General features: G+C 52.6%; 6 protein-coding genes across 17 annotated transcripts; 3 read left to right on the top strand and 3 right to left on the bottom strand.

Annotated features, from left to right (window-relative positions):
* Positions 1-1,961: 1,961 nt before the first annotated feature.
* THOC3 (THO complex 3) lies at positions 1,962-10,474 on the bottom strand. Its single transcript, XM_038413535.2, has 6 exons — positions 10,183-10,474; positions 9,565-9,721; positions 8,445-8,649; positions 3,404-3,565; positions 3,219-3,319; positions 1,962-2,842 (listed from the first exon to the last, which is right to left on the bottom strand). The coding sequence occupies exons 1-6, from the start codon at positions 10,363-10,365 to the stop codon at positions 2,679-2,681; spliced, it is 972 nt and encodes a 323-aa protein (XP_038269463.1). The 5' UTR covers positions 10,366-10,474; the 3' UTR covers positions 1,962-2,678.
* Positions 10,475-10,761: 287 nt separating this feature from the next.
* SIMC1 (SUMO interacting motifs containing 1) lies at positions 10,762-29,618 on the top strand. 2 transcript variants are annotated; one of them, XM_043520569.1, is made up of 10 exons: positions 10,762-11,013; positions 15,426-16,170; positions 17,771-18,000; positions 18,878-18,947; positions 19,837-19,985; positions 20,414-20,608; positions 21,286-21,414; positions 23,038-23,194; positions 23,276-23,360; positions 24,310-29,618. In XM_043520569.1, the coding sequence occupies exons 1-10, from the start codon at positions 10,976-10,978 to the stop codon at positions 24,531-24,533; spliced, it is 2,022 nt and encodes a 673-aa protein (XP_043376504.1). In that variant the 5' UTR covers positions 10,762-10,975; the 3' UTR covers positions 24,534-29,618. The 2 variants fall into 2 exon arrangements, with proteins under 2 accessions (XP_043376504.1, XP_038270521.1); XM_038414593.2 differs by lacking the exon at positions 10,762-11,013 and adding an exon at positions 12,763-13,005 and having other exon boundaries at positions 15,430-16,170.
* On the bottom strand, positions 28,074-44,563 carry KIAA1191 (KIAA1191 ortholog). 9 transcript variants are annotated; one of them, XM_038414597.2, is made up of 8 exons: positions 43,882-44,060; positions 40,222-40,302; positions 37,276-37,466; positions 35,480-35,606; positions 33,801-33,925; positions 31,405-31,511; positions 30,841-30,989; positions 28,074-30,039 (listed from the first exon to the last, which is right to left on the bottom strand). In XM_038414597.2, the coding sequence occupies exons 2-8, from the start codon at positions 40,247-40,249 to the stop codon at positions 29,831-29,833; spliced, it is 936 nt and encodes a 311-aa protein (XP_038270525.1). In that variant the 5' UTR covers positions 40,250-40,302; positions 43,882-44,060; the 3' UTR covers positions 28,074-29,830. The 9 variants fall into 9 exon arrangements, with proteins under 9 accessions (XP_038270525.1, XP_038270527.1, XP_043376505.1 ...); XM_038414599.2 differs by lacking the exon at positions 43,882-44,060 and adding an exon at positions 43,201-43,373; XM_043520570.1 differs by lacking the exon at positions 43,882-44,060 and adding an exon at positions 43,198-43,333 and having other exon boundaries at positions 40,222-40,327.
* ARL10 (ADP ribosylation factor like GTPase 10) lies at positions 44,562-49,815 on the top strand. 3 transcript variants are annotated; one of them, XM_038414603.2, is made up of 4 exons: positions 44,562-44,714; positions 46,033-46,201; positions 46,645-46,820; positions 47,629-49,815. In XM_038414603.2, the coding sequence occupies exons 1-4, from the start codon at positions 44,562-44,564 to the stop codon at positions 47,803-47,805; spliced, it is 675 nt and encodes a 224-aa protein (XP_038270531.1). In that variant the 3' UTR covers positions 47,806-49,815. The 3 variants fall into 3 exon arrangements, with proteins under 3 accessions (XP_038270531.1, XP_043376511.1, XP_038270532.1); XM_038414604.2 differs by lacking the exon at positions 44,562-44,714 and adding an exon at positions 44,843-45,263; XM_043520576.1 differs by lacking the exon at positions 44,562-44,714 and having other exon boundaries at positions 44,840-46,201.
* A 210-nt stretch (positions 49,816-50,025) lies between these two features.
* On the bottom strand, positions 50,026-54,689 carry NOP16 (NOP16 nucleolar protein). Its single transcript, XM_038414605.2, has 5 exons — positions 54,299-54,689; positions 53,441-53,555; positions 52,586-52,655; positions 51,155-51,261; positions 50,026-50,708 (listed from the first exon to the last, which is right to left on the bottom strand). The coding sequence occupies exons 1-5, from the start codon at positions 54,403-54,405 to the stop codon at positions 50,565-50,567; spliced, it is 543 nt and encodes a 180-aa protein (XP_038270533.1). The 5' UTR covers positions 54,406-54,689; the 3' UTR covers positions 50,026-50,564.
* Positions 54,531-56,035, top strand: HIGD2A (HIG1 hypoxia inducible domain family member 2A). Its single transcript, XM_038414606.2, has 2 exons — positions 54,531-54,817; positions 55,650-56,035. Exons 1-2 carry the CDS (start codon positions 54,589-54,591, stop codon positions 55,814-55,816), a joined length of 396 nt encoding a protein of 131 aa, XP_038270534.2. The 5' UTR covers positions 54,531-54,588; the 3' UTR covers positions 55,817-56,035.
* Positions 56,036-58,095: the final 2,060 nt, after the last annotated feature.

The raw sequence follows: 58,095 nt of genomic DNA, 5'->3' as shown, positions 1-58,095 counted from the left end.
TGTCACTGCTGGCAGCAGGTGCCTGCTGCTGCAGAGGGCAGTGTGGGTGGGTTGAGGAGGCTGCTGGGTACGTGGGGCTCAGGGCCATTAGCATTCAGAGAAGTGCAGCTGCTGTCACTCCTCGCCCAGGCTGCAGTTCCACTCGCTAGGAGCGGCCTCAGCCCCGCTCAGCTCTAACAATAGCTGAGGCTCCAGAGCATTTAACCTCCAAGGCTAGAGGGAAAGGCCCATGGCATCCAGCAAGCTGCTGCGAGCTGCCAAGTGCCTGGGAGCTCCCGGCACTCCTGCCCCTGAGCCTGCTTGGTTCAGGTGACAGCAGCAGGGAGGGGGTGCTGCAGATGGCAAGTGCTCTGGATGGGGTAGCATGGAGCTGGGCTGGAAGAACAGACCACATCCCCCAGAGGTGCTGCTTGTCTGGCCCTTGTCCAGTGGCCCAGCTCCTGCCCATTGGTAGCTCTTGGCACAGGGGACCACAGAGATTGGTGTCAGCACTGCCCACCCAGGGCAGCTAACCACTCAGCCAGTGGGGAGGGCAGTCTCCAGTGGTGGCCTCGAGGCTGTAGGGGACAGGCCCCTGAACAAGGGTGGCTGCACAGCTGGCTGCAGTAATGCCCCCTCCCCACTCCCACTGGGGTCCCCTGGGTGCTATGAAGAGAGCTGCTGAAAGCCCTGGTCAGTGATGAGCGCAGTACAGGAGGCAGTGCACACATCCCAGCTGCTCCGAGCAGGGGGAGCTGGGTAAGGATGGCGGCAGTGGGGCCTGATTGGAGCGAAAGTCTGGAGAGTTTAAGCTCTAGCTTTGCTGCTCAGATGCTGCAGGGCCCACAGGGACAAGGCCCATGGCTTGTTAGCCTTCCAATAGCATTGCCATTAGCAGCGGTGTCTCTGCCCCTGCAGGACACAGCCACCTGCGCTCCCGGCTCTGGCACAAGTTCGAAGGGACAAAGGGAAAGGCGCTGCTCTTGAAGAGGGCCTGAAGCAGACGACCCAGGAACACGCTGGGTAGGATCACACAAGGCTGCGGAGACTAGCCACCAGCCCGCCATGCAATAGGGACAGGGAGGCCAGCCGGCACAGAGAGCAAGGCAGGGGGCACAGTGCCCTCTGGTGGAAACACTGCACCGGGACAGGCCTGTGCAAGGCACCAGGAACCCAGGCAGCCTGGGTTTTGACCTTTGGGGGTGGGGGGAAGAGGCTTTCCCCGAGGGGGTGTTTATTCCTGGAGGAAGAAAGAGGCCAAGTTTGCTTTGGCCCAACCCAGACTCGGGCAGCCAGCACTAGGCTCAGACTGTGCAGGCTGGGGGTATAGGGGAGTTGGAGATGGACCCATGAGCCAGCGTCCACACCCAGCTCCGGGACGGTGAGCGGTCCAGGCGTCTCTCTGGAGAAGGGGATAACGCTGACCTACCTCACGGCGGGGGGGCAAGAGTCATGGCCAGGTTCTGAGCACACCGCTGCCCGCCGGCTCGGCACCTCTCATCAGCAGGTCCCTGCTGTTTGTGAAGTACTTTGAGATTCACGGGGAGGCCACTGAGCAGAGTTAGGCCTGCCGTTCATGCAGCACTTGCTGGGGGGCTACAGAGGGCCCCACAGGCACCCGGGGCTGGCTCTCCCCCTCGTTTCCAGCTCCTCCACATCCATTCAGCACCGCCCACACAGAACTGCCCACTGAAGCCAGTGAGAGGCCGTCTGCCAACGTGAGGAGGCATGTCCAGGGTTGGTGAATGAGGGGGTGGGTGCGCTGTGCAGGAGTGTGACAGCCCCTCCAGTCGGAGCCTAGCAGGCAGGAGCTACAAAGGAGCGAGGCCTCTGCCAGCTCTAGGAGCCCATCTGCATCCCCATCCCGGCACAGAGCAGTCACCCGCCCCTGTGGGTGCAGAGCAGCCACCCTGCAGAGCAGTCAGCGTCTGCCTCCATGCACACCCGCTGCACACCGTGTGCTGCAAAGACTCCCCGACAACCAGGCCTTACTTCCTTTACTGACAGAGACTTATCAAAATTACAAAAAGTCATACAAAAAGAGCCGCCTCCAATTCACACCCTTGCCCAAGAAGATGCACCTCTGCCCGCTGGCACATGCAGCAAAGGGACAGCCGCCCACCTGGCCTGGGCAGGTGACAGCCTAACGCAAAACCCTTTTCCAAAGGGGAGGGATGTGCTGGGGCCTCCAGGCGATTCCCAGCCTGCCAGGGAGTTGGCCACACCACTGGGGGCGGGGGGGGGGACAACCATGCAGCTTATCAACAAACAGTTCTAGCAGCAGCAGGAGGCTGGACAGCAGCCTCGGCGGAGTCCTACTGGGATGGCCGCAGGGCAGGGCTCATTCCCCCAGAGGCCATCCTGAGCCGTCAGATTCTGGTGACTGCTCCTCTTTGGCCGCCAGACTTCTGAACGCGGCCATTCGCCTCCTTGCAATGAGGGAGAGAGGCAGCCCTGAGATGGTGGAGGGACTCCGGTGGGAACCCCCGTGTTCTTGCTAGGCCAGCGGCTGCTGAGGGCAGGGGCCACTGGCAGCTGAGCTGAGGGTCACAGCACTGCCAGGAGCGAGGAAGCCCAGCCCAGGGAGTGGCCAGCAGGACGGAGCTTCCCCATCGACAGAGGGTAAGGGAAGTGCTTTGGCAGTGCAGAACATGGCTGGGGAGGAGCCCCACCTCCCTGCCCCTAGCCCTGGGAGCCCATTATGCATCATTGGGGAGGCCGAAGAGCTTGACGGTGCCTGCCTCCCGGCTGCTGTCATATTTGCCATCTTTGTCATCACAGGCGAAGGCCAGCAAAGGTCTCTTTGGGTGCCAGGCCACCGTGAAGGTGGGGGATTCACACTGCACCTCCCACAGCTTCTCCCCTGCAGGAAAGACAGCATCAGATGAGCCAGGTCCAGGAGCAGCTGCATGGGGAGAGACTGAGGGAATGCCCCTCTCCCTCCACCCAGTGGGGGAGGAGCGAGAACAACACCTTTCATGCTCCTTTCGTTCAGTGCTCCGAGACAAGGCGAGAGACACTGTACAGATTCCTAAAATACATGCAATCGCCAGAATCTCTCCTGCGGCCCGCTCATGCTGCTCCAGTCCTGAGCTCCCTGGCACATCACTCACTACTCCTCCCTCCCAACCTACACCCCCCCACAGCCCTGCCACTGCCCCTCCATCCAGAGCCACAACCCACACCCACCATTCCTCCCTGGGCCACTGAACCCCTGAGCCATGGGCATGAGCAGTTACCTGTCTCCACCTCAGCAATGTCGATGAAGTGATCCTCAGACGCGGACGCCAGCATCTTCCCATCATGGCTAAAACTCAAGGTTCTCACGGGCCAGTCCAGCCTGCAGCACAGGGCGAGGAGACAGTGAGGGATTTCCCATCTGAGTGCCGGGGGCGGGAACTGCACACGGGGCAGGGTCACCTACCTGGAGAAGCACCTCACGCACACCAGCTCGTCTACATCCCACAGACTGACCAGAGCATCTGCGCTTCCCGTGGCAAAGTACTTCCCCATGGGGTCAAACTTGATGCAGATGCAGTTTGATGGGTGAGCATTGATAGACTGGATGGGCTTCAGCTCCGGGTAGCTGCAGACAGATGGGAGAGAGAAGAGAGGGTGAAAGAGCCAATTCACCAACATTGCAGGGTCCAAGTGCCCGCTACAGAGGGACACTGTGTACCCTGACCAACACATCTGCATGCAGCTGGGCTGCAGAGATCCAAGACCTCATGCACCTAGCGTCAGTTTAAGTGGGCTACAGCAGCTGGATCGCTTCTGAGGGTGTCTGGCCCAGAACAGTGCGGCAACGTAAGAACGGCCAGACGAGTCAGACCAAAGGTCCATCTAGCCCAGTATCCTATCTTCTGACGGTGGCCAATGTCAGGTGCTTCAGAGGGAATGAGCAGAACAGGGCAATTATTGAGTGACCCATCCTGTTGTCCAGTCCCAGCTTCTGGCAGTCAAAGGTTAGGGACACCCAGAGCATGGGGTTGCATCCCTGCCCATGTTGGCTAACAGCCATTGATGGACCTATCCTCCAGGAACGTATCTAATTCTTTAAACATAGTTATAGTTTTGGCCTTCACAACATCCACTGGCAGTGAGTTCCACAGGTTGACTGTGCGATCTATGAAGTACTTCCTTATGTTTGTTTTAAACCTGCTGCCTATTAATTTCCTTGGATGACCCCTGATTATTGTTTTATGGGAAGGGGTAAATAACACGTCCCTAGTCACTTTCTCCACACCACCCATGATTTATAGACCCCTCATTTCCCCCTGAGTCGGCTCTTTTCTAAGATGAACAGTCCCAGCCTTTTTAATCTCTGCTCATGCAGATGTTCCAGACCTCTCATCATTTTTGGTGCCTTTCTTTGTACCTTTACCTATTCTATTTTTTTTGTTTTTTTGAGATGGGGCAACCAGAACTGCACGCAGTATTCAAGGTGTGGGCGTACCATGGATTTATAAAGTGGCATTATGATATTTTCTGTCTTATTATCTACCCCAGTCCTAATATTTGCTAACCTTCCATTAGCTGTTTTGACGGCCCTGCACACTGAGTGGACGTTTCAGAGAACTATCCATAATGACTCCAAGAGCTCTTCCCTGAGTGGTAACAGCTAATTCAGACCCATCATTTTGTATGTATCGCTGGGATGCGTCCCAATGTGCATTACTTTGCATTTGTCAACACTGAATTTCATCTGCTATTTCGTTGCCCAGTCACCCAGTTTTGTGAGATCCCTTTGTAACTCTTTGCAGTCTGCTTTGAATTTAACTATCTTGAGTAATTTTGTATCACCTCCAAACTTCACCAACTCACTGTTTATCCCCTTCCCCCCCAGTCATTCATGAATATATTGAAGCACAGGTCCCAGTACAGATCCTTGGGGAACCCTGCCATTTATCACTTTCCATTGTAAAATTGACCATTTATTCCTATCTTTTGTTTCCCATCTTTTAACCAGTTACTGATCCATGAGAGGACCTTTCCACGTATCCCAAGACTGCTTACTTTGCTTAAGAGTCTTTGGTGAGGGACCTTGTCAAAGGCTTTCTGAAAGTTCAAGTACACTATATCCACTGGACCACCCTTGTCCACATGCTTGTTAAAACCCTCAAAGAATTCTAATACATTGGTGAGGCATGATTTCCCTTTACAGAAGCCATGTTGGTTCTTTCCCAACATACCATGTTCATCTATGTGTCTGACAATTCTGTTCTTTACTATTGTTTGCCTGGTACTGAAGTTAGGCTTACTGGCCTTTAGTTGCCAGGCTCATATCTGGAGCCTTTAAAAAAAAAAAAAATGGCATTACAATAGCTATCCTCCAGCCACTGGGTACAGAAGCTGATTTAAGCCATAAGATACATACCACTGTTGGTAATTAAGCAATTTCACATTTGAGTTCCTTCAGAACTCTTGGGTGATACCTTCGGTCCTGATGACTTATTACTGTTTATCAATTTGTTCCAAAACCTCCTCTAATGACACCTCGATCTAGAACAGTTCCTCAGATTTGTCACCTAAAAAGAATGGCTCAAGTGTGGGAATCTCCCCCACATCTTCTGCAGTGAAGACTGATGCAAAGAATTAATTTAGCTTCTCTGCAATGGCCTTATCTTCTTTGAATGCTCCTTTAGCACCTTGATCATCCAGTGGCCCCACTGACTATTTTGCAGGCTTTCTGCTTCTGATATACTTAAAAACTTTTTGCTAATAGTTTTTGTCTTTTGCTAGCTGCTCTTCAAATTCTTTGGCCTGCCTAATTATACTTTTACACTTGACTTGCCAGAGTTTATGCTCCTTTCTATTTTCCTCAGCAGGAGTTGACTTCCAATTTTTAAAGAATGCCTTTTTGCTTCTAACCACCTCTTACGCTTTTCTGTTTAGCCACAGTGGTATTTTTCTTTTTGGTCTTCTATTTTTTTTTATTTGGGGTACACATTTAGTTTGAGCCTCTGTTATGGTGTTTTTAAATATCTTCCATGCAGCTTGAGGCATTTCACTCTTGCGTTTCTTTTAATTTCTTTTTAACTAGCCTCCTCATTTTTGTGTAGTTCCCCTTTGTGAAGTTAAATGCTACTGCAGTGGGTTTCTTCGGCATTTCCCCCCTACAAGGATGTTAAATTTAATTACATTATGGTTACTATTACCAAGTGTTTACATTATATTCACCTCTTGGACCAAATCTTGTCCTCCACAGAGGACTAAATCAAGAATTGCCTCTCCTCTTGTGGGTTCCAGGACTAGCTGCTCCAAGAAGCGGTCACTAATGGTGTCTAGAAATATTCTCTCTGCATCCCATCCTGAGGTAACATGTACACAGTCAATATAGGGAGAGTCGAAATCCCCCATTATTTTTTGTCTTTTTAGCCTCTCTACTCTCCCGGAGCATTTCACGATCATCGTCACCACCCTGGTCAGGTGGTCAGTAGTATATCCCTGCTGCTATACTCTTGTTATTCAAGCCTGGAATTTCTATCCAGAGATTATGGGACAGTTTGATTCATTTAAGAGTTGTACTATATTTGACTCTACGCTTTCTTTCACAGATAGTGCCACTGCCCCACCAGTGTGATCTACTCTGTCATTCCTATATCGTTTGTTCCCTGGTATTACTATGCCCCATTGATTATTATCATTCCACCAAATTTCTGCGATGCCGACTATGTCAATATCCTCATTCAATACCAAGCACTTGAGTTCACACATCTTAGTATTTACACTTCTAGCATTTCTATATTGGTCAGTATTTAGTTGTCTGCTTCATGTGAGGTAACTGAATGGGACTCTTTCATTTGACTGTTTCTCCTCAGTTCATACCTATACAGGTGAGTCTCATCTTACACTAGGGTTATGTTCCGCAGTCAGCGCGTAAAGCGAAAATCACATATAGTCAAAATTACAGAGTGTAATGGCGGGCAGAATCGCGCGCACTACAGGTACAGTATTTAAATTGTTGTTTTTCTCTTTTTTTGGTTTTTGTTTTTGCCGACTGCACAAAGCTGAATTCACGCATGTTAAATGTGCGTAAGATGAGACTCGCCTGTACTTTATCAACTTCTATCCTCTCCCCTTTACTAGGATACAGCGAATCCCTGTTCAGAGATCCTCCCCTAAGGGATGTGTCTGTCCATACCATGTGGTCCTCCGTATCTGTCGGCTCCTCCCAGCCATTAGTTTCAAAACTCCTCTACCACCTTTTAACATTACACAAGCAATCTGGTACCAGTTTGGTTTAGGTGGAGCCTAACCTTCCTGTATAGGTTCCTGCTTTCCCAAACCCCTCCTCTCTACCCCATCGTCTCATCCACGCATTGAGACCCTGCCATTCTGCCAATCTCCCTGGCCCTGCACATGGAACCAGAAGCATTTCAGAGAATGCTACCATGGAGGTCCTGGACTTTAATCTCTTACCTAGCAGCCTACATTTGGCTTCCAGGACCTCTCTCCTATCCTTCCTATGTCATTGGTACCTACCTGTACCATGACCACCAGCTCCTCCCCAGCACTGCACATGAGTCTATCGAGATGTCTCGACAGATCTGCAACCTTTGCACCGGGCAGGCAATTCACCATGTGGTTCTCCCGGTCATCACAAACCCAGCTAACTATATTTCTAATGATCGAATCCCCCATTACCGTTACTGGTTTCTTCCTAATAACTGGGGCCCTGGAGGGGCACCACAACTTCATCTGGAGGGAATGTTTCCCTCTGCTTGAGCTTGATGTTCCCCTTCCCCAAAACTTTCCTCTTCCCCAGCAGCACAGGGGCGGTCAGACCGGGGGTGGGACCGCTCTACTGTGTCCCAGAAAGTCTCCTCTGGGTGCCTCCATGTCCCCCTTAGCTCCTCCAGCTCAGTAACCCTGCCCTTAAGAGCCCGTACTTGGTCTCTGAGGGCCCTGAGTTGCTTGCACTCAGTGCGCACACACACACACACACACACACACCTGCCCACAAGGCCAGTAAGCTTACATGGTGCAGTCAGTGCAATAAACTGGACAGCCCCCACTCAACTGCTGCACTTCGCCTGCATTATTTTTACTCTTGCGGGGTTTTCAGGTTACAGTACCGTTAGGTATATACGCCTCTCTAAACTCCCCTGTTCGCCAGCTTTCCTAGTCACTTTGGAGCTGGCTTTTAACCCCCTGTTCTCCCGAGTTAGCCCCTCCCCCTCATCAAGGGACCCTAAAGGAGTTAGGGATCACAGGACAGCAGAATAGAGCGTCATTAGGAAGCTCTCAGCCTCGCCTACCAGGAAACTTGTCTCAGCACACAGCTCCAAAACAGACCACACTATAACCTCAGCTACTGGCAAGGCTCTCAGTCTGCCACAAGAGCAATGCGAAGGAAACACAACTGAGTGCAGAGAGCCAGAGCGAGGGTGCAGGGCAGGAGATGTAAGAGGCAGCCAGCCTGCCTATCCCATCCCTGCCCTGGAGACCATGCCGGGACATACCTGAGGATGTTGATGCAGCCGTTGCCATTGGTGAGGAAGAACATGTTGTTATCATTGTTCCAGGAAATCTCATTCACCTCAAATTTAAACTGCTCCTCGGCTTTGGAGCGATGTGTTTTGGCATCAATGAAGGTGACCACATCATCCTTATTCCCCACCGCAATGGTCTGGCCATCAGGACTCCAGCAGATATTAATGTTCTCTCCTGGAAGGGAAGAGAATGCATCAGGTCCTACCATCACTCAGCGCTATTAACAGGGGCAAGATAAAACTCAGGTGCCACAGATAGACTTTTGTATTTTTAACCCAAGCCCCAGGTCTGCTCCGCTAACCCTCTGCCGTAAGTGGCGAAGGGCAACGACATGACCAAGTTTAAATTTTAACAGCCTAACTTTGCTTGACCAGCTGTGCCACAACTATGCAAGCTTTAAGGGAAATTAACTCCAACAGAACTGTGGCTTCAAAACAAAGAATCACAATTAATCCTGTTGCATGTCTCTTCCCAGTCCAAATCTCTCTGCAAAGCCATTGCTCCATGCTAAATAAGTCATTCAACAAATCTTTACATAGTACTGACACAGGGGTGCTGGAAAAGTGTGGGGTGGGGGCGGAGGGGTGCTGAGAGCCATTGAACCAAACTGTAAACCTTGTATCTGATAAAAAAAAAACACTTCAAGTTCCTGCACCTATGTACTGACAACTAAACCTGGGAAGAAAAGGTGCATCAAAAATAGAAATAGGTGATGGAGACTCAACTTCGCTACCTAACCTCTATCCTTTCTCCCTACAGCCACGCATGCTAGTGAGAGTTTCTGACAGTGCCAGTGCTAACGTAGATGGGTTCAGGTGTTTAACACTGTTTCACCTAACACTGCTCAGAGCTTGGCTAATGCTAGGTATAGATACAAATTCTCTCTGGAGGTAGTGTCATGTATGTTTATAATTTGCTAGCAAAAGCCAGAAAGATGCAATTATCACAAAAACATCATGTAGAGGTCTCAGGGTTTCCTGAATTTCCTTCCAGTCCATGTTGGGAGCAGGATGCGTTTGCAAAGGGAGCAGTGTTTATAGCCGTCCTGAGATACTCTGGTCCCTCTTATCGCCTCATGTTATCACCCACCTTTGGTGTTCACGGTAGCAATGCACTTAGTGGTGCGGACGTCCCAGATACGGATGGTTTTGTCTCCAGATGCAGTAACAAAGAGGTCTGGGTTACTCGGGTGCCAGCACAGCTGATCCACGCTGTCCCCGTGGCCACGGTAATTGTTCTCCTTCACCTAGAGGGAGATGACCGCCCAAGGCATCAGACAACCAGGCCGGTAGGGATGCTGCCCCACTCACTCCGGAAACGCGCGTGTGAGAACTGCCCCGTGAGGCAAACAAAGACGAGGGTTCCCATTTTACAGAGGAGGACCCGAGACCTACGGAGACTTGCCCAAGATCGCACACAAGTCTATGGGGGATCAGGAAAGCGAACGGCCCCGCTCCCGCGCCCCAGACGAGCACCTGAACCCCGGGCCTTTCTTTGAGGGGTGCCTGCGCCGCTGGGCGGCTTGCAGAGCTGGGATTCCCCGACTCCCAGCGCCCCGGCCCGAGCTGCCCGGGGGGGGGGGGGGCAACCCCTGCGACGTGACCCCGCCCCGCCCCGCCGCGGCGGGCAAGGCAGGGGCCGGGAGCGCGGAGCGGACGCGGACGGGGACGGGGAGCCGCCCCCCGGCCCAGTGCCCGGCCCGCTCACCAGCCGGTCCTTCTCCAGCACGAAGACACTCGCCGTCTTGTCGAAGGAGCCCGAGGCGAGCCGGCGGCCGCAGCAGCTCCAGGCCACCGAGTGCACCTTGGCCCCGTGCGCCGGGAACTCGCGGCTCCGCGTGTTGGCCCGGAACAGCTCCTGCATGGCGAGCACGTACGGGGAGAGCGCCATGGCAACCGGGCGCCCGGCAACCGCTTCCGGGGCAGCGGCCGCGGGGCCGCGCCTTCCGCTTCCGGCGCACGGGTCGCCTCTGGCGCGGCGTCCGTCCGGGGCGAGGGTCACGGGCCGGAAGGGACGGAGGCGAGGGCGGCGCGCTCGCGGCGCGGGGACGAGCTCGGCGGCTGGCAGAGGGGCACTGGCGGCGCCAGGTCCCGTCCCGCGCCCGCGCCCCGGGGCCGGCCCCAGCCCCAGCCCCAGCTCAGCGCGGTGCCGCTCCGCGCCAGGACCGACTCCGGCCTCTGGTTCGGGCTCCGGCGCCGGGACTGGCCAGAGCGCTTCGAGTGCGGGACCCGGCTGGTGCTGGCCCTGGCCCTGGCCCTGGCCCAGAACCGCGTCGGAAGCCCCTCGGCGGGGCGCAGCTCCCCAGCCCGGTGTTTCTGCCACCTGCCTGCAGCCCCTGATTTCCCGCTGCAGCCTCACCAGGCCCAGGAGCGTCTGGGGGGACGAGGAGGAAACCGAGGGGTCACTGGACTCTGTTAATTCAATACGCCTGAAAAGTAGCTAGAGAAGAGGTCGCACACCTGCGGAGACCCACAGCCTGGGTAGCTGAAGGAGATTCGGGATGGTGCCAGCACATTGTTTGCTGCCTGGCACGGGTCTCCCGGGCAGAAAGCTGGTTTGTTTTTACTAAGACGGGTTGCTCCTAACTAGAGGAGTAGTTCTCCTGCTCTGCTTAGGCCTCAACTGGCGCATTGTGTCCAGATCTGGGCGCCACATCTCAGGAAGGATGTGGACAAATTGGAGAGCGAGACCAGAGAGGAGCAACAAAAATGATGAAAGGTCTAGAAACCGTGACCATGGGGGGGGGATTAAAAAAATGGGTTTGTTTAGTCTGGAAAAGAGAAGACTGAGAGGGGCCATAACAGTTTTCAAGTATGTGAAAGGTTGTTACAAGGAGGAGTAAGAAAAATTGTTTTTCTTATCCTCTGAGGACAGGACAAGAAGCAATGATCTAAAATTGCAGCACGGGTGGTTTAGGTTGGACATTAGGAAAAACTTCCTGTCAGGATGGTTAAGCACTGGAATAAATTGCCTAGGGAGGTTGTGGAATCACCATCATTGGCGATTTTTAAAAGCAGGTTAGACAAACACCTGCTAGGGATGGGCTAGACAATCAGGCCTGCCAGGAGTGCAGGGGACTGGATTACATGACCTCTTGAGGTCCCTTGCAGTCCTATGATTCTATATAGGATGATCAGCTGGAAGGAGGGGGCTGCTGGACTGGGGAGGACAGTCCAGGCTTGAGGGCGCTAAGGCCTTCCTGTGCTAGGATCAGACATTCAGTAAACCCTTCTGTTTTACGCTGGCTGAGAGTCATTGCAGTCTAGAGATTGGGTTTGCATCGTTCCCTCTGGTTGTGGAGGTCCCCAGGGCTCCAGAGAGTGAGTGGACTCCCTGAGGGGGCCCACGGTGAAAGGCAGGCATGCAGAAGGCTCAGAGGTGCAATCTGTTGCGAATTATACCTGATAGGTCACACGCAGTTCGAGTCTAGGCTGAGGCACACAAACCAAGTCCACAACTGCAGAGTTCCCAAAGATATAAAATTTATTTTGCTGGAGCGTGGTGCCCCCCTGCTAGTCACCCGAATGCAGGTTATACAAAGATTATATACCTTTTAGCAAAGCATGTTTCCCTCGTGCATCAGAAACCTTAGCCAATAGACAAACCCCTTTCTTGTCTTCCACCTATCTCTGCTAGGTACATTCCCGATGCTAAACTATTACTTTAACTACACACCGTGGCCCTGAAGCAATGCACCGGTAACTTTTCTTATCAGGATGGGAGGCCCACCTCAAAAGGCCAGGCGGCAGGAAGGCTGGAAACAAGGGGGAGAGTTTTCACAAGAAAGCAGAATCTAAGAAACACTCCTGGTGCATGATGTGCTTGCTTTTAGACAATGGTGGGCCCCAAACCAAAATGGAGTCACATATGCTAACTTTTCCTTAACAAATCCGAGGAGACGATGAGGCCAGAGGGCCAAATCCCGGGGACAGAGTGCAACCCTCAGGGAAGGCCGTGACACGCAAGGGGATTGCTCCCAGGGGCCGTAGGACAAGGGCATCCGGAGAAGCAGTAGGAAGCCAGCCACCCGTCTCACTGAGGGAATCGGGTCTCGCTGCTGGGCTGGTAGATGTACTGAAACACACAAGCCTGGTCTACCCCAGCCAGGGAGCCCAGGGGCTGTGGGGGTCAGCAGAGGAAAGGAGGAAGCTAGCCTGGCCTGGGCGTCCCAGCCCTGTCGCGACCCCCGCGCACGCCCCCTCGGCCTGTGCACGCCCGGCGCTTGTAGGGCTGATGCCCCAGCGCCGTGTGTGTTTAGCGGCCGGGGGGTGCCCCAAAGTGCCGCTCTGCAAACAGCCGAGCATGGCGCCCCCCACCCCCCCGGGGTCGCCCTCCCACAACCCTGGGCCGCGCGCCCGAAGGGCGGAGCGAGCGCAGGCCCCGCCCATCGGCCCGGCGGGGGCGGAGCCGGGGAAGCAGGCAATGGCCGAGGGCGTCGTCCTCGTCAGCGACTCGGGCTCGGAGGGCGGCCGCTCCCCGCCCCGCCGCAAGAGGCGGCGGCGGCCCCGGTGCTGCCGGCCGGGACTCGCGGTGAGTCACTGCGGGCCCCGTCACGCGGCCGGGCGGGCAGGAAGATGGCGGCGCTTCCGGCCACGGGCGGGACGAGGCGATGGCAGCCGGGAGGGGTCAGCTCCGCACCCCCCCCCACCCCTCCCGTCCGGGCGCCCCCGGCGGCGGCCCCGTAGCGTAGGCAGCGGCTCTCTGCGGCGATGGGCTCGGTAGGGTGCACTGCGCATGCGCACAGCAACTGAGCATGCTCAGTAACATCCGCTGAAGCCACTGCCCTTCGCGGTGTCTGCCAGTGCAGGACAGCCCAGTCCCTGCCCCCGGGGCCGCGCCCCCACAGGGAGCCGCCTCCTACCCTCACCCCCCCGGGGCTTTGGTTTCCCCCAGCGACACTGATCAACCCAAACCTGCCTTCGTCACCCAAAAAAGCGTCACTGCAAAAACCAGCCCAGCTCCGCTGCTCCCTGCCCGGCGCCGAGCCCCGCTCCCGTCCCTGCGGCCAGGCCCAGCGGGCAGCCTTTGCTGCATCTGACTAGAGCTGCCAACTTTCTAATTCCACAAAAATCAGACCATGCAGCCTAGGGCTTCAGGCCTGGATTCGCAGGCAGTGCCCTGCGAGCTGTGCATCTCTTGCCAGAGGTACGGGAGGGAGCGGCCTCTGGAACCGGCTGGAAAGCCTGTTGGGAGGGAGCAGATCAATGATGAGCTAAGCACCTACCTCTGATCTTCAGAACAGCTCTGCTGGGCACAGTCTTACCAGCTGACCGGGGAGAAGGAGAGGGCAGAGTTACCCAGCCCCCACTGGATTCCGAGGGACCCTTCATCTGTTGCAGGGAGCTCAGAGGCTGAGCATCCACGGATTGTCTGATTGTGTAAAGAAAGCCGGAGCAGATGGTTGCTGAGTGGACAACATGTCTCATCTGGAAGGCTGGCTGCCGCGGCCCAGCTGCCATCTCAGTTTGAATCCTCAGAAATCCTTGCCTCCTGTGCCCGAGCAGCTCAGGGATCAAATCAGCCCAAGGGATTTCTCTTGCCATCTCTGCAGTGCTCCCAATGGAGCTCACAGGGCTTCCCTGGGGGCCGCTGTATCAGTCACAGAACAGAAGGCAGAATATCTGCTCCTGCTGGAAGGGTCCTGGAGGTTGCACACAGTTAAATCCACTGTGTTGGGAGATGGAGTGATCTGGGTCCCATGTTAAGACTCCTGCCCTTTCCTCCAAGGGTGGAAAGGAACATGAGCAGGTCGGACAGTTGGGAATGATCTGCTCCTGGAACTCAGGTGCCATACGGCCGCTTCCAGAAGGAAGAGCCCAGGAATGAGAGTTCATTGTTCTGCACACTCGGAGACCTTGTTCTGCAGCCAAACCTACTACCAATGGTCACTTCAGTCGCTGCTTAGGACACAGCCCTGGAGAACAGATTGTAGGAAACAAGGCACCCAAACTCCCAGGATGCATGTCACTCATGAGGGCTTTTCCAGCTTGAATAGCATCAGTCCCCTGCCTTGCGGGGTGGCTTTTCTGGCAGGCCGATTAGCACTCGGCAGCTCCCCTGCCACCATCTTACTGCAGCAGCCATCAGTGCAACACAGACAGCAGCAGGCAGGCCCCTCAGCCTAGCACAGCAACAGCTTGAGCTGCAGCCATGTGGTGCCAAAGCTCCTTGTGTCTGCTAGCAGGGAACCCACCCGCTCCAATGGCCACGCTTCGCCCTGTGTTTGTGAGGGCCCCGTGCAGATGTGTGCTCGCCCTCTGCACCAGTGACGACACTCACTGTACCTGGCACTGGCTAGGAGGGCCTGCAAGGCATTGACAGACACTACCCCACAAGAGCTGGCATGCTGTCTGAAGGAGACCCTGGCTTCTGCAAAGCGCCCTGGGGTCATGGGACCGCCCCTTGCTGGGGCAGTGGGAGGGATGAAGGGGGTCCGTGCTGCTGCTGCAGGGAGAGGGAGGCACCACTGCTGGACTTCAGCCTCTGCCCCATGTGCCCAGGTGGGAGCTATAGAGCCTGGCTTATGTCTGTTCTCAGGTGAGCCGCCATCATTTTGTGAGGATTGGGCAGGGGCTTGTTCACTGCTCAGATGCTGCCTGACAGCCAGTTTGCCCATCAGGGAGGGGCAGGGTTTGCCCTAGGGATTAGGGCAAGGAGGCCCCCCCCACCCGGCTAGGCTTTTCTGAGCACAATTCAGACCGTTGCTTTACACTGCTAGAGGCTGGGCGGTGGGTTTGCAATCCAAGCAGGGGATGGGCATTGCTTGCCTCTGCAACTGGCTTTCTGTACGACCATGAGTAAGTCCTGTCTCCATGCCTCGTGCGATTCTGTGGGGCTGATGGGCATGCCCCACCTCCCCAAGGTCCTGCACCCGGGGAACGGGGGAGCCCAACCCATGAACTCCTTGTGCCCCCCCTTTGCCAGCAGCACTAACCCCTGTCTGTCTGTCCCCAGGAGGTCATTGATCTAACCAGGGAGGACGAGCGTTCAGAAGCAGCAGTGCAGGATGACTTCACTGTGATTGACTTGACCAAAGTGGAGGAGGAGCATCCAGCCAACTTCCCCCTGGCTGGTGCTGGCGCTGCTGCCGGCATGGAGTGCGCGTCGCCTCCCAGCCTGCCTGCCCTCGTGGACATAAAGCGTGAAAGGAAAGAGGTGGCAGACCGAGGCCTTGGTGACCCGTGGGACCAAGGCCATGAAGAGATAAAAGGCACCCACTTAGAAGGCTGCGTCTCCCCCGTCTCCAGCTGCACGCACTCCGTCTGCGGCCCAGAGCTCAGCAGCAGCAGCACCACTATTAACAGCGACCTGGGCTCCTTGGCCAGCCTCCCGCTGGACTCGGACGTATTCTCCTCCTCTCCAGCCAGCAGCAGCACATCCTTGGACTGCTCCGCCGCAGAATCTCACAGTAGCTGCCAGCAACAGGAAGGCCCAGAACACCTACCCACCGCCCCTGCTCAGAGACAGTCCCCGGGTCTCTCCAGCTGCCCCCCAACAAGTACCCCCAGGTCTCCAGAGCAGCCTTTGCTGGAGACAAGTAACCCAATGCTGACTGCCGCGAAGCAGGAGCCCCCCGAGCCGGCCAAACTGCGGCCTGTCAATAAGGCCTGGCTTCATAAACTGCAGTACTTCAGGAGGACTCCGGTGCATCACCTCTTCTTCCAGGGAGTGGTGCAGGATGAGGAAAGCCGCCAGGTAACCTACTGAGATCGCCCCACCTCCGTGCCTAGGGCCAGTCATGGGCTCAAGCACAGGGGTGCTGAGAAGGTGCCATCCCTTCTCAAAGCGGGGCCTCTATCCTACATAGAGGGTGATGCTCTGGGCGTGCCCTGGGCATTTCCCTTCAGCCAGGCATGCTGGGGTTGAGGAACGCTGCTCAAACGTCCCATCCACCGGCAAGGAGGAACCCAGGGGATTGCAAGCATTTTTGGGGGGCTACTAATGACTCGAGGGTTTGGGTCCTCTCCTCGGCAATTCAGCCTGGAGGGAGCTCTGCTCTGGTTCCTCTTCTGCCTTTCAGTTGCCCCTTTGTTTTTCCCTATCCATTCCTCTGGCTGCCTTCTTCCCTCTTGCCCCCTCTGGAGTCCCCCGCTTAGCTGTGCTCTATGCTCAGCCCTTGTGCTGGCTTTGTTCAGACAATGGTTTTCGTCCAGCGGGAGGGACCAGCCTGCTCTCCGCTGCGTCCGTATGCGGACGCAGGGACTCTCAGCAGAATGGTCTGAGTGGTGAGAGAATGGGCCAGTGCAGCTGTACCGAGGGCTAATCCCATTGCTGTAGCACTGCAAATAACTTACAGCACGCAGGCCGAGCAAACAGGCCCCCGCCACCCCCTGCTGGGCCAGCCTGTGAAATCCGCCCTCCTAATTGGGTTTCATTAGGGGAAAAAGCCCTTCAGCCCAGTTAGGGAAGTGCCTGGCTAGCCAGGAACCAAGCATCATGTTACCACAGGCCAGCAAAGGCCTGTTAAGATAGCCCCTTGTGCCTGTGTGGCAGAGCAGCGCCGCTCCTGCAGGCTTGGACGGGAGGAGGCTCATTCAGGCCAAGCCATTCCATGGTCCACGGGGCCTGGCAGACCCAGAGCCATGAGGCGCTTGTGCTACCCAAGGGCCCTAGATGCATTTTTTTCAGCTCCTAGAGATGGTTGTTCAGCGTTTTCACTGCATGGAGACTGCGGGTTTGTGTGCTCGTTACCCTGGGGACAGCCCGGCCATGCACAACTGTGAAAGCACAACTGCCTTTGTGAGCTCCCCAAGGTCCACTGCAGGGTGTGCCATGCCTTCAGCTGCGCCATTCATTAGTCTTGATGCTGCTCCGACACACTGAACAGAGAAGGCACAACGCTGCTCCTTGGTCTGGGTAGTTGTCCAAAGCTAGCCCCACCTCGGTGACTGGCACAGCCGCTTGCTACGGATCCTTCGCTTTCTCGTGCAGCCGAGAGCTCTGGTTATGGAGATTTCCTGGATAAGAGACCCCTTTAACAGCAAAGGTTCTAGACCAGCTTCCAGAGTCCTAAATCAATTGTACCTTTAGGGTAAGGCTAAAACTGATTGAAGCCTAAGGCATGTTTTAGTGCTGGTGAACTCCACCACCACCAGCTCTGCTCATCAGCAGGGACAAAGCACAACAACCGTGCATCTGTTTGTAAATGTAAAGGCAATGCAAATTAGTCCCAGCCTTGACTCCTGGCAAGCGGTGTGTGGGGCTCCTAGTTTCACAAATGGGCTCTCCAGCCAGGGGTTCTTTGCCCTCTCACATGCCTTGCAAACCCGGTTCTAATATCTTATTGTCTTGACAGAACGCACACCTGAGGGCACAGCCCATCCCCAGCAGAAAATTGAGCATGGTGTCCACCACCATGGAGGAGAATTTCCCCAAGGGGACCTTGCAGTTCCTAACAGACTTTGTGTCCTGCCACCATTACCCTCCAAAGGAGATTGTCTCCCATGTGATCAGGAACATCCTGCTGAGCTCAGAGACTGGGGAGATGCTGAAGGATGCCTACATGCTGCTGATGAAAATTCAAACGTATGTGTTGCGTTTGCCTGGGTACCACCTGCCCTGTGCTGCCTGGCTGGGGAGCATGCTTGCCCCTTATGGTGCTGGCCCACCTTGTCTCCATGGCAGGGAGAGGTCTCCTTTTCAGCACTGTGGATAAGATGTCCTGTTAGAGGCTAATGCCCCTCCACTGGGGCTGGTACACAGATAGCTCTGCTGTGCGTGCCCTTGGGGGATTGGAGGCTGCTGGCTGGTTCTACATGCTAAATAGCCAGAAATGCGGGTGGGGGGTTGGGACACAGCGTGACCAGCAGGACATGCTGGGTAAAATGGACTTTGGGAACGTGGCTCTAACTACTTCGCGTCTTAACTTTTTAAATCAGATGTGGCCCATTCTAACGCTGGCTTGTCTAACACAGAGGTGAGGGCGTTAAAACTCTTCGCTTCAAGGTGGAGATGACCAGGCCATGCAAGTCAGTGCAGTGAGTCCGTATGGGAAGGTACCTTCCCCGAACTCCAAGCTAGTCCATTGTTCTGGACTGGACACTGCAGGTTCCTCTTTCTCCACAACGAGTTGAGAAGTCCTTAGAGGTCATAAGCCTATAGAATCTGAAGCCGAAGGGATGAGCAGTGTCCATGACCTCCCAAGCATGCATGCAAGCATACAGCCACAGGGGGCACAGGGAGGAGGAGGAAGGAAATAAGGTAAATCAGAGCTGGAGGACACTGCAATACTAGGGTGACCAGCAAAGTGTAAAAACCTGGGGCAACAGGGTTACAGCAAGTGACCTGGCAGAAGGGCTCCTAAGTTCTTGGGGTCGCTTTGCCTTTTGCCCAGGTTCCAGTTGGGCCACTGAAGACAGTCAAGCAATTCAGTAACCTATCGCAAATAACTATGTCATTTCAGGCTTCATCCGGCTACCACCACAATGGTGGGATGGGACTGGGAGCTGCTACGGTATGTCATGGAAGAACAGGTACAGTCACTGCATCCCGTGTGGGCATGTATGTGCGGGAAGGGCAGTGGCCATGTATTTTTCTTGTGCAGAAAGTGGGCTCACAGTGAATTTCACAAGCCCTCACTGTGCAGGAGGGGTACGTTGCTGGAGTGCCCTGCCTCCTTGCAGCTGGTGTGGGCCATTTTAACCAGCAAAGAGCAGCCTTTGGCTCTCAGCATCTACAGCAAGGCCCTATCAAAGAGACCCCTGCCTCCTCCAGCACCTGTAGGAAATCCAGCAATGAGCCCCGAGTAGGCCAGCCACACAAGCCCTACCAAGCACCACATTGGCAACTTGCTCAGAGCCTCGGGCTTCCCCTAATTTACATTAAAAGCTCAGAGTACACCCATCCTTAATTCCTTCACTGATGCCCAGCCCACGGCAACTGTGGTCCTGGCAACTTTGTCTTCCTCCCGCGTGCCTGCTGGCTCAGACGGCCGTGGAGCAATGCCGGGTGGGACCGGGCACAGAATGCTGCAGCCCACACTTTGACGACCCATGGACAGGTTGAGTTGAGCAGGGCCTGAGTCTAGTCTCCCAGCTTCTGGTCACAGCTCTGCCAGTGACTCGCAGAGTGAGCTCAGGCAAGGCTCTGTACTCTCTGGGCCAGATTCCCCATCTGGTGAAGAGGGTAATGGATCTACAGAGCTCCCAGGGGCTGTGTTTGGAGATCCTCAGCGAGGTGATGGAACCTTCTCCGCTCAATCATGTCGCCCTTGGGATTGCTCCTTGGGCTAGCCAGCCAGGCAAGGCATGTCTTACTTGAGGAAAAACTACCTTGGCCTTCTTGCTTGAGCATATGTACTTGTCCCCATCCATCTCCCCCGACACGCTCAGGCGCCAGCTCTGAATCGCTCTGGGCCCGCAGGAGGAGATGCTCCCTGGGCGCTTTCTGTTCCTGCAGTATGTGGTGCAGACCCTGGAGGACGACTTCCAGCTGAACCTGAGGCTACGCTTCCTGCAAAAATCCATTGCCAAGGAGGTGCTTTCCTGTGACCGGTGCTTCAGCAACGTCACGTAAGGCACGCTCCCCATGGCCCAGCCATGTGCCCCGGCTGTAAGGCAGGAGCACCAAGAACCCTGATCTCCCAGGACTCAGTGCAGAGAGCTTGGGGGCCAGAGATCATGTACCTGGCCCATGGGGGAGGTTCGTATCAACAGCTGCTGGGAGGTGACTGGAAATGCCTTGCACTCAGGCCGGCCTGCTTTTTCCCAAGGAACTGGGAAACAAACAGCCCTGAGAACAGGAGGAATTCATGCTGAACCGCTGATGGCACAGGGTTTATAAATTGTGGTGTGGTTCCTACCCCTGGAAGCATCTCAAATGTGTCCTGCCCCATGTCCCACACTTGGTCTGCCCTTCTGTTCCAAGTGGACCTCGGGGTCTGAACGTGCAGATGGAAAGCCAGGCCCCATCCTAACTAACATTCACATTTCCATCCCAGGGAAGTGATTGAGTGGCTGGTTGCTGCGGTTACTGGACTTGGATTTTCCCAGCCCCGAAAGCAGCAGCAGAAGAAAGCAGCATGTCCCTCATCAGAAACTGACAGTAGCATCTCCTTACCTGGGCCAGACTCCGCACCGAATGACAGTGAAACTGGGCAGGCAGAGGCCGTCCTACCAGCTTTCCTTTCCCAAAAGTGAGCAAGGAGGCATTAACTCTGTCACTAAAGGCTACAGAGCTGGGCTCCTCTCAGACTAGGAGAGACACACAAGCTAGCAAGTATCTCTAGTAAAGAAAGAAAAGTGGTGCTTGCAGCATGGGTGCCCTGCTTGCCAGCAGCTTAGGTTCAACCTGACCATGCTTAGGCCCCACTGTAACAGATCCTACCACCTGACTGGAAGGGAGTCACTTATGCAACAGAGAGCCTGCCCTGCCTCAGAATGGCCCCAGGAGATCATCTGACAATCATACGTTGGGGCAGGAAGCCCTTTGCTAGAGCAAACAGGCTGGCAGGAGCAGCAGCTATGCAGGCTTCACCTTGCTGCCCTGCCAGTGTGCCTCATGACTGACCTTGAGGAACCTCAACCCTTACCTCTGCTTCCAAGAATGCTAGGCAGAGCAGTGCTTTTGTGCAAGATAACCAATGTCCCCTAGAAACTGGACTGAGCCCACCTACTCAATCCCAATAGGCCACTGATAGTCCAGTGGTACCACATTTACAGTCTGCTGGGGGAACATTTGAAGCAGAGCTCAACTCTTGGTCCTCTGGATTCTCTGAATGAGGGAGGCGGCTTAGACTGTTCTGCTTCAGACACAGGCAGACAAGTTGGGAAGAAGCCCCACCTGTTGCCTAACTCTTGTTCTCTGGCCTAGGGTGGTGCTGCTTCTCCAGAGGATGCTGTCCATAGCTGTAGAGGTGGACAGGTCTCCCAATTGTAGTACCAATAAGATTGCCAATGTGATATTTCTATACTTGGTGAACATTCCTCTGAGGAGCCAAAGGTGAGAGAGAGAGACCAATCCATTGTTCCTTCCTGCTGGGGCTGGTTTGATTCCTGTGCTTACTCCCAAACCGCAGCTAACGGCTTAGGTAATTGGAACACAGGTGGAGGGGCAGAAGAGCCCCTAGCAAATGAAGCAGTGGCCAGCATGGGGGACTTAGAAAGACTGGGATGGACAGAGCAGAGCTGATTTTGATAATCACATCGAGGATCTGATACAGCCCTGCTATGATTGGCTCCACCTTCCCCGATTCTGTTGCAGGGAGGGGATACCCACCCTGACTGCACCAAGAAGAGAGAGTACACTGGTGTTCAGACAATCCGTGTCATGTACTTGGGCAGGTGAGGGCTGCATAGTAGTGGCAACTGGGGGCAGAGATCAGTGCAGCACCTAAAGCTTTAGGTTGACCCATTTCAGTTTCCCTGGTCCTGTCTTCCCGATGGTTTCAGCCAGTCAATCAATTCTTACTTTCCTGACCCCCTATGGACAGAGCTGGGTCCCAAGAACCAGGCTAGCCAGACTCAGTGCCTTCCACAGACTAGAGCCCAGGTGTGCTCCCAGTGAGTGTTATAGGCAGCCCTGCTGAGGAACACTCTTGGTGCTACCCATGGGTCCCCATCTATCCTAAACATGAAAGCATGTTAGGGACTCGCTCAGACCAGGGCTAAACCTCACTTCCATTATGCATTGAGAGGACTTAAGCATGTGTTAACACTGGACATCTGACCAGCCCTCTCCCCCTTGTTCTCCTGGGACTTTAAGGGTGCTGCCTACCCCTCAGCAGCTCTTCCCCTCCTTTCAGTCATCCGTGCAGAGGCAGCCTCCGGCTGGCTTTCTTGGGGGAGGAGTGACTAGCCAGGAAAGCTATTGGCACTTCCCCCTCAACTTTGCTGCTCCAGCACCACGTAGAGTAGCACGGGGGCCCTCGCAGAATGCCCCATGCACTTAGTTCTGTCTAAAAGCTTCCCTCTTCTGGTGCTAACCCCACATTAAAATAAACTTAAAAAAACTCCAGATTGTGGCATGGACTGCAGCAAGAGCAACTGGCAGGGCAGACCCTTCCTTGCTACAGCAAACCCAGCACGGTTCTGCAATCTTTCATCCTGCTTGGGGCACCAGTGATCCCAGCCCTGGTCTGGTTGAGGCGAACATGGTCCAGGGCCAATGCTTTCTAGCATTGCTGGGGGCCTTGTCCCCACAGAACCTACTGGCTGGTACTTCACCCAGTCTCATTGCTGGTCAGGCTGTGCTGCAGTTGACAAGGGCAGACTCTCCTGCCCAGCCTGCTTTCCTGGCTGAAGGAAAGCAGAGAAGCTGGCTTCACAGACTGTCCTGACCTTGAGTAAACGGGCTGATCCTAATGAAGTTAACAGCTGGGGCAGGCTGATGGGGCTAACAAGTGTCTTGGTAACTAGGCTGGCTGTTGGGCTTGCACTCAACACTCCGGAAGCCCTGAAAATGGAGTTCCATTGCTGCACGCTCCTTCCCTATCATCTCCATGCCAGTATCCCCATAGCACACTTAACCTTGTGCTGGGCGACGGGCAGGTGCTTGTGGCTCAAAGGCTGTCTTAGCCTGTGCTTCCCTCTCCATTCCTTTGTTACTCTCTCTCCTTTCTTCCAGGGAGGCTTTCTTAAACACCATGGAGAGCCAGCTCCTGCGCTGCAAAGTGCTGGAGCTCCTGCTCCACCACAGCTGTGCCATACCAGCCTCCTTGCCCTTGTCTCTCAACAAGATCCTGCATTTCCTGAGCCGCCATTCTCTGCCGCTGCAGTATCAGGTATCGCCCTCCTCTTCCTTCCCTGCCGAGGATCTTTCTTAGAGACCCCTCCTGGTAATCAAATGTCTGCTCTTTGCACAGGACCATGAAGTAACATGGCAGAGATGGGATGAGACGCTTCAGGACTTGATTTTACTGTTGACAAGTTACCGCAACGTTGTGCTGGGTAAGCAGCCTCTGTTAATGGTCCAGTAGCCTGACCCAGAGGAGCCAGATCACCCACGGCCCCCTTCACACCAAAGCAGCTGCAGCCTCACTTTTCAGTTCCAGAAAGCTGCAGCATCTCCTGCGGGGAGCGGCTTTGAGTAGAGTACAGGAGAAACCACCCAGGCTCATCTCCAAAGGAACAATTCATCCCATGCCCCTAAAGTCATACTCCCAAGAATTAGCCTGTTCCCAAAAGGTTTGCAGCACAATGTGTTCCTAGTTATTCTGTAAAGGGCTCAACCTGCAGTGCCCCCCCTGGGCAACCCTCTGGGCAGAGTGCAAGCCAGCTCTGCAGAAAGACAGGGCTGACAGGTGAAAGCCCCGGCTCAGGTGGGGAAGGGAAAGAAGGGGAGACACTAGGTTAATCTGGAAACAGTAGGGGCACCACCACATAGCTTAGGGTCTAAAATCTGATTTTGGGGACAGTTACAAAGGCCTCTTCCCTGCTAGGAAACTACTTGAACGTGCTTCCCCTCCACACTGGTGGGCTCTGTATTCACACCCCCATGTGCGTGTAGTGACTATTAAATCTGACCCCATCTACACCCTCCTGCCTGTCCTAGCCTCCCAAAGCAGAGACTTTTCCAGGCATGTTAAGCAGCTGGCAAGCAGGAGAGTCCTTTGACAATGAAAGAGGGGTGTTGTAAATCTCTGTGGGGCTGGAACTCTCTCCTGCTTTGCAGAACACTGGGCTGCTCGGCATTGGGGGATGACACATTCCAACAGAAAGTCAGCCTCACATTGAAGCTCCAAGCATAACCCTGGGATGCATGCTACTTTTCCTACTGGTTCTGTGCAATCGCTCTTCACCACGAGGCATGCACTAACGTCAACTGGAGTGGGGTCAGACACTGCCCCATAGCTGCCTTGTACTAACCAGTTGACCTTACCAGCATTTCTTTTTGCAGGGCACTTAAGAAGTTCACTCAGTGAGCGGATGGATTTAATCATTTCAAATGCCAAACCTCAGCTACAGGATAACGACAGCATCACCACAGTGGACATTGAGCTGCATGTCAAGGATTTCAGCAACCGGCTGCTGCAGATCCTGGGGAAGCCCCTTCCCCTGCAGATCAAGGACAAGGTGTGCATGCTTCAAGAGCTGCTGCTCACCGCTGCTGCCACCACCTGACAGGAAAAGGATGCTCCTGAGGGAGCTGTGGACCTGGCTTTCAGTGCCAGGTAGCAGCCTGGTCAAACATCAGTTACCCACTATTCAGTTCTGTTCATACAGTTGTGTGGACCTAGGAGTCTCATACCCTCCTCTCAAATCTGCTTCTCCGTGTGCAATCTGTGTATAGATTTTTTTCAATTAAATTATTTTCCTGGTTGATGAGGTTCTTTCCTCAAGGTGCCAGTAACAATCTAGCCAATGCTCTGCTTCTGAGCCCTGCAGCTGTATTCAAAAGATGGCACCACCTCAGAAAGTGCAGGTTGTCCTACTCAGAAGGGGGGAAGTACTTGAAGCTTGCATAGTTCAGTTTTAGTTGGCTATCCAAGTCAAGCAAGAGCTTGGCATGGGCAGCATATGGAATAGCACAAGCATCGTAGATGCTGCAGCCTGAAAGTCTTTCAGCAGCAGCTATATTTTGATTCCTGTACTGCACTCAGTACTGTGGTCTCTAACCATGTAAGCTCTAACTGAACAAGTGATTAACAGAGGAAGTGCTGTCACTCTTGCAGAGCCATTCCTTTAGCAGGCTACTTCTATCCAGCTGTGTGATCACTATGTCCTGGATAGCTGCTTCACTCTATAGACCAAGGGTGGCCAAACTTACTGACCCTCAAAGTCACAGACTATAATCTTCAGAAGTTTGAGAGCCAGGCGCACCTGCCAGGGCTCAGAGCTTCTCCCCTGTGGCAGCAGGTAGGGCTAGGGGCTGAAGCCCTGAGCCCCTGCAGGCACCTCCCCCAGGGCTGTAACCCCTAGACCCACCCCCTCCCCACAGGGCAGAAGCCCCTAGCACCCACCCAGTCTGATAGGTGGAGAATGTTAGTTAAGTAGCCTCTCACTGATTGGAAGCTTTTCCTATCAACCCTCTATCCCCACATAGTACAGGAGAGTTCTCAAAACATGCCAGAGCAGTTAACATGTCCTGCCCACTAGAGGACTAAGCTATGCCTCCCTCAGGGTCACCTCTGCTTCACAGCATCTATTCCTCAAGGGAGCTAGTTCTGGGTTGCAGTATTCAAAGATAGCTAGCTGTCTTGTAGCCACAAGTCCTGCCCTGACAGTAACTGCTGAGCACAGGATGCAAGTTTGTATTAGGCATATGGAATTTAGGACTAAAGCTTCAGGTAAAGCAAATTGGTGACAAACTAGTTACAATATACTTCCTCTAGAGATGAGCTGACCTAGAAAGCGATGCTAAGACTGGAAAATTCTCTCTTCCTTCCCCCGTCCCCTTTCAGAGTGGCTTTATTCCCTGCAGTCAAGGAGTCAGGAAGCACACCTTGCTCTGAAGTGGTTGAGGCAGACCCAGGAACTAGGGAAGAGAGACTGGACAGTTTAGTGTTTCAGAACAATCTGCATGGCTCTCTCCCACTTATATGGCACCACTATCCTATCTGAACACCGCCCCCTCTATGGGATTTACCCTCATAACTCCCCTGTGATGCAGTGTACAAACCCCACACTGGGATGGAAGGGGTTAAAGGACTATACTGGGCCCAGCTAGCCCTGCCCCTCCAGCCCTGCTGAGCATACTGTAGCTGGAGACAGGATTAAAAAGGGGCCCAGCTCAGAGGGGGCAGGCTGGGGAGGAGTGCAGACCTACCCTACAGGCTCCTGCCAAAGGAGATGGGTTGTGTGTTCAGCCCAGCTAGGGCCGACTGTTTGTGTTTCTGGTCCCAATGAGGAAAAAGGAAACTAGAGAGCAGTGCTGGGAAGTGACTCAGGAAGGGCACCACAGAAGGTCCACATTCCTTACCCCAGAGGTCAACACTGCTGACCCTCCCAGGGCCATGGGGCAGAGCCCAGGCTCCCCTACCACTGCCCCAGTCCCTGGCTGAGTGGACACTAACCACTAAACCACCACGCCCACCAAGGACCCTACTACAAGCCCTCTACAGCAGGTGACACTGGTGCTATTTGCTTTTTGTACTATAGTCCTGGTCAACAATGTAGCTAGACCAGTCACATTTCACTTTCCATTTCATGCACACTAAAAAGGACAGCAAGCATAAGCTGAGTTTTCCTACCTACTGTGCAGTGACTAGGTCTGTAGACACTGTCACTCTTGCCCCTCTAAAAGCCAGGGCACTTAGTTTAGTAGGGGTCTATGAGCCTGCCTTTTAGGGACCCAGCCTTGCCAGTTTTGAAGAGCAAGTTAAGGGCAGGAGTGGTACCTGAAGCCCTGTGATGCTCTTACAATAGAAATGTATGGTTTTTTACATTCATCTGTGTTGAAAGATCTGCAGAAATAACCTCCTGCACCAGAGACAATGAATGAATGCGTCAACAATACCTGGAAATAAACATGGGGGAGAGGGGGAAGAGTTCTGCTCTTCCAGCATAGTACACCAAAAGCATTTTCTAATTATGAGTACATGATTACTCCAGGTGGGAAGCACATTTGTTTAAGAGCAACAGCAAGTACACGCATGCCCCTTCTCCAGAACTTGAAGTTGGTCTTTTAGGTGACATTTCCCAGCTTTGGTCTCTGCCTAGAGGTGATGAGCTGGAGGAAGCGAGCACAAACAGCTCAACTATTTGAGTAGAAGAAAAGTGGTTTCTTTTTGCAATTCTTTCTTTGCTTCCTGCTCCCAGATTAAAAATATCTTGGGAATCCAACAGCCAAGCTATTGGGAGTAGAGTTCACATCAACAGGGTGAAAGAGCTATAGCAAAGACCCTGCTAAAAACGGTCTGATTTCATCGAGTTTTAACTGTTCAATTACAATTGTAAACTTCATTGTACCTCTTCAAAGTGTAATATTCAGTTCAAAGTGAGTGCTACTCAAGGAATGTTGTCTATGCACACAGCTAACTGCATACTGAACAATGCAGGGAAGAGACACCCTTTTGTGTACCCTGTTAGCTGTGGAGGGCAGGGTACGCAGTGCATCAAGCCACATGCTTCAGTGTTTCCTTTTCTTTTTAAAAGAAAAAAAAAAAAAAAAAACAGTCACAGCTAAATGAGAGAGGCAAGATTACATGTGTACCGCACTGCTGCCACACAAACTGTTTTATAGCCTTAGATAACCATCTAGTATATTTCCCAGGAGGTTGGCTACACACTTACTGAAACTGTGAGAGCCACATTATTCCCCAGGCATGGGGAAAATGACCATTTACCTGCCCGGGAGCTGCACATCATCCAAGTACAGCTTAAGAAAGTGAGGAAATCCCCCACCAATGACTTTCCATTGGCTCTGGTTTCATGAGCACTTCTATTCATTAAGTTCTGTAATAATAGCACCCCCTCCCTTAGAGCCCAGACTAAGCACCATTATCTTCCTTTCAAGAAAGGACAGTACAAAGCAATGGACTTTGTAATGCAAAAAAAAAAAAATGCTACTGTGACCAAACTTGTGCCTACATGTCACAGATTAAACAGCGAAGCGTTAATGAGTTACTCAGCGAGGAGCAGAGAGCCCTGTGGAGATCAGATTTGTTCCTGTTTCCTTCTGGCACTTCATCTGCTGTGCTGCTGCAAGAACCACCACAGATCTCCATTCACAAGGGCTTTTATTCTCTTGTAACAGTTAGGCACATTTTTTTTTAAAAAGGACATGAGCACAAACAGCACAAATAAATTAATGGAAGCCAAAGAAGTCTGATTACCACTGATCACACACACTTCCAATCCATAATGACAACTGATTACTAGGGTAGGAGTCCTTGGTGCTACCAATGCAACACGTGACAGGTGTTGCCATTAGTGAAGAAGTTTGAAATGAAGCTGTGCTACAAAGCACGTTTCTTCAAAGAGGGGGACATGAGCTAACCACTGCAGTATGGTCAGGATATAGCCTCTCTGTGGAGTTCCAAGGAAAGACATTTCACTGTAAGAGGCTTTTAACACGGGCTGCAACAAGATTGGGCCTTACATGCCATCTGACTGCTACAATGACCACTATGGAAAGGACAGTTCAGGCCAGTGCCTGTCAAGGAATCTAAAGACTCTGGAGTGACCAGTTTGCCACAGGACAAGTATGGAGATGTCACACTAAGCCACCTTCCTTTGCTTGGTGAATTAGAGGCTGCTTAAAAGTTTCTTCCCCACTTCTGTGGAGGAAGAGACATGAAGGCGCATGTTGACTGGTCCCCATGAATGTGTATAAATCTAGGCTAAGAAAAATATTAAGTCTTACCAGAGCACAGGAGGAACGTTTAAGATCAAATTCTCCCTTAGTCCCCCTCAATGCCTGCAAGCATGAATCCGATGTTGAGAAGTAAAGATCCTACGAAGAGGGACTGTCCACGTCCCTTTCTCTCACTGCTACATCCCCTCCACCTCTTACAAGATGCAACTAGAACTCCAAAACAAAGCCCTAGAGACAAAGTGCCACATCAGCTGTAGTTCCATTTGTGCTCCCCACTGAAAGCAGCAGAATGGTGTCACCATGCAAAGATCTGAGAAGAGAATGAAGGGTTTAGTTCAAGCCACGCTAGCTCTGGTCATTTCCTCCTCTGGGCCCACTGGAAAATTAAACCCTTTGACAGCAGAAGTAAAGGTTTCCCCCCTGCCACCAAGCACCAGTACAGAACTGTACAACAGAATTTAACAGTAAGGGCCGATCTTTAGAACGGTCACTGTTCATGGACCAATTACCCTTTAAACAAAGAAACTCAAAAAGAAATAAACACTAGATGTGGAACTACTATAAGCTAACATTGCAAAGCAAGGGAGCTAGATGGTTACGTAAGGGAATCTTGATAGAGAACTTCAGGAATGCTCCAATTCTTGACAGGCTTGGCTGGACGTGTTTTGTCTCTAGCACAAGGCCACCGGCTGCTGGTGTTGTCTATCCCCTAGAGAAAAGCATGTTGTCCTTCTGGCGACTTGACCAGGGCACTGAGCAGAGGAGACCTAGAAGTCTAGAACATAGCTGGGCAGGACAGCCCTCAGCACAGAGGTCTCCCAACAAGGTGGGGAATTTTCAGGTTCTAGAGCAGTGCACATCTCCCAGTGGAATCTTGCTGTACAGATAAATAGAACTGCAACTGATACAGGACGGTTTATATGGACTTGGTGCTATTACAGAAACTTTCTCAAAAAAGCAGGAGATTCAGGCTGTACTACAGAAGTAGTGACAGTTGTTTTCCAGATCTTGTTTCTGTCTCATCGGTGCTCTGACCTGGACAAAGATGGACTTTCCTAGGTAACTGTGCAGGAGAGTGGGATGGGGAAGCATACCCAAAAAAACACCCTTTAATCCATTATGAAGACACTAAGAACATCCTTCCTTGGAGGCAATGATATTCCTAGAATCCCGTGGGAGTGAGCACATTCATATCCCGGGGTTTGAGGTTATGGGACCGTGCCGACTGTTTCTTTCCCTCCATAACAGGAATGTCCATCTTGGGTGGTTTGAAGGTAGCTGGGTCCTCTGCCATCCTGGTGGCCTGGGCACGGATCAGCTCCATTGGGGATGGCTTCTGGGCACCCTTATAGGACTGGATGGTAAAGGCTGCTGAGGGAAGAAGTTGTTACAGCAGATAAGCAACAGGAAAGTATCAAATATTGAACAGTTCACTCAGGTTTTACAGAACATTCACATATCAAGGTCTGCAACATAAGGAAGCTGCTCTTAAAACTGAAGGTTAAGGTCTTGCCTTGATGTATGTAAGGCACACACAGAAGAATCATTTCACTTTGCTCTCCCTCCCAGCTCCCCTGGAGTGTAGCTAGTGCCCTACAGTGCATGTTCCTCACAGATCGATGCAGAAGTGTACCAAACCTCTGGGAGGGCAGCACAGACAGTCACACCTATAGATAGTTTCTTCCTGGTATGTAAGAAGCAGAGATGACAATTTCAAAACTAGCTGCTGACAGGTGTGGTGCCATATATTTGACAGGCTACCTTCCATACAGATCTTAAGCACAACCCCTGCCATCAGGGAGAGGCTGCAGAAGTGTCAATACTGTTACTAAAGAGAACAGTGGCCACCTGCCATTTGTCTGTTTCCATTGGCACATCCACAAGACGCTTTAGTTTTAGACACTGAGAAAAGACTTGGGCAACACAAGATGCAGTTACAAATAAATGCTGTGAGGCTGTTACATAACACAGCCGAGTTTGTATGAAAACCTATTTATGGCCACTTTGTGCTAGTTTTCACTGAATAGTTAGAGTTAGGGATAGTGATGGCATCAGACGTGCACAGTTACAAGTCATCCATGTGAACCACTCTCTGAATTAAGTGTTTGCACTGTCATCTCCCACTACCTCTGGCAGCTTTTGAGAAGGGTTCTCCTCCTAGAGGTCACATACCTGGGTCATTAGTGGATTTCTGGACAGCTCTGGGTCCAAAAAGGCTCCATTTTTCAGAGGATATTCTGTCTCTGTCCCCACCATCGGAATCCATGGGGACCAAGTCTGAGCCAATGATAGAACTGGAGGATCCCTGACTAAACCAACCCCTGGAGGAAAAGAATCATTTTGGAGTATGTAACAACTGGAAGGAGAAACATGAGTTTAGCCTTTCTCACCATGGGACCACCGGAAGCATCCATTCCCGAAGCAAGCATGAATAGGCCTTTTGCTTGAAAGCCATTTCCCTGTATCCATGGGCATGTCTGCCCACCCCCAGTAGAAAGAATCTGCACCCACAAGGAGTTCTAGAAGCTCTCATACTAATCTAGTCAGTCCGAACATTCAGAACTGAATATTCCTAAAGAGAAGCCAGGGGAGGCTCTGAACTCCACCCCTTCAATAAGATATTTGAGTTCTCCAGTGCTGGGCAGGAAAGTTATTTGTTGCAACTCTGATTTTAAGTGGCCTGAAGGAAACCAACTCCTCCTGGGAGGCAAGGGACTGCCCTGTGTGGGACTGTACCTGTGTTTCTGTTTGGGAGAAGAGTGGGGGGTGCTGCTTGGAGTGGATTGAGTGGAAGATGTCTGTTGGTCTTCTTTGGCCATCTCTCCACTTTGCATCTTTAACTTCTGTTAGAAAGGGCAAGAGGAAAACAAAATCAATATAAACCTTTAAACAAGAGGGTTAGGAGTAAAGAATAGCCGGTTTCAGCATGAGCATGCCACTTCCCCTTTAATTGATGGACTAGTATACCAGGAGTTATAGCTTAGTGTGTTACAAGGTGCATGTAAGAGTGCCTATTAAAAAGTGTGTTCAACACACAGTAAGAGCTCCCCATTTCAGACTGTCATAGTTTTGCTACCAGAGCATATCTGGAATAAGGTCTTGAGTTATCTGCTCCAGCCTAAAGGCAGCCAGTGGTAACAGTTCAAAGTCATACACTCTTTAGATTCATACTATCCTCTGTTAGTGCATTGTTAGGATCTTGACTGGCATTTACAAGGAAGAAGTAGTCTGAATCTGCAGTGAAGCTCATTCATCCAGAGAACTATTAACATCTGTATCCTTGCAATACTCACTAATAGCACTGTCATGGCTAGGTGCCATAAGACCAGATGGCATCACACATTTAACTCAATCTAGTTACTACCTCTAAATGGGTTATCATGGTTTAATATTTGTAAGCCATGTCAGCATTAGGGTTCTAAATGCTTTCCTGCCTATGCAAACAGGAGACATGTCAGTGACCCTGTGCACACCAACCAGATTATTTCAAGTCCTTCCAGACAGCACAAAGCGATCTTTGAGGGCAGTCATGGTTTGAAGAGGGACTCAGGAATTTTCCCCTCATCTGATTCTATGACAGCTTGGATACCACAGGGAGACAAACTGCTACTGCTTTACTCTTATGAGCACCATAGAGTCAATACATCTAAGAGAGTTACCTGTGTTCTATTCTGGCATGTATAAAACAGACAATTCTACAGTTAGAATACACCACAATATTTATGGTGACTGTGACCATTTGATTTGATTTCCCAGGTTGTTTAATTGCCGTGGCAGCATACATATCTTTATTTGTAAGCTGAGCAGGTTTTATATGGAAGTGGAAAATAAGATCACAGTGGTTTTTGAAGAGTCACTTCTCAGAGAAAAGCTGCACGCACATCTATTGCATTCTTGACTTCTGGTGTAATGAAGTTTGATAGTTCAGTCTAACAGTCAAACACACTGAAGCCAAGACTACAGGAGATAAGTAGAAATGCATTCAGACCAGAATGACTACACAGTTATGTAAGCTTCATCTGCCAACTCTGCATCACTGAGCCAGAGTGTGACATTCCAAGTTAGTAACTGTGAAGGAGAACTGTCAGTCACTACAGACATCTCTAATCCTATATTGGGGAGGAGAGTATTTTCTACTCTATTTGCCCATGATATCTGAAGAAAAATATTACAGGGGAAGTTTAAGATTACTAAAGTGAACTGCTGCAGGAAGGAGTTCTGTAGAAGTCTTAGAGTTCCGCAAATCATGCACTTCAGCTGATGAAACTGCTCATCTTTTACATGTTTCAACATTAACAAGCATCTCAGTAATTTAATAAACCAATGATCTGTTCCCTTACGAAGTAGAGACTGCCTAGGGGAATGGAGCCTGCTGGCTTCTTTTCGGGAGGGGGAAAGGGAAGCAAGCAACAGAGTAGTTAGAGCAGCTACATGTTTGCAGAATAAGAGATGCAGGAGGTGGAGCAGCCCCGAGTTACTGCTGGAAGACAGCTTGTCTCTTACATGCCCAGGAGAGTAACAGAAATTGAGGTAGTAGAGGAGTCTGCACAAAGGCAGGAAGCAGAACTGAGTTATCTGGGAAAGCCAGGATTGGTGATAGTTATATTTCCACCCTGAAGCTTTATTCATGTATTTTAAGTAGCATTAACATCCTTTTGAACATATGCAGTGCCATGGCAGGATGGCACATCCAGCCTCAGTCGTGTCCACAGAGCTTACAATTTTAAAGGGTAATTTGTCTTCAGGGTGGATCGCCACACTGAAAAGAAGGATTCACAACTGATTGTGATTTGACGGATACCGAAACAGACAGTTACATCTATTTACATACTAAAGACTCATCTACTAGAATCGGAGAGTTCAAATTTGGGGAAACCACAGATAGTCCCTAGTCATTGCAACGCTAGTGAAATGCATGACTTACAAAACAAAGCCAAGACCGGCTATTTAAATAGAAAAATCCAGCCATTGTTACCAATACAGAGTTCTACGGACAGCTACGAACAGTGAGAGTAAGCCCCAACAGTTCCATGAACCCTTCCCGAATTCTAGGGGCTATTTGAGTCCCGCAGAGGTAAAGCGGCACACAAACTGCAAGAAAGCCAAAGCAGAGGATGAGACAAATGTCTTACATGGAGTGCCTCAGCCACACGGTGGTACTTTGTCTCCTCAGCTGTGAGGCCCTTGTGGGGAGTGTATCCAGCATCTCTTAGCCCTGCCTGCTGTTCAAAGCGCTGAATGCTCTCCTGAGTCTGCTCTAGAATGAACAAGATGAGACATTCACACAAACCAGAGGAAAACATGGATGCCTGCATGCAGTTCTGGGAAAAACAGAGGCAGCATGAGAAACTGGGTTTCCATGATCCAGAATTTAGCATTGTGATGAGTCAGCACAGAGATCGAATGTGACACACACATTAGAGATCAGAAAGACATGTTAGTCATTAGGGTTCTAAGTAAACAGAACAACAACTCAGAACTCTGCAATAAGACTGCTCCCAAATCACAGGGCTTGTCACAAGCACATCTCGGCCAGAAGGGTGAAAGCTAGCGTTGCTCCTGGATTAGAATATTTTTAAAACCCCAGGCAGTTAAGATAACCACTTAGAATAATCCCAATGCATCCAAATTCCATATACACAAGTCTGGCTGCCAGTTCTTTACTTCAGACTCGGGTGTTCTGAACAGCTAATGTAGCAGTCTTTCAGAAAAGTTTGTCAAAAATGTTAGTGGTTTCTGAAGGTTTTAATTCTTATTTATAACTACTGGTAAAGTCTTAAGTGATGAAAAAAACTGTTTGAGAACTTGATGGTTTCCTACAGAATGCCAGTCCATCATCAAAGCTGTACAGAAGCTACACTTCAGCTAGAACTAGGTTCCTCACTGCTGACTTTTTTGTAAGACTTGCTTTTAGCAAGATGCTCAGGTCTGACAGCTTTCTATAAAAGAGCTTCAAAAAGACAACTATAACTATAACTATAACATAACTATAACTATAACATTCCAGAACACTGTGCTAAGACAAACCCAAGGACTGGACAATACCCAGGACTGGAAGTATTGCTTGAATATTAAAGTTTGAGCTTTAGATAGCCAGGCAGCAATAAAGTAAGATCCAGTGACAGTTACATCCTAGTGGTTAGCATCTACTCATAAGGATGAAACAGATCTTGCTGCACTACAAACCTAATCTCAATCTAAAGCCTCACTGTTAACAGCAAAAAGTTCTTTTAATGTTCAAGACAGCTACACTGATAACAATGAATACATGAAGCCAGAGAGTTATACTTAAGTACTTATTAGTTTGATGGGTCAATCCTCCCCTTTGCTCTGGTACCATTTAAAAATCACACTTACTGATTAAGCAGAATGAACTAATAAGCAAACAAGTGACAGCTGGCAGCACCTGCTCTCATGATCCTTGTAACAAAAATAAGACCATTTATAAAACACTGCAGCAGACGTTAATTGTAAAAAAACAATTCTCCACACCTCCATCATCAACCCAGTTCCAACATTAGAAAGAAAGTTCACAGAGTTCCAGATTTATTCATCCAGCACTTGATTTAGGGCAGAGTTTCCTGCATTTTTCCATTAGTGCACTTACAAAGCTTGTGAGGCCCCCTCAAGTGCACAAAAATTGTTTTATCCTACACAAATTCCAGAGATAGGTCTATATGGTTTTGAGGCTGGCTGAAGAATTAGGCCATGAAATCTGGTCAAATGGACCATAGACTTGCATGTGATCTCAGCACATACCCCACTCCCATATCTATTAAGTAGCCTATTACAAATACATCAGAGTTCTTACTTGTAATGAGAGAATTCATGATGATATGAGTGGCCTTGGCCTTCACCACTGGGACCTTGTTCACACTTTCAGTGGAAGATGAGGGGGTTATGACAGGTGGATACATGCTAGTCTCCCCTTCCTCAACCTGTGCAGAGGAAGTGGGGTACAGTTTAAGACAAAGGGGAGAAAGTTACCTCTTGAACATTACACACCTTCCCTGAATTCTCATCACAACAGAGCTTTAACCAACACATAACCAGTTAAGCAAAAAAGTCAACTTGCGTTGCTCAAGAGTTAAGACTAATCATAACTGGCACTTCAATGTTCTTAAGGAAATGGACATTTTAGTGTCCTTCCACGATAGGACATTCCTGTTATCTATTGACAGCAGGCACTCATTCTTACATGGATTTGGAAAGCACTGGGCTCACAGCCAGCAGGTTGTTAGACTGAATGGTAAAGGTCACTGGGGAGGAAACTAGAACCAACCACTTCTCTTTCCACTCAGGGCCCAATCTGACCAAAACATGTGGCAGGTCTTTCTCCATGAAAGGAGATTCTTTGATAGAAGGCACTAAAGTTGCTAGCCAACATCCTAGTTAGAGAAATCAGACCCACATATAAGTCATGGAGCTCAAACTTTACTGTTATTACTCTAGGCCCTACTCCAATACTTTATACTGATTTTAAGACATTCTAAACTTAGTCAAGTAGCTTATACCCAAAGTTTTGGGATTCTTAACTAGACTCTGGGGACTGTGTCTGCTGGATTCTAATCCGTTACTTTATAAAATGAAAGCATCTTTTGAGGTGACAAACAATTCTTGCAGCTTGAACAGAGGGTAATAGTCTTCTCAGTGCTGGGCACTGGTTTGTTTTTTTTTTTTTTTTTTTTTTTTTTTTTACACCATGCTCCAACCTAAGGCTTAACTTCACAAGGAAGTTCCACTAGTAGAATAAAAACCAGTTTAAGCAGATACAGTTAAGACAGTTCAGATGACTACATGGACACGAATTTCAGCATAAGCGTGACTTGCTTCAGTTTAATTAAACCTGATCCTAATTAACCAAATAAGTTGCTCTTATACGCAAAGAGCAGACAACGCCTTTTGCACGGATTTAACTGTATCGGTTTAAATTTACATCTTAACACCCACACAAGTTTCTCATTTAGACGAGCTCTTGGAGCATATTCATTCTATGGTCACCAGACACTATGCATTTACTTAAGTGGACGGAATCACGGACGACATACTCATACTCTTCAGCGTTTGCAGGATGCCTTTAAAAAATGTAAGCAATTGGAGTTATGCCTTTGTTTCTTTCTGATGAAAGGAAGCCTGAAAAGTTATTTCCCTACCAGCACCCAAAGAAAATGAGAGGTGGGGGTAGGGGGGCAGGAATGTCAGCTCTGGCTTTGCTGGAGGTTTCTGAAGATATGTATTGAGTTTAAGGCACAGGCTTGTTGAAGTTGACATTTTAGAGAAAGAAGGTCTGTGTTAGTCCTTAGTGTTAAGTCAGTGTTGGCCAAGATTCATCGTAGCATTTTGACTAAAGGTCCCTCCTTCTCAATTGGTTAGCTTTCACTCGTGATATTTAACTACTCCTCCAGTCAGACTCACAAGCTGCACAAGAACTACATTTCTAATGTCAAAGTCTATCAGGAAGTTGTCCACTCCCAGTTTTCATCCACCTCCACAGGTCACCTTAAAGTAGTAGTCACTTGCTTAATCCAGCAGAGTTCCTCGTTTTCATCCAATTAGAATCCAGCAGACACCTCCCTGCCATCTCCTCACCCATTCTAGAGTGCATACCTTTGAAAGCTCCTGATACTTGCGCTCTGGGATGACTGGCTGTTTCCACAGGACATTGGAGCACATATCTGAAGGGGGAGGAGTCATCGGTGCTGTATCCTCCAGGGCATCATCATAACTGAATGCCCGACGATGCATTCCAATAGGCAGGGACATCTTTCCTAGAAGCCCTCCAGAGCCATGCTCAATAGCTAAGAACAAAGATGGCAGCTTTCACAGTGGGATGCATCTTGGACATATCAAACTGAATTATCTCTGAACTGGTTAAAAACACTGATTCTTTAAGAATCTATTAACTTTTCAGAGACATGGTACAGCTCACAACAGTAAAACCATCTCCCAAAATGAGATTGGTGCTGGAAGCACCTGTTATGAAGTTTGTCTTAGGCAGCTACCAAAGGACCAGTAAAGTCTGTGGTCTAAGAAGGGACTTTTAACGGGCAGTTACCTTGGAGATATTTTGATGTGGTTGCTAAAGAAGTTCATCCTTAGTACAAGTTTCATTATTTTGGAAGAACAGGTTTCTACGTGGGGAAAAAAACAATCCTATTTTTAGAACTTGCTGGAAAGTGCCTGTGCTTGCAAGACTGAGGAGACATAAGCTGCAATATTCCTCTATACAACACTTGTGATGAAGCGGGACTGTTCTTAATGTTTCCTCTAAATAGTGGGGGTGGGGGTGCCTCAGTTTCCCCTAGGCAGTTCTTAGGCATCTAGGTGGTGGGATAAGGATGTATGATCATTGCAGAGCCCTAGAGGGCAGGGGGTCTGGACACAGAGAATGGCCAACATCCTGTTTCCTGGCAACTGATGGCCTGGCCTGGCCTGGCCTCCCCCGTCCCCCCCCCCCCCCCGCCCAAGGTGAGAGCTAAAGGGTTGGAGAACAAAGGAATCAGGTGACCTCCTGGCCCGGGAAAGGGACAAAGCCCAGAGGATGAGGGGCTGGAGAGAGTTTCAGTTGGGGGCTGGCTGGGGACGTGGAGTGAAGTTTAGATGGGGTTGTCTGGCTCACTGCCCCCCAAAATGGACCCAGCTGAGGGGTCCTGTTTTCTGCACCTATAAGCTCTGTTTTAGATCATATTCCTGTCATCTAATAAACCTTCTGTTTTACTGGGTGGCTGAGAGTCACGTCTGACTGCGGAGTTGGGGGGCAGGACCCTCTGGCTTCCCCAGGACCCCTCCTGGGCGGACTGGCTGTGGGAAGCGCATGGAGGGGCAGAGGATGCTGAATGCTCCGAGGTCAGACCCAGGAAGGTGGAAGCCGGGTGAGCTGTGTGTCCTGCAGACAGGCTGCTGCCAGAGAGGAGACTTCCGCAGAGTCCTGCCTGGCTTCGTAGGGAGCAGCTCCAGAGCATCGCCCGGGGACTTCGTGACAACACTCTAGTCAGAATTATGCAACCTTTGCAAAATTCTAGGAGCTGTTTTTCTTTTACTAGCCTCACTCCAAACTATCAGATTAGATATGACACTTTAATCACAAAGTAAGTTACCCATAACTACTGCTTCACATCTGTCAGTCTCAGTTAACAGCAGTACTTCAAGCTTCATCACCCTACCTCACAATCTGTTAAGCAGTTGCGTATATTGTGGGCTAAAACGCAAAGTTCACCAATGACTAAAGAAAATCTATGTGGTAAGACTGCCATTGAACAGGAGCACGAAGTCTGATTTGGGTGAAAAAGTAGCTCAATTTTCTAAACAATGCAGGAGTTGAGAGATTAAGACTGACAACTTTGTATGTGGCTAAACCAGTAATAGTCTAAAGTGACAGGTTTCCGAGTGGTAGCCATGTTAGTCTGTATCAGCAAAAACAACGAGGAGTCCTTGTGGCACCTTAGAGACTAACATTTATTTGGGCATAAGCTTTTGTGGGCTAAAACCCACTTCATCAGATGCATACAGTTAGGAGTTTTTGTGTCCAATCCAACAACACTGTTGAAGTTCAGGATCTGATTTCATTTACATATTTTAGAAGGTTGTTCTACTAAAAAATAGTTTGCAAGTAGCATGCATTCTTACAAGATCTATTTATGTGATCAGGTATTCCCATAAATTAGTGCCAAACAATCAAGCAGCTATTTTCAGACACTCAGGTGAAGCGAAAACATGCAACACTTTGTCAGGTCTCCACAAATCCACTCACAAATCTTCCTTGATTAAACAGTGGTGGGGTGGGGAAGGAACATTAACATCAGTCTCTGGATGGCTTTAAAAGGATAGGGCCCCTAGCAGGGTCTGTGGAAAGCACTAAATACAAGTTCCAGCAGCTGTGGGGTGAGAAGGATGCTGCACCAGACTAGATACCCCAGCTTGGAGAGCAGAAAAGGCACATACTAGGGAGGGCATCACTCCTAACACCTCCCCACTTCATCTTTCATACCCTCTTCTGTGTAGCAGGAGTATGACAAATTCTCTAGGCTTTGCTAATGAATTGTCCTGTCATATTAACAGCAGCCAACTCTGACAAAAGCAGTCATGTGACTATCAGTAGTGTCATGTCTGAGGCAATCACTAACTAGAATAGTTTAAATCAGTGGTTCTCAACCCACAGCTGCGGCCCAAGTGACATCCTCAGGGCCATACTGGTAGTATACATATTGTGTGATTTGGCCCACAACACAGAGCTACATTTGCAGCCCACAATGGTAAATAGGGTCTAAACCAGTGGTTTTCAGCCTAAGGTCTTCAGGATACAGTCTTTCATATGTGTTTGTACAGCAGAAGGCACCGTAAGGCCCTGATACAATATAAGCAATTCACTGGGAGCAGCACTGATACAGTGGCACTATTTAAAAGCTGACACACTAGCCTCAATTGGACGCCAAATATCCTAACCAGGCTATACACCTGATCCAAACTAGAGGGCCTAAATAAAACCATGTCTTCCCACAATTAACAATCACATAGGTGACTAGATTAAAATTTACTGGAAAGAATTAGTTTTACCAGGAATATCTGGTTGTCTTGAAGCCATGACTGTAATCCAGATGTTTCTCAATATGGAAATCCAGAACTGATTCCCGTTATCTGATAAAACAACAGAGAATGTTTCAGAGTAGCAGCCGTGTTAGTCTGTATTCGCAAAAAGAAAAGGAGGACTTGTGGCACCTTAGAGACTAACAAATTTATTTGAGCATAAGCTTTTGTGAGCTACAGCTCACTTCATCGGATGCATTTGGTGGAAAATACAGAGGGGAGTGATATACACACACAGAAAACATGAAACAATGGGTTTTATCATACACACTGTAAGGAGAGGTTTCAGAGTAGCAGCCCTGTTAGTCTGTATTCGCAAAAAGAAAAGGAGGACTTGTGGCACAAGTACTCCTTTTCTTTTTACTGTAAGGAGAGTGATCACTTAAGATGAGCCATCACCAGCAGCAGGGGGGGGAGGGAGGAAAACCTCTCATGGTGACAAGCAAGGTTGGCTATTTCCAGCAGTTTCCTGTTTCCTGCTGGCTATAACCAGCAGTTAACAAGAACATCTGAGGAACAGTGGGGGGTGGGGTGGGAGGGAGAAATAACATGGGGAAATAGTTTTACTTTGTGTAATGACTCATCCATTCCTAATCTCTATTCAAGTCTAAATTAATTGTATCCAATTTGCAAATTAATTCCTATTCCGCAGTCTCTCCTTGGAGTCTGTTTTTGAAGATTTTTGGTGAAGGATAGCCACCCTCAGGTCTGTAATCGAGTGACCGGAGAGATTGAAGTGTTCTCCAACTGGTTTTTGAATGTTATAATTCTAGATGTCTGATTTGTGTCCATTTATTCTTTTACGTAGAGACTGTCCAGTTTGACCAATGTACATGGCAGAGGGGCATTGCTGGCACATGATGGCATATATCACATTGGTAGATGCGCAGGTGAACGAGCCTCTGATAGTGTGGCTGATGTGATTAGGCCCTATGACGATGTCCCCTGAATAGATATGTGGACAGAGTTGGCAACGGGCTTTGTTGCAAGGATAGGTTCCTGGGTTAGTGGTTCTGTTGTGTGGTGTGTGGTTGCTGGTGAGTATTTGTTCATCGTAGAGCTTGGCTGTAGTCAATGGATCGTGTGGTTGACTTAGAACAACGCTTCCTCAGCTCTCGTCTCCTAATGCCCCTACTCTACTTGCGGTTCATTGAGGACATCATCATCATCTGGACCCATGGAAAAGAAACCCTTGAGGAATTCCACCATGATTTCAACAATTTCCATCCCACCATCAACCTCAGCCTGGACCAGTCCACACAAGAGATCCACTTCCTGGACACTACGGTGCTAATAAGCGATGGTCACATAACCACCACCCTATATCGTAAACTTACTGACCGCTATTCCTACCTACATACCTCTAGCTTTCATCCAGATCATACCACATGATCCATTGTCTACAGCCAAGCTCTACGATATAACCACATTTGCTCCAACCCCTCAGACAGAGACAAACACCTACAAGATCTCTATCATGCATTCCTACAACTACAATACCCACCTGCTGAAGTGAAGAAACAGATTGACAGAGCCAGAAGAGTACCCAGAAGTCACCTACTACAGGACAGGCCCAACAAAGAAAACAACAGAACGCCACTAGCCATCACCTTCAGCCCCCAACTAAAACCCCTCCAACGCATCATCAAGGATCTACAACCTATCCTGAAGGACGAGCCATCGCTCTCTCAGATCTTGGGAGACAGACCAGTCCTTGCTTACAGACAGCCCCCCAATCTGAAGCAAATACTCACCAGCAACCACACACCACACAACAGAACCACTAACCCAGGAACCTATCCTTGCAACAAAGCCCGTTGCCAACTCTGTCCACATATCTATTCAGGGGATACCATCACAGGGCCTAATCACATCAGCCACACTATCAGAGGCTCGTTCACCTGCGCATCTACCAATGTGATATATGCCATCATGTGCCAGCAATGCCCCTCTGCCATGTACATTGGCCAAACTGGACAGTCTCTACATAAAAGAATGAATGGACACAAATCAGACGTCAAGAATTATAACATTCAAAAACCAGTTGGAGAACACTTCAATCTCTCTGGTCACTCGATCACAGACCTAAGAGTGGCTATCCTTCAACAAAAAAGCTTCAAAAACAGACTCCAACGAGAGACTGCTGAATTGGAATTAATTTGCAAACTGGATACAATTAACTTAGGCTTGAATAGAGACTGGGAATGGATGAGTCATTACACAAAGTAAAACTATTTCCCCATGGTATTTCTCCCTCCCACCCCACCCCCCACTGTTCCTCTGATATTCTTGTTAACTGCTGGAATTAGCCTACCTGCTTGTCACCATGGAAGGTTTTCCTCCTTCCCCCCCTGCTGTTGGTGATGGCTTATCTTAAGGGATCACTCTCCTTACAGTGTGTATGATAAACCCATTGTTTCATGTTCTCTGTGTGTGTGTGTATATAAATCTCTCCTCTGTTTTTTCCACCAAATGCATCCGATGAAGTGAGCTGTAGCTCACGAAAGCTTATGCTCTAATAAATTTGTTAGTCTCTAAGGTGCCACAAGTCCTCCTTTTCTTTTTGGTCCAGAAACAGGTATTGACAGCAAAAGGCACTAAGACTACAGTAAATACGAGCCAAGATCATCTTATGAAACACTAACTCGAAGTGCCCATGTAAAGGCTGGATTTGGGGACTGCAGGATGACAAAGGATCTTGTCTAGAGCATTGCAGCCGGGACGCGGCCCTGGGGCCCACAGCCATCTGCTGCCCGGAAAGCCGAGGGGCCGACGCCGCGGGGCTGAAGCGGGCCGCGCCTCTGCCGCCGGTAGCGCGGCCAGAGCAGCTCGCACGGCGCGGCCGCCCGCGGACCGGGGCGCGGAGCAGACGGGCCCGGCCGCGGCCCACGCGTGACAGCCCGGGGCCCAGAGACACCCCCCCGCCCCACCGAGCCCGGCCCCCGGTACCTGGGCTGCCCCGCCCGCCGCTAACAGGCCCGCCGGGGCCGCGGCCCGGACAGCAGCCGGAGGCGGAGGCCGCCCGCGGCGGGGCGTGGGGCAGGGCGGCTCGCAGGCTCCATGCCGCGGGCCCGACCGAGCCTCCCCCTTGGCCCCAGCTTAGCAACGACAGCGGCTGGGGGAGGGGGGCTGGGCGGAGCATATAGAGGGCTACGGTCCCGCGATACGTCAGTCGCAGGCCGCCGCGAGGCACGCTGGGAATCGTAGTTCTCTGCCCTGGAGCCAAAGGGCCTGCGCTGCGTGGCCTCGCACGTGCCTAGAGGGCTCCGCAGGAGCCGACTCAGCTCGAGCCGGGCTGCCTGAGCCCTCCCCTCGCTCTAATGCCCTGCAGTGCCCAGGCCAAGGGCCCACGGCCCCTGCATGGTCCCACGGGGGATGGATGGGAGCCTGGCCCACGCTTCTGCTTCGGGCAGCCGGGGCGCTCTGGTCCAGGCACCCCTGGGGGTCTGCAGACGTGGCTCCGCTTTCCAGAGGGTTCTGCGCCCCCCCGGGGATGTGTTTCGCGGGCTGCCGCTGCCAAAAGGCTGAAAGCCGCCGAGCGAGGGGAAGGAAGAGCTTTGGGGTCTTTCCTAAGGCCGCGCTGTTTGGGAACGTGGGAGCAGCCCACGAGTGACCCAGCACTTGTCAGACCTGGGCTCCATCTCCTCCCCCTCCTGGCTCCGCCCGTGGCCAGCAAATGCTGCCGAAGAAGCTGCCACAACACGTGCGGGAAGCAGGCGGCTCCCGTCCCGCGTAAGGGCAGATCCTGCCCGAGCCGGTCCGCTAGTGGCTGGCTCGCCGGCGGCGCTGGGAGCAGAGCAAACGCCGCTGTCCCGGCTGCTGGGGCTCCTGCTGTTTTAAAACGAAGGGCCCGGGCCTGGCTCCACTTGCCGCCCGCCCCGCGGCGATACTCCTCTCCGTGGGCCCCGACGCGGCGTGAGCGGCGCCGGGGGAGCTGAGAAGCACGACCCGAGCAGCAGCGCCCCGCCCGCAGCCCCGCAGCCGCCGCCGGCACGCGTGGGGGAGAGCCCCCGCTGAGCGCCAGGGCACATTTGAGAGTAGCCGTGACTAGCCCACGCGGGCAGCCGAGGCTCCTGGCGGCTCTGAGCCGCCCTTGGCCGCCGCGGCACCTCAAAGCCCAGCGAGCATCTCCCGCGTGGGCCAGCCCCACTCGCGGCCGGCGGCCGCCCCGCCTGGCCTCCGAACAGGAAGAGGAACCAGCTCGCTCGCCGCCGCCGCCCGCCTCCCCACGCGCGACGGGGGCAGAGCGGCGCGGCCCCTTTAAAGGCCTGGCAGGCGGCCGGGGGGCTCGCCTGCCCCGCCCGGGCCCCATGGCTCCTCCCGGCGCCTTCGGACACCTGAGCCTGGCGCTGGGCGCCGCCGTGGCCGCCCTCGGCTCGCTCCTCTTCATCGCCTGGAGAACGTACTTCCCCGGCGGCGGCCGCTGGGGGGCGCGCTGGGAGCCGCCGCCGGCCGCGGGGCAGGTAAAGCCGGGGGGCTCCGCGGCTGGACCCCAGTGGGGCGGGGGCGGGCTCTGGGACCCGGCCCCGGGCCGCGCACGTGGCTGGAAGCCCCCCCCGCCCCGTTCCCTGCCAGGAGCACCGGCAGGTACCCCCCCACCCCCGCCAGTTTCCTCCCCGCGCTGGGCTCCCTGGCAGCGGGGGGCCAGGCCGTGCGCCTTATTGCCAGTGGGGGCACCTCCCTTCTCCCCCAGGAGCCAGCAGCTCTGGTTGGGCCTGGTCAGGGACTGTGCCCCCCAGGGCTGGGTGAGGCCTCACTAGCCACGCGGTGGGAGCCCAGGGGGCCCTGCCCTCCAAACTGAGTTCTCCATGTAGCCCCCCGCACCCAGCCCTATCTGCATCCAGCAGAGCCCCCCCAGGCATTTTAGCTCTGGGGCAAGCCAGCCTATGTGTGCCCCCTACCAGTTATTTCTGTCATTTTTCTGTCCAGAGATGATGCGGGGGGGGGGTCATGTGCCCCCCAGTATTTTGTATTGTACCCCCCAACCCAGACAGGCTGGGTGGCCAGCTAAGGTGAGTCAGGGAGTGGATGTGGTGTCCCCTCTTCGAGCCCCACCATGCAGGGCTTCACACGGCACCTGTTTCCACCCGGTTTTCCTGCCCCCTGGGTGCCTGCCCTGCTCCCCGCACCCTGGCATTTTGGTCCTGGCATTCAAAAAGTTAACTGCAGAGCAGCCTGGGATACCACCTCCCCTGGAGAGTTGGGCTGCTTCCTGGATGTGGCAGCCAGATGTTGCTATAGGCTGGCATCAGCCCCCCTCTGCCTGCCCCACTGCAGCAGCTCCCCTCCTCCCAGTCCCTGCCCCCCAGTTATGGAAATGGCATAGAGCCCCCAGGATGTGCCAGGTCAGGGCAAGCCCACAAGGCACATAGTGGGGCACGGAGAGGAAGGCACTTCACCTGCAGACTGCAGTTTGAAGTTGTGGGTATACCCCCTTGCTATCCACCTCTTCAGTGAGGGACCTGTGTCAGAAAGTCCTTTGCTAGACCCCAGGCATAAAGCTAATTGTCCTCCCCTGCCATAACCTGTGGCCCCCAGGGGTTACAACGTGCAGGGCTCCAAGCTGCCAGTGGGCAGCACCGGGCCCTGCGCAGGGAGTGGCTGATGTTGAATTGTGGTTCTTGCAGGGGACATGGGGCACCATGTGGCCACTTGCTTTGCTTGTGCTTGGCCCAGGCAGCACCTCCTTCCTTCGGTACCTGGGAGAACTGCCTTCCCTTTCCAGGGTCCCTGCTTCTGCCATTCCACTGCTCTAATTCTAGTCCCTCACTCTCCTGGCAGCTGGATTTCTCCATGCGGCAGATCCTGGTGCTGGGCCTGGAGGGAGCTGGGAAGAGCAGCGTTCTCCACTACATCTCCAGTGAGGCAGCCAAGGTCCGCATAGCACCCACCCAGGGCTTCAACTCAGTCCAAGTGTACGCAGGAGGCTTCCAGATTGACCTGCTGGAGCGTAAGTCTGGCCCTGGGCTCCCTTGGTGGGGGCAGGGCCGATCTCTTGCCACAGAGCGGGGAGCTTTTAAACTAGTCGGCAGGGCTGGCCCACCTGGAGAGTCCATGCTCAGAGCCAGCCTGCCCAGGAATTACCTTCGACTCCATGCTTGTCTGGTCACCAGCTGCTAGAGCACTTGCGTAAGTAAGTGCCTCTCAATTTGGTTAGAGGTGCCTAGGCCCCTCGGCACTGCTTCTCCCCCACTGCAGGAGGGAGTTTTGTCTCCTTCCTGATGCCCCCAGGAAACGCATTTAACAAATCTTCACATGCATACACCCGTTTCCCATGTCTTCTTCCCAGTTTAAGCCTGGGGTGCAGGGCCTCAGAAATGTACCCCTGACCCCTCCACACCCCCCCATTCCTGGGCTGGCTGCATAGATGACTTCTGGCTCTTTATCTCTCAGTCGGCGGCAGCCAGAACTTGCGATTTTACTGGAACCAGTACCTGAGTCAGGCCCACGTGCTGGTGTTTGTAGTGGACTCTTCAGACAGGCCCTGCCTCCCCACAGCTCGACAGGAGCTGCATTGGCTGCTGGCTGAGGATCCTCGGTTGCCCTTGGTCGTCCTGGCCAATAAACAGGTCAGAATCTCAGCATCTTGTCCCTCTGGACACTTGTAAGGCTCTGGCTGGCCAGGGACAGGCAGTTGTAGCAAAGGATTTTCAGACCCCTAAGGCAGGGCTGCTTGGGCCCAAAAGGGGACACATGAAGAACCCTCACAAACCTCCTCCTCTCCGCTCAGACAGCACTGCAGTGATGAGGGGGTATAAAAACCCAACATAGAATAGAAAGTGAACAGCACCTTTCTTTGGCCTCGTCTTTGCTAACGGGTGTGTGCACACCACGCAATGCATATAGAAAATCCTCAACAACCCCTTCTTCTGCACACACTCTGCCCCTTGGGCGAGGATGAGAGACGCCCAGCACAGAGGAAATCCCGGTGCTCAGCATCGTATAAGAACATGTATAGAACAGAATTTAGTTCAAGCGTATAACTCAAATCTCCAGCGTTCTAGCACCACTGTTAAATTGTGGTTTCCAGGGGAAGAACAACAATGTAAATGACTGCAATGCAAAAAGGGGGGCTGAGGCTCACCTAATCTGCAACACTGAGCATCACAGTCCATCTCCCCCTACACTGCAGGGATCCCTTCTAGTTCTTGTGTTCTGAAGCTACGCCCGAGTGCAGACCCATCACTTTCTGGGGCCACCTTTCCCACAATGAACAGGCATGAGCCCCGGCAGCTCCATCCATGCAGGGCCCTGACCCGCCCTGGCTGAGCCCTGTCGGAAGGGGAGCTGCATGGGTTAAGGCAGATGGTGGCTTTGCAGGTTGGTTAAGGAGCTGAGTGACACCATTCAAACCCAGCTGGTCCTGATTTCTCCTAGGACAAGGGTGATGCCCTGAGCATGACTGAGCTGCACCGGGAGCTGGCCCTGCACACGCTGAACGGACAGAGGGAATTCTTCCTGCTGCCCACGAGCGCCACTCACGCTGCACTGGCCACTGCCACCAGCATCCGGCATGTGAAGAGTCTGCTGGTGGAACTGCTCTCCCAGCTCTGAAGTGCTCTTCATACCCTAGAGACGGCAGGTTGGACTGACCCTGCTGCTGCTCATCTTTGCCTGGAACCGAGGTGCTGGACTGGAGACTGCTGGCTCTGCACCGTCAGGGGCCAGAGCCCCTCTACTCGCATGCTGCTATCCCCCATCGGGTTCTCTCTGCTCCCCTGGGGAGATGCTGTGCAGTTACACCCCCTTGGGATCTATGCAAGCTGCCCTCAGGACGCAGCAGCCCAGCCCAGTCATGGATCTCCGGCGAGAGGGGGAAACAGCCTTTGTCCCCATGCAGCTCACGGGCAGAGTCTCCCATCTCTAGCTGGGGCACCGTGATGTTTACACACAATATCCCCAAGCCCCCCGTGACACTTAAATTGACAAATCTAAATGAAGGATGCGTAGGCAGGCCCATTGGGTGCTTCCTGGCACAGAGGAGGGACCATAGGAGCTCTTGCAACAAGGCTCTTCTCTGACAGGCAGCAGTTGTCTTTCCATGGTGTGAAAGGAGCAGAATCCCCCATGCGGCCAGGGCTCCTGCAGTGGGGTTAGTGGGGCTGCTGGCACCACGCTGTCCCGTGGCCAGTTACTGCCCTTTGCTAGGGAGGAGTCTCCCCAAGGCCCTGCTCCTGTCTCTTTGCAACCACGAGCAGCCCAGGGCCCTTTCCATGTGCTGCTGCTGGGAACGGGCCAGTCTGGCCATGCAGGGGAGCCCACATTCTCGGGGTGACTGGCCCCTCTGCTGGCAGCGAGAGGAGACTGTCTTTTTGTCTTGCTCTGCTCAGCTCATTGCAGCTGGCTCGCCAGGTTAGCTTCTGCCCATGGAGGGACAGTCTGGGGAGAGCCCAATTTGGGCAGCTTTTCTCCCCTGCTTCACAGGGACTCTTCCCTTCCCTTTAAAAAGCTTTGCAGGCAGGTGTCTCCCATGGCTGTGAGCCATGACAGGTACTGGAGCCACTGTGAGGGGACACCTGTGCTGCTAACCCCCAGGAAAGGGGGAAGCTCCGGGAGTCAGTCGCTGCCTACAGGCCTCTACTGGGTCCATATGCTGTGTCTGGAGCAAAGCTCCACCAGGAAAGTAAATCGCCCCCAGCAGCCCTGGCTGAAACATTCTTGAGCAGCCCAGGAGTGGGGCAGAGAGCCCTGCCAGAGCATGGGCTTGGAGTCCTTGAGAAGCAAATGGGAGTGAGAGGTGCCTTGCTGGGCGACAAAGGAGGGGCAGGTGCCTGCTGTTACACAGGAAGGGTGCACTTGCCCATTCCTGTCTCCAGCTGCCTAAGGGCCAGGTGCTTCCCTGGCTTGTAATTACAACCTGGGTGTGGAAGAGACCAAGGGTAGGTTGGTCTGCCTGCCCCATGGTCAGCAGGAGATGGGTGTAAAAGGGGAGAGAGGCGTTTTCTGGAGCTCTTTAGGCACTCTTGGGGGAGCAACTCTTCCCCAAGCCAAGTAGTTGCTCTGGTTCCTGCTACCCCCATTCCTTCCCCTCTCCTTGTGTTAAGAGACTAGGCAGGGTGCAGGCAGAGGAGCCAAAGGGCCCCCCAGCACTGGTGCAGTGCTACTTTAATGTATTCAGGCCATTTGCTGCTGCCAGCCCCAAGGCTGGAATTGAAGAAGGGCACAGGCAGGGGGATCTTATACAGGCTGAGCGAGCAGAGCCTTCAGGGTCAGTAGCACAGAGGGCTGGCAGCTGCTCTCAGTTACCAAGGGGATAATGCTGAACCTTGTGCAGTAAGTCCCTCCGTGCCATACCACTAAAAAGCCCCTGGGTGGGGCAGGAGTTCTCTAGGGCCAGTGATATTCAACCTGAGGCAGGGGAACAACAAGTGGCTCTTTGCAGCACCTGATTAAAACACTGATTTCATTAACCAATCAGGAAGCTTATACTATATTAACCAATTGCAGTTGATAAAAATACTTGGCCAGCCATTTTGCTGTGAGAATAATCTATACAAACTAAATATTTCCCCGTCACACTGTTTAAATATGACTAGTACAATAGTAAACGGAACCATGAATTCATACGACTGTGGCTCTTTTGGGTACCCCAATCACTAATCTGGCTCCTCACCCACTGAGGCCTGAGTAGCACTCGGGTAGAGATAAGGGCATGCAAGAGTCCCTGCCGGTGAATGTGTAGCGCTGGGGAAAAGCAGCACCCTGCCAGCCTCTCCTCCTAGTCCCAGGGCTGCTGTTCTGAAGCAGCCAGCAGCAAAACCCTGTGGACTCTTGGTGGGGACTGTGAACAATCCAGCCCCATGGTGCATTGGGCAGGGGGCCACAGCACCTCCCAGCCAGGTGACTTGCACCACCCGTGGAAAGCCAGAGCAGTTCCCAGAATGAAGACTTCCTTGGGTCAGTGCCAGGGCCACTCCAGCTCTGCAAAGTGCAGCCCTTGAGCAAGCTGCACTCAGGTGTATTCATGCTGGTTTGGAAGAGTCTGATTTATTATAACTAAGAGCTGCAGGACACAAGAGTTGGTCTCTTCCCTTCGCCCCCACTATGGTGAGGCAGTGACCATCTCCCCAGCAGCCTTAGGGCCTGCAGAGCCACACGAAGGAGCCCATTCTAGCGCACGCTCAGTCCCACCGTCTCCCCACGGAGGGCAGATCCTTCCCTGCCCACCAAAAGCTACATCTAGTTCAGCGGGCCCCACCCTGCGCATGGTGAAATGGCGCCAGCAGTCAGAGTCAATCTTCCCTTGTTTGCCTGGGGAGTGGCAGCACAAGACCTGCCGCTGCAGGCGAGTCCAACAGGCAGGGTGGGGGCAGTTACTGTTGGTCCATCTTGACCTGCTGCAGGGATGCAGTGAAAGCCTGGAACTCTTCAGGGTAGAAACGCTTGTACACACTGATCTTCCTCTTGATCTGCTTGGGCGTGTCCTGGTAGTAGTTCTTCTCATCACGAGCCATGTCCTGGGGGTGGGGAGAGGGGACAGAGTCAGGGAAGCTGCCTCGCTGGGGGCTGGATGGAGCAGATATCCAGGAGACCCCCACAGCCCAAGAACAAGCACCTCTGCGGCTGGCTGCACACAGCACAAGGTTGGCATCTTGAGCCGCCCACTCGACTCCACTCACAGATAGGTGTGGTTAGAGGTTGGCTGAGGTTTCATGCAGCCCAAAGGTGACTCAGATGCAAACCAGGAAATTCAAAGAGCCACTTCCCTGACAGAGCAGCCAGACAGGAGGAGGCAGGCTCCAGGGCATGGAACACCTCTGGCTGTTTCTCGGTGCCCCCCCAATGGCTAAGAAGATGCCATGACAAGATTGCGCTGTCGCTCTCCCAGTGGCCACAAGCACTGAGGCAGAGGCTCCCAGACATGCCCTCCAATCCTCACCTGGCAAAGGCAGGGACCACCCACCTTGTAGTTCTCGCCATGGTTCCGTATCATGTACTGCACATAGTCGATAAGGTCTCTGGAGAGCGTCTCTGACTTCTTCTCCGGGAGGCTGGCCTCATACTCCAGCTCTAGACACCACAAGACAAAGAGACAGAACCATGCAGTGTTTTTAAGGAGCCCTGATGCTTCCAGAGATTGAACCTGGTATCTGTGGAAATGAGACTGAGGCATGCATCACTGGCAATGGCTGGTCCACCTCAGGGACACGTCCAGCATTAATGACCACTCCCCATTTGTGGAGGTAGACACACCAACACCTAGTAACCTGTGGCACTGCAGCTCAGTGGGTTAGAGCAGAACACACACATTGGAAGTTCCCAGACTCAAGGCCTTCTACCACAGGTGACGTGTCTGTCTCATCAGCGAAGTGGCCAGCTCCAATGCTCAGATACGAGAGCAGGTGGGAGTGGGGTTGTCATGAAGAGACAGCATTCAAGATATGCCCTGGCTGGGGGAATCAGATAGCGCAATTAAATCCTGAGCCCGGGACAGAAGCTGGCAGTGCAAACTAAGGGCCTTTGACACTTTCACCAGAGCAGACACTTTGAGGACTTAAGATGGTGATGTTCAGGGGCTAATGAATCCTGAAACCCAGCAGGGCCAAGGTTCAGCTCACACATCAGTATGGGACACAGTCTCCTTAACAGTCTGCATTACACTAGGCACAACTATTACCTCCCAACTCACAGCCACACACTACTAAGTCTCCTGCTCAGAGGGGAGGAGCTGCTGCTGCAGGCAGCTTTCCAGGATGCTCCTGGGGGCTTGTAGTCCTGCTACAGAAACCAGCTTTCACACACCCCCTTTTTGATATGGCAACAAGCCAACAGGCTTTGCCTCTTAGTTTCCTAGTTGCAAAAAGCACCAGAGATCAGTGGGTCTCTGAAAACAATCAGAGGAGCAGAGCTCTCCCTGGTGAGAAGGAACCAAGCCAGGGCACAGAGGAGTGGGGAGAGGAAGTGGAATCCATCAGACAGATCCTCACCTAGGGCACAAAGCAGAGAACATGAACCAGTGGTAGCTCAGCTCTAGGGACAGGGGTTGTTGGCTACATGAGCTCCCTCTGCTGGCTGCCCCCACAAGAAGAACGTTCTAAAGCCATTTCTGACATCTGTGGCAAAGCAGCAGCTCCCTAAGAATAAATACCAGAGTCATGGCACAGCAGGGATCCGTAATCCTTGGCCGAAGGGTGCATACTGCAACAGCAAATACCCAAGCTCTATCCAATTGAGGGCAAGTTACCAACGCACCCAGGAGCCTAAGAGCTGCACCTCGTTCGCATGAAATGAGCACAGTGGGAACTGCAGTGCCCAGAAGCTGCATCTCTGCTCTGGAGGGCTGCAGTGGCCAACAAAGCAAGCACTCTTAGAACCAGAGGAGGGTGGTACCAACCGTCCAGGACGTAAGGCTTCTGCACAACTCTCTTCCCTTTGTCTTGGCCATCAACCTCCATTTCCATCACCTGCATTGAATGGGAGATGAGACAGCTCAAGAAAACTCCACTCACCTGGGGTTTATGCATTCACACATGGCTTTGGAGGCTTTTCCTTCCCCATCCAGCCCTTGTACCACTGACTGGCTTAAACAGATTTCTTAGTCCAAATAACTACAACCATCTCAGAGTTCAAAAAGCCTCATTTACCATTCACTTCTTATGCTGGCTGGCCAGCCTAGAGTCACTGTTGAGAGAAATGCCTATGTGAACATGGTTGCTCTCAGGTTCTTGATCACAAGCCCACTGTGACAATATTTGCTAAGGCCAAGTTTGGCCTGACAGCATGTGCTTTAACAAAGAGGGGGACTAGTCACTGCTTTCTGTCCCTCTGATCTAAGTGAAGTGTCTCCAGGCTAACCCCACTGCCCCTGGCTAATGAATCCCCAAGTAAAAGACTCAGCAGCTCCTTGCACATGTGCATAAGCTCTCCCTGCATTGCCACTCCTGGCCCTTCACACACACACACACACACTCGAGAAAGAATCAAGATGGCAGACCTCACTGGGTCCACACCCGAGAGACCAAGGCAGGACACATTTTCTAGTATCTTGTCCAGTCTAGTTAGGGGTCTCCTATTGCAACTGGGCATCCATCAGTGCCCTTGGAGAATTGTCACCCATCCAGGTTGGGGAGTGTTGCCAGATAAGGGAAAACATCAGCTGGGTTATGTTCATTTCCACCCCTTGCACTCCCTCTTGGTCCCTGGGGTTTAGCCTCTTGGGAGAAATGTGTTGCTCTTATGCTGTAGTTACCTGTAGCTGCCTTTTCCGAATGGGAATCGCCTTGTTGGGGTCTGCAGCCAGCCCCATTTCAGCCAGGTTCCGAGACACGGATTTGGTTCTGTCCCACGCATGTCTGATGTGGGAGCTGGCCAGAGACAAAAAAGGGAGGAAAGTGGCCATTTCACACCCAACACCAAACCAGCTGATGGCCCATCCGTGCCGCAAGAGCCCTGTTCCCACTACCCGTGTCTGGCCAGAGCGAGCCTCAGGAACCCCCCCACTTCCACCCCCACGCAGCAGCCAGGGCAGACACTACCCGGGCAGGGTCTTTAATACTCCTGCAGTAGCTGTAACCCCTTTACGGGGTGGCTCGCACCCTAGTAGGGGCACTGTCCTGAGGGGCCCAGCCTCCCCGCAAAGCACTGCACGGCCTAACCAGCGATGGACCCCAGGATACTGCCCCACTGCGTGGACCCACCCCCGCCCCTCGGTCCAGATCCCCCCGGCCCGGCCCGGCCCGGCCCCTCGGTCCAGATCCCCCCGGCCCGGCCCGGCCCGGCCCCTCGGTCCAGATCCCCCCGGCCCGGCCCGGCCCGGCCCCTCGGTCCAGATCCCCCCGGCCCGGCCCGGCCCGGCCCCTCGGTCCAGATCCCCCCGGCCCGGCCCGGCCCGGCCCGGCCCCTCTCCCCCGCCCCTCGGTCCAGATCCCCCCGGCCCGGCCCGGCCCGGCCCCTCGGTCCAGATCCCCCCGGCCCGGCCCGGCCCGGCCCCTCTCCCCCGCCCCTCGGTCCAGATCCCCCCGGCCCGGCCCGGCCCGGCCCGGCCCCTCTCCCCTCGGTCCAGATCCCCCCGGCCCCTCTCCCCTCCCCAGCGGCCCGGCCCGCTCACCATTCGATACGGGGCGCCGCCCGCTTGCGGCTCTGCCGGTTCAGCCGTTTGCGGTTGACGCTGTAGCCGAACTTTTGGCGCCGGTTTTTCCCTTTGGCTTTCGGCATCGCGGCGGCTGCGAGCTCACGCGGCCGCAATCGGAGACGCCAAGGCCGCCGGGCCGGGCGCTGGGCGTGATGGGAAATGTAGTTCTACTGTGAGGGCTTCGCTAGGGCCCGGTCCGGTGTGGACTATATATCCCAGCAGGCCATGCGCCAACGCGGAGGGCTGGAACCGCAAGGCCTGCTGGGATGTGTAGTCCCACGGCTGCCATTGACTTACGGTGGCTGAGGAGGGTCCCGGGCAGTCACCTTCGTGTGCTGCTCGCGGGAGTGGTGACCATGGCTCAGAGCTCCCCGCCGCCCTTTGACCCCAGCAGCCCCCCCCTTATCGAGGGCTTCGTCCCCACCCCCCTGCATCGGGAGGGGTTCCGGGACAAGTTCCTGCGCAAGACCCGCGAGAACCCGCTGGTGCCTATCGGTGAGTGGGGGCCTGGGGGGCCCGGAGTTGGGGGAGTGGGGAGCTAGAGGTCTGGGGGGGAGGGGGGTCTGGGCGGATTGGGGAGCTAGGGGTCTGGGGAGGGAGGTCTGGGTCTGAGGGGAGGGGGGAGCTAGGGGTCTGGGGAGCGAGGGGGTGGGTCTGAGGGGAGTGGGGAGCTAGGAGTCTGTGGGGATGGGGGAGTTAGGGGCCTGGGGAGTTAGGGGTCGGGGGGGTGGACCTGGGGGGAGTGGAGAGCTGGGGGATTTGGGGGCTAGGGGTCTGGGGAGCGAGGGGGTGGGTCTGGGGGATTTGGGAGCTAGGGGGTGGGTCTGGGGGGAGTGGGGAGTTGGGGCCTGGGGGGGGTCTGGCAGGGACAGTGGGAGTTAGTGGTCGGGGGGAGGGTGTGGCATGGGGAGAGCTAGGGGCCTGGGTGCCTGTTGGGGTGTGGGGGCATATCTGAGGGGAGTGAGGAGCTAGGAGTCTGTGGGGATGGGGGAGTTAGGGGCCTGCGGGGAGGTCCAGAATCAGGGGCAGGGATGATGTGAGGAGCAATTGGGACAAGTAGGAGGAAGTGGAAGGGTTTGGGGATGCTCAGGAAATGGGACATAACCCAGGGAGAGCCTTGGGGTGGGCCCCCTCCTGCCTACTAACCATGTGGGCAGGGAGAGGGAGGTGAAGCAGGGGAAATGGGGTGGGGAGGGAGGAGACATTGAGGTTTGGGGAAAGGGGTGGAGAGAGTTAGGGGTGACCCACGGCAGGGACCCTGAACCTAGTCCCTCAGATCTCAGCCTACCACCCCCCACTAACCTCCCAGCATTGTCCCTCTCTGCAGGCTGCCTCTCCACTGCAGGGGCTCTGACCTATGGACTCATTTGCTTCCAGAAGGGCAATACCCGCCAGTCTCAGCTGATGATGCGGGCCCGTGTCCTGGCTCAGGGCTTCACCATTGCTGCCATCATGGTGGGGGTGGTGGCCACAGCAATGAAAGCTCAGAAGTAAGGTCAGGCTGGCGATGAGCTGCAGCCTCCAGGAGTGGACAGGCAACCTGTGCTTCACATAGTAGAAATGGACCCTTTGGCCCTGGAGAGAGCAAGTGCAGCTCTCATCTTGCTGGGGGACCAGCTCAATGGTGGTGGTGGTGGAGCAATTATTAAAGATCCTACGGGGTTCTAGAGTTCTGGAAATGCAGCTAATACACCTGAGTGATTCAACCTAAAACCTGACCTGCGAGATTTCTTGACTCCATGAGCACTCATCCTTTCCTGGGGGACCCAGAGGCAGCATCAGTCTCTAGCACCCGGCATTATTAATGGCCGTTGGACCCTTTGCGTTGGTGACCCCCATGGGGAACAGGTTGTGCTGACACGTAGGCACGATCAAATGATGAACCTTTCCGGGCAGGGAGTTGGCCCGAAATACTGTGGCCGGGAGAGAACAGTCCCTCTCTCTGGGGCTAGATCCTGTCTAGAGAGATCACATCCCATGACCAGGGCTAGTCTGGAAAGACTGTGAGATTTATTCAGTTACCAACCATAAGCCAATTGCACCCATGCTTTGTAAAGAGAGAATTGCAGTGAGATTCTGATCGGGACATTGAATTCCAAAGCCAAGGGAAATTGTGAAGGGCCCTTATGTACAATGGGGAAAAAAACAGGTAGAGAACTGCTATCTTTCTGCTGTAGTGATGGAGATTAGGACACAGGAAATGCAGCTCTCTGTTGGAATGTGTGAAATTGGAGAGTTTCAAAGGTGGGGTCACATCAGGTCTGTGGGTTTTTTAATATTAATGGTTGGAGTTTAACTGCTGTGAAACTAATCAACCTTTGTCAAGAACTAGAAGTTCCTGCATTCTGGGTCTCTGATGCCCAAGGGGAGCAGTATTTTCTCTTGTCTTAAACTTCCCAGCAGGAAGCTCTGTCTAAAAGCTCTCCATGCATTAACTGGAATGTGTTTGGTATTAACGTTGAAAGATGGGAAAAAATCTCAATGAATAAGGATTCTCCTTTAGCAGGTACTTTGGCGCTACATCAATATTATAAAGAATCTTTGCTCTTCCTAGGTCAGACATGCAGAGCTGGGGTGGGAGGATTTAATGAGAGGGAGGGAAATGGTCCGTTGAATCTAATTATATCTGCTGGGTGTAGTTCTCCCATCCTTCCTTTTGGCAGCTGCATAGTGCAGGACTCTGATGGAGAAAGGCAGAAAGCAGATGGTATTGACAGCACCAAACTGGTGGCTGGGGTCCTGCACTGAGCGGCTGACAAAAGGAAGAACATGAGGAGATACACACAGCAGACACAATGATCTATGCAGAAGATTTGTGCCATGAGTGGGTCTCCATGCCATATTGTGTCCAGGGAATCTTTGCGACTGGGGAGGGTCCCAGCTTGCCTCTCAGATCCCAGGAGGTTTGCTGCCCTGTACTTGTAAACAGAGCCAAATGGCCTCAAGTCTTTGAGACAGTGAATGTGGAAGCCTGTAAGGGCAGCGTTTCTGAGTAGAATAAAGCTACTTGGAGGTAAGGCTGGACAGAATGAAGTCAGAGACCAAACACTTAGTAACATACCTTTTGCTGCCTCCCACCACCCTTCCCCTGGCCAGAGCCCAGTGACTTGCATTGGCCATTTGGATGGATAGGGTATTTTGTTTCAGCTAAGGGGGCTGTGGCTTTGAATCTTGGCACAGGAGGAAGGGATTGCGGGGTTAGTCTGGCAAGCATCTTGTTCATTTGCAATCTGGCAGGGCTCAGAGTGGTGGGGTTGGTTCATCTCACCCAGCCAGGATCTGCTTCACAATGGGCAGTTTGGATTTAAGGTAATGGGACAGTTTCACAATAGCTGACACCCCAGTGTCAGGCATGCTGAGGTCCTTGTCTCTGCTGGGAATAAAGACAGCCAGGTCCTGTGAACCTCCGCTTTGGAAGTAGCATGTTCCACCCTGGTCCTGGGCGGTGGCCTGCAGGAGGCCAGTGCATTTGTATCTGATCGTGTTGACAGGTGAAACTTTCTCTTCAGTTGGGTGGAGGCTGCTGCTTAATAAACCTTCCTTTGGGTGAAGAAACTCCATGTCTTGGCTCCATCACTGAGGCTACCTCCAAAGAGGATTCTGCATTGGACAACTGGAGCTGACTTGTTTCAGGCCAGGGGGTAGCTGCTTCTACCATCCAATCCAGCAAGGCTCGGAGCATCCCTCCCCTGGAGCCCGAGGGTCTGCACAATGAAAGCTACCCGAGATGCTGAAGTCTGAATGGAGCGAGACTGGCAATGTCTGCTCAGGAG

The sequence above is a fragment of the Dermochelys coriacea genome, chromosome 8 (genome assembly GCF_009764565.3).
Source record: "Dermochelys coriacea isolate rDerCor1 chromosome 8, rDerCor1.pri.v4, whole genome shotgun sequence".
Classification (NCBI taxonomy): domain Eukaryota; kingdom Metazoa; phylum Chordata; order Testudines; family Dermochelyidae; genus Dermochelys; species Dermochelys coriacea.
The sequence above is the reverse complement of the archived record's forward strand: the minus strand, read 5'-3'. Positions and strand labels throughout refer to the sequence as shown.

Coding starts and splice junctions, on each gene's coding strand:
- THOC3 (XM_038413535.2), bottom strand. CDS start 10,365: ATGGCGCTCTCCCCGTACGTGCTCGCCATGCAGGAGCTGTTCCGGGCC. Junction 3,566..8,444: donor GGCTGCATCAACATCCTCAG/GTATGTCCCGGC, acceptor ATCTGTCTGCAG/CTACCCGGAGCTGAAGCCCA. Junction 2,843..3,218: donor CATTGCTGAGGTGGAGACAG/GTAACTGCTCAT, acceptor TCTTTCCTGCAG/GGGAGAAGCTGTGGGAGGTG.
- SIMC1 (XM_038414593.2), top strand. CDS start 12,778: ATGGCGCCCCCCACCCCCCCGGGGTCGCCCTCCCACAACCCTGGGCCG. Junction 16,171..17,770: donor AGGATGAGGAAAGCCGCCAG/GTAACCTACTGA, acceptor TTGTCTTGACAG/AACGCACACCTGAGGGCACA. Junction 23,195..23,275: donor CTCTGCCGCTGCAGTATCAG/GTATCGCCCTCC, acceptor CTCTTTGCACAG/GACCATGAAGTAACATGGCA.
- KIAA1191 (XM_038414597.2), bottom strand. CDS start 40,249: ATGGCTTCAAGACAACCAGATATTCCTG. Junction 37,467..40,221: donor AAGACAACCAGATATTCCTG/GTAAAACTAATT, acceptor CTTTGTTCTTAG/CTATTGAGCATGGCTCTGGA. Junction 30,990..31,404: donor TCTCCCAAACAGAAACACAG/GTACAGTCCCAC, acceptor CTTTTCCTCCAG/GGGTTGGTTTAGTCAGGGAT.
- ARL10 (XM_043520576.1), top strand. CDS start 45,856: ATGTTGAATTGTGGTTCTTGCAGGGGACATGGGGCACCATGTGGCCAC. Junction 46,202..46,644: donor CCAGATTGACCTGCTGGAGC/GTAAGTCTGGCC, acceptor TTTATCTCTCAG/TCGGCGGCAGCCAGAACTTG. Junction 46,821..47,628: donor TCGTCCTGGCCAATAAACAG/GTCAGAATCTCA, acceptor GATTTCTCCTAG/GACAAGGGTGATGCCCTGAG.
- NOP16 (XM_038414605.2), bottom strand. CDS start 54,405: ATGCCGAAAGCCAAAGGGAAAAACCGGCGCCAAAAGTTCGGCTACAGC. Junction 53,556..54,298: donor GCGGCGCCCCGTATCGAATG/GTGAGCGGGCCG, acceptor GTCTCTGGCCAG/CTCCCACATCAGACATGCGT. Junction 52,656..53,440: donor TTCGGAAAAGGCAGCTACAG/GTAACTACAGCA, acceptor CATTCAATGCAG/GTGATGGAAATGGAGGTTGA.
- HIGD2A (XM_038414606.2), top strand. CDS start 54,589: ATGTGTAGTCCCACGGCTGCCATTGACTTACGGTGGCTGAGGAGGGTC. Junction 54,818..55,649: donor GAACCCGCTGGTGCCTATCG/GTGAGTGGGGGC, acceptor CCCTCTCTGCAG/GCTGCCTCTCCACTGCAGGG.